Consider the following 72,089-nt stretch of genomic DNA (forward strand, 5'->3'; position numbering starts at 1 on the left):
CGACGATCAATGAGACTCAACATTCAAGCACAATTATTTTGGTCAGATTCCACGATTGTTCTTTGTTGGATACGAGGTTGTCCATCGCGTTGGAAAACCTTTGTTGCAAATCGCGTGGGTGTGATTCAGTCACTTACAAAACAAGAACAATGGAATCATGTAAGGTCTCAGTCAAATCCTGCAGATTTATTATCACGAGGTACGAATGCAGATGTTTTAAAAACCTCCACGTTTTGGTCAAATGGCCCACAGTGGCTCATTAAAGATAAGTCAGAATGGCCAGAATTTACGGAATCTGAACCGAATATAATTCCAGAGCAAAAAACTGTTTGTTTGCAAACAACCATTACAGACGAATCCATCTACATACGATATTCGTCGATAACAAAATTAAAGCGCGTTGTTGCATACATGTTAAGATTTATTTCAAATTGTAAAGAAAAAAAAACTATCTGGCCCTCTGAGCTGTACCGAATTAAAAAATTCTATGGTAGTTTTGCTACGTGTAATGCAACAAACTACATTTGTTACTGAGTATAATGATTTGGTAAATAAAAGGCCAATTAATAAAAAAAGCAGACTATTGTCTTTAAATCCGTTTATTGATAACGACAATTTAATACGTGTGGGTGGTCGATTAGTTAACGGCGATTATAATTTTAACAAAAAACATCCTGTCATCTTACCAAACAGTCATGTTTTAACAGAATTGGTCCTCAGAAATGAGCATGTCAGACTGTTACATTGCGGACCTCAACAATTATTATATTCCGTACGGGATAATTATTGGCCAATCTCAGGTCGCACCGTATGTCGAGGAATAATTCGGAAATGTATTCGATGTTTTAAGGCTAAGCCAACGAATACGGAATATTTGATGGGTAATCTGCCTGAATGCCGCGTTAATCAGTTCAATCCTTTCACAAACGTTGGTTTGGATTACGCAGGACCATTTTTGTTGAAAGATAGAATAACAAGAGGTGCAAAATTCATAAAGGCTTATGTTTGTGTCTTCGTTTGCATGGCTTCAAAGGCTATCCATTTAGAATTATTAACTAATTTGAGCACAGAGGCATTTTTACAAATGTTAAAAAGGTTCATCGCTAGACGAGGTTTGCCCTCCAACATATATTCCGACAATGCCACCACCTTTGTTGGTGCAGACTCCGCATTGAAAGAAGAATTTCTGTTTGTTGACACTAACGTAGATAATATTAATCAATTCTTGAATAAAGAAGGTATTACGTGGCATTTCATTCCTGTGCGATCACCTAATTTTGGAGGTATATGGGAAGCTGGTGTTAAAAGCTTTAAACATCACTTGAGGCGAATATTAGGCAATGATAAGTTTACGTTTGAAGAGTTTTATACGGTAATGTCACAGATTGAAGCAGTTTTCAACTCGCGTCCAATAAGTCCATTATCAACAAATCCAGATGATTTATCTCCGTTAACGCCGGGTCATTTTCTAATTGGCAAATGTTTAACTTCAATTCCTGAACCTGTCCTTTCCCACATTCCTGTCAACCGACTCAATAATTACCAACGACTGGATCAACTGAAACACCACTTTTGGCAACGTTGGCAAAAAGAGTACGTGTCCGAACTCCAAGCCAGGTTGAAATGGAAACAAGCGGGTCAACACATCCTCAAACCAGGACATCTTGTCATCATTAAGGACGACCAACTGCCCCCTCTACAGTGGCGTATGGGACGCATTCTTGAGTTACATCCTGGTGAAGATGGAGAAGTGCGTGTAGTGAGTGTAAAAAGCACAACCGGTGTGCTAAAACGAGCAATTTCGAAAGTGTGTGCGCTACCTTGTGATTGACTTTTCTATTATGACTCCTATTCTGATTTCCAATGTATTAATTATATTCTATTTGTCTATTGAAAATTGTATTTTCAAGGCGGGCGGCATGTTAGAGCATTTGTCAACATTGGCAACGTCTAATGGGCAACCCCCTCCCCTTAGTTAGTTAGGGTGAATTAGCTTTAAGTTACTTACTTTTAAGTCAGCTCGAGAGCAACACACAACGTTCAGATGCTCCGAGCAAAATAAACAGAAAAATAACAAACTTGGCAGTTTTACTAGTCCAGCACATACAAAACATTGGTCCTTCGAGCAAAAACTATTACACATACAAAACAGGTTCTTTCTCATTGAAAATGGTAATTAGAAGAAAAACTTATGTACAGTAGTGCTAGAAATGAAACCGATCGTACCAAACTGTTATTTTTAGGGAATAATTTTGGCTAAATTCATTACTTATACTTACAGGAATTCCCAACTAAACACAGAATAACGCTCCATAAAACAACACATTGATTTGTTTTCAGAATAAATTATGATTTTTGTTTATTGGAACAAGGAGGCCTCTCCGGGCACCGATGCGAAGATCATGGCCTAAGAGTAATTAACCACAAAGGTTTAGGAAAATAGAAGGGAAAACTAAAGAGGTATGTAACAATCACTACATGGTAAAGAAAAGATGTCCCAAAGAGACGCAGAGGTCTAGACAGCCAAGAGACAAGGTCTCTTGTATCTGTCGGATTCACAGGGTTGGATATCATGCAAGCATGCAATCTCCGGATTAGAGTGTTGAAAGATAGATCTCCGGAGATTGAGGGCATGCTATTTTCTCTGAGGCTATGAAATATGAAAAAATATGCAAGAAATCCGAAAAAAGTACAAGAAAAAATCACAATCTATCAAAAAGGCTGAGGACTAAAGCAGGTACTTTCATTTTATGGAAAGTTTTCCATAGTATGGGCATACGTTTCAACTCATCTAACATCTGAGAATTTAGCATGTTTATAGTAATTATAATATTAGAATGGTGCTGTAGTTGTTTTTGCTTATATTTTAATCTGTAATTTATGACGGAAAAGGTGTTTCCTAAATAACTATATATATATATATATATATATATATATCTGTATATTTTTCCACTGAATAATTGGAGGTTGAAAAAATTGGCAATGTGTCGAAACCATTTTATAACACCAAACTGGTATTAAAATATCGACATAAGTTAAACAAAGTAGTCTTATTTGTAAAGTTATGTTATATTTAAATATTTGGGAATCTCATTTATGGTCATCCACTGTAGGTTGAAATACAAGGATGAGATTGATTCGAAACAGTTCTACCATCAAAAATATTATAACAAATTGAAAAATCATCACGATATTCCTTTGCTCTATCAATTTGCTGAGACCGTGGATTAAAACGAATTACAAGAAAAGATATAACTGAACCACAATTTGGTGTTATATTAATACAAAGTAAGAATCAAATCAAATTTTCTTGAGAGAAGACAACTTTTTTCTAAATTACATACTTCTGACATATGCCATAAAGAAACAAAATTTGACATGTTATTTTATTTTTTGACAAACAATTCGTTGCTATTGAAACTTGAAAGTTTGTAAAATGTCACTCAGTCACACACCTACTCGTTTTATTTTGTAATTACAAATTAATTAAAATTTTATTTATGTGTTTATACATCAGGCTAGTTATCTTGTTTTCAATTATATTCCTCACCTTATAATAGTTGAAACTTCTCTTAGCAGCAATCTATTCAGCAGCAATAAATGTCAAAGAGGGATCTGCAACTGATTTGATTTCAGTGACTCTCAGGGCTAGTAATCTAAACCTTCAGACGGTAAGTTGCTATTTTTGTAACTGTTTAAATATTTCACCTTTTTAAATAAACAGTAAATTCACGTAGTTGATTCTTTCAGCTTGAATAAGTGAGCGACAGATTTCAACTATGCACTGAATTTTTCTCCTTCACCTTTAGTTATCACCCTCAAACAACACTAATATACCAATCTTTCCATATTTGATAATTTTATGTCGCAAATTATTTAGATTTTTGATGTCTGGATGACAAGTTCAAATAATGTTATCACAATTTATAAACCAAATCATGAAATAGTAATTCACACTATTTCACAATTTTCTGGGAAAATAAAGATTTGCAATCTTTGTTGGGTTGAAATTTATAATTAATAGATTTATCTGTTGCAGTTTTGTTAAAACTTTCATCTACTTTAGTGCATATATATTTTTAGTGTTTCCATATTTTCTTGGGAGTAGGCATGTTTTGACAAAACACTGACAACATCATCGAGAACTAAAGTTGTAGTATTTTCGTCCTGCTTATTCGGTTATCATATAATCGCGATACCGATTATGGGAAGAAGTTATTATATACAATCAAACATCGCGGAGCCTTGTATCCTATTAAGCAGTATTCTTCTAAAATATCTGTAATAAGGTATATCATAATTGAAATGAAAGTTTATGCTCTTATAGACATTCAAGAAGTGAGACACAATTTACTTGCTTTACCTGTATGCTCCATACTTGCTTCAAAATTATGTTAAAATCGTGGTAGTAACTCTCCATATGCGTTGGGATGTAGATGGAGTTCTTAGATACTTTATTTAAATTTGCAATCTGTAAAAAGTAATAAATTTTGAGGGTATTGCAAATATGACCTTCAAAAATTGATTGAATAAATCATATTGTAGAAGAGAATGAAAAACACAGTGACCAAAGATTTTTTTGAAAGAAGGAAAATAACGGAGCGATTTTTAATTAGGGATGTCTCAATATGATTATACGGCGTTGTAGTGCGTTGATTCAGTCAACCAAAGGGGCGGTATATATAACACGATATTTTACACTAAAAACTCTCTGTACTCTGTAATATTGTATAACTTTGGTTAACTTTTGATATATATATACAAATCGGGATTCTTTTTTACAGTTTCAAAGACATTTTAGTGTTTTGTTAATATATCATATGTCCTAACTTTATTTGAGTGAACTATAAATATGATATGATATGGTAATATTTTGATACAGCAAAATTAAAGCCCACGGGAAATTTTCATGTGGCTTGATTTCCGAGAATTTCACAATTAATTAACACTATTTGAAATCAGAGCTCTAAAATAGATATATTTCGTTATTAATGTAATTGTTACAATATTCCGCCTTGATTAACTGCAATAAATTATGTATCTAAGGGAATCCAAATTTAAAAAACAATAGAATACTTGTTGTAACCTAGCATCTGTTATTTACAACTGTTCCCAAAACTTAATTTAAAATATTAACAATTTCAACATTCAAGAGATGCTGCGAAACTTTAGAGCAGTAGGTCTCTCACCATTCAAAAAATCAACAACTACATACACGCCATTAATTTATTTCAGATGTAATTCATGAGGAATAACACATAATTTCTAATGGAAGTCAAATTTGATGATTAACATCAGTGAATCAAATTTAAATGAAAAAAGTGTGTGGTTTAAATTAATGGTTAAGACTTGAATAATACTATATGGAATAAATAATGAAATTATTTATTAACAATTTCTTAAAACGAGAGAATAAGTTTTTGAGAACTCTGGTTCTGTACGTGTGTTTTGACAACTAACTGTCAACTGATGTTGGAGTTATTTCATTTTGCTTGCTGGCCGACTTTATAATGGCCTTACCAAGTATACAAAGTTGTTCTTCTAAATTGTCGAGATATTCTGAACACAGGATCCTATAATAATAATCGAGGAGCTATTTTCCTGTCACAGTTAACTGTGTAGCATTCTGCTGATATAATTTAATTTACAATGCGAAAAAATATCTTATTCTTGAAAATAAAGCTTACGCTATAACAGAGTCAAGAATTGAGACGCAATTTACTTGGAAAATCATTTATTTAGAATACCGATCAGACATGTAGTAGATGTTAAGATTCTGCATATAGCATATAGATAAACCAAGTAAATTGTGTGTCACCTCTTGAATGTTTATCTTTCTTTTCAGTTATGTTATACCTTATTGCACGGTAAAGTAGATTTTTTAGAAAAATACTACTTAATATGATCCCAGGTTCCTATAATCGCGATTATAAGATTAGCAACTAATTAGAATGAAATTACCCCAACATGCCCAAGTAGTCTAATTTGTCAGCAAGTTGTCAAAACGTGCGTAGCGGTTACGAGCTCTCAAGAAAATGTGGAGACACTTAAAATATATATGCACTAAAGTAGATGAAAATTTCATCAAAATTACAAATGAGCTATTAATTATAAATTTCAACTCAACAAAGATTGCAAATTTTTACACAGCAAATTGTGATTTGATTTTGTTTATAAATTGTGTTGTCATTATTTGAACTTGTCATCTAGACATGAGGAATCTAAATAAATTTTGACATAAAATTAGCAAAATTAGAAAGATTGGTATCTTAGTGTTGTTTGAGGGTGATAATCCAACCAAACGTGAAAGAGAGAAATTCAGTACCTAGTTGAAATTTGCCGCTCACTAATTCTTGCTTAAAGAATCAACTACGTGAATTATTTTTTGATTTAAAAAGGTGACATATTTAAACAGTTACAATAATAGGAACCTACTGCCCGAAGGTTCCGATTACGAGTCACTGAAATCAAATCAGTTGTAGATGTCTCGACGACATTTATTTTCCATCAAAGGAATACTGTCTGTGAATCTGACAGATAATTAACATGTGAATAGAAATTGTTTTCATTAACTTTATACTTAAATGCAGAAATATATTTTGCTAATAAGAGACGTGGGGGATGAAATTGAAAACAAGTAACTTGCCTGATGTATATACACATAAATAAAATTTTAATTAATTAGTTATTACAAAATTAACGAACATTTTGGAGTGAGTGTTGTATTGAGCGACATTTTGCAATCTTTCATATTTCAGTAGCAACGAAGGAAGATTACGTCACCTTATGATGTATGTCAGCCTGTCCAATTATAGGCAAGAGTTATGGTTAATTCAATTAAACCTAATTCGAAATATGTGGTCTGGAAACACGTTGTCCTCTTTCAAATAAATTTGATTTGATCTTATATTGTATTAATATTACATCAAATTGTGGTTCAGTTATATTTTTTGTTATAATTCTATTTGTTTGAATCCACAGTGTCAACAAATTGACAGAGCAAAGAAATGTCGAGATGAGTTATAATAACTTTAATGGTAGAACTGTTCCGAACCAATTTCATCCTTATTTTTCAACTTACACTAAATGACTATAAATGTGGCTCCCAAATTTTTAAATATAATATAACTTTCCAAATAAAACTATTTTGTTTAAGTTTTGTGGTTAATTTAATTAATTTTAACCTCCAATTAGTTAGTGGAAAGAAGTACTTAAATGATATATGCGACATAATTTTAGGAAACACATTTACTGATTACAGTACAGATTAAATTTTAAGGAAGAATAACTTCGTCACTATTCTAAAATTATAATTAGAATAAACAAGCTTAATTCTCATATGTACGATGAGTTATAACGTAGGTCCGTACTATCGAAACATGGGACTCGAGATGGCGATGTGTGGGACAAGAATTGAACTTCTATCCAAAGAAAATTTCGACACGAGGCGGATTCAGGTAGAGGCGTTACTTACCAAAATCGATATATCAGGGTGACACAAAAAGTGAATCAGCGCTTAAAACGTGGATGTAAATAAGATAAAAAGGTAAATGCGGACATAATCCTATGCATAAGCCCATCGGACCTCAAGAGTATCAAAGGATGCGAGATTCCCAAAGATTGAAATTGGAGTCAATCCATGCTTCAAATGGACCGGCACTATTGGAACAATTATTTTATATATTTTATATATAATATTTATTTAAGTATAAATAAAATTGGATAACGATAAATTACCCACGTGGCGTGACATATGTCAACGAGGTAAACAAGCAAGGATACCCTTTACTGACAGAGAAGTAAGAAGTAAGCAGTTACTGAATATTGTTCATTCAGACATCTGCGGACCAATGCGAGTCAGAACCAGTGGTGGATCAAGATATCTTCTAACATTTAGGTGTATTTTCTCATGTCAAAAGGAGAATTTCTTGAAAAATTTAAGGAGTACTAAAGAACTGTCGAAAAACAAACTGGTAATGAAATTAAGAGAAAATTAGCTGAGAAATCAAGATCAAAGAATGCTAAGTGTTTTTTGGAATAGAAATTAACCAAAGCAAGAAAAGAGTAACACTTAAACAAAAAAAATATATTCAGAGAAATTCAGAATGATAGATTACAATCCAGTTAAAACACCCTATGACTGCCACTCAAAAGTTAACAGAGATTTAAAAATGTTTAAAGTCCCCACACGATACTGAGAATTAATTGGTAGTCTAATGTAGTCTAATGCAGCCGATCCAAACTGGGGCTTTACAATAATTAGCTGTGTCTTTCTGACAATCGAACCTGGATTTGAGGCGCTTTTTCACTTTCTTATTTCACCGTTTTTGTCTCTTAATAGAAACTTATTCTGAAATGGAACTGGCGAAGTGCCGTGTGGTCCCAATAGGACTCTGAAGCACTCGAACTTCTTGCAGGCACGCTTGCTGTTTTCGCATTTCATGACCGCTAGTTCAGTTATTAAATTGTTTATAGTACAAAAACCAAAACTTAATTCAGTTGTTTCTTGAATTGGTAACCAAGGTTACCAACCAAGTAAACAATTTTTTTTATTTGTCTGAATTTAATAACTAACTAAATTCAGACAAAAGATGGACAGATTTCAGTAGTTGCTACCCAAACTTGGATAAATGACGATCGTTACCGCTGCCATTGGTAACGACAGAAAAGTCTTTTATTGTTAGCAACTTTTGTCAATTGTTCAAAGTGTGGTTAGCAGCCAGGGAATATTGTTGATAGTAACAATTTTGGTGTGAGTTGTTTGTCATTCTTCTGTTTGAATTTAGTTATAATAGTTACCAAATTCGAAAGAGAAGGGTTGTAACATCGGTTACTAAATCAATAAACTATGTGTAGTGTCCGGAAAAGAGACAAGCTAAGTGAAAAACTCAATAAAACCCGAAAGTCTGCCGACGTTTCCAGAGGTACCCAATTTCCTTAATGTTCAAATTTATGTATATTGAATTGTATTAAAGCATTGCATAATCTTCAGACAACAAAAGTATGTTTTACTTTTGATTAATAAACATATCGCCTTCATTGCTGTTGGAACCTGAATATGTACAAAATGTAATTTGATTTCAAAACTGAACTTGAACAATTATTTGGTAACTTACAATTTCGTCGTTGAAAAGACGAAAACTACAAAAGAAATAAGTATTTACTCTTTACACGTGAGCTGTTTGTTTCATTTTTTAGCTTTCAATGCAAACACAAATTTAAACAATATCGTTTTGTCATGAAAATATTTTTGTTTATATTCAAAAAATAATAATAATTTTTTCCAGATTGATGTTTTTAATGAACTCAGAAGTCAGATTTATCTAGTAATAGAGGTCCTTATGATATTCCTTCTACAGTATTGAATGAATTGTGGATTATAATTAACAAAGCCTCTAACCATGAAATTTAACTTGTTTTTAAAATGTGCTTTATTTCCTAATGCACAGAAAAATTCATTTATTATACCTACCTTAAAGAATGGAGATAGTTTACTTGTAACAAATTTAGGCCTGTATGAAAAATGTTTTGTATTCCATAATTGTCCAAAAAAATTCATTTCCAAAATAATTATGCCATAGTTCCAAAATATTATAAATGAGAGTCAACACGGATTTTGCAAATGTAAATCTTCTGCGACCAACCTTCTTATTTATAACAATTCGACAGTTGTTGCTCTTGAAAATCATTTACAGGTTGATGTTGTTTATACAGACTTTTAAAAGGCATTTGATAGAATCTGCCATGATTTATTGTTTGCTTAACTAACTGGGCTGGAGTTGTCAAGTAAGTTTTCCACTGTAGATAATCATAACGATTGTAATATAAAGTGATTAGTTTTTTAAAAAAAATAAATCAACACTATTTTCGAAAGTTACACTTTAGTAAAAGGTTTTAATGTAATATGTTTGAAATTTAGAAATGTGTAATAGATTAGGCGGTAGTTTATCTAGAAAAGTTGGTTTGGCTCAAACTAATATAAATTTGCGTAAATGTAAAAGAAAAGCTGGTGAATATTCTGGTGCTGAAAGAGTTCAAACACAGAGGTTCAAGAATACAGATATTATTAAAAAGCACTGATTGCAGAACAATTTTTAAATGGGATGGACAGTAATTTAGCATATAAATTCCAGCTTAAAGTATGCGTTATTGTTGAAGAAGAAATTATGAGTAGAAATATTTAATCTTTCCATTTCTCTGTTAACATCATCTATTACTGACTAGTAATTAATAAGTCAACTTAGTTGTCACGCCCTACCAAATTCTGTCAATGTCAAAACTTTTCGGGTTATTCATCAAACTCTCTAATACCCTCAAAAATTATTTCTTTTTACAAATTGCAAATTTAAATAAAGCATCCTAAGAACTCCATTTACAATTCAACGCATATGGAGAGTTACTACCACGATTTTAACACATTTTTAAAGCAAGTATGGAACATATAAGTAAAACAAGTAATCATGTCTCACTTCTTGAATGTCTATAATAGTGTAAGCGTTCCTTTTAATTATGTTGCCCTTGTTGCACTATAAAGTAGATATTTAGAAAAATACTGGTTAATAGGATCCCAGGCTCTGCGATGCTTTGTCGTATAAAATAACCTCTTTTTATAATCGGTATCGCGATTATAAGATCAGCAATTAACCAGAACGAAAATATTCCAACATTAGTTGACTAAGTTGTCAGAGAGCTGTCAAAACGTGCGTACTCGTTAAGAACACTCAAGAAAACGTGGAGACACTAAAAATATATATGTAACAAACCAACAAAAAATGCTATTACTTATAAATTTCTACTGTAAAAAGATTGCAAATCTTTACGTAGAAAATTGTAGAATAGAAATCAATATTTCATGATTTGGTTTAAAAGTTGTGTTGACATTATTTGAACTTGTCATCCAAACATGAGGAATCTAAATAATTTTCTTCATAAAATTAGCAAATATGGAAACATTGGTATCTTAGTGTTGTCGGAGACTGATAACCCAACCAAAAGTGAAAGAGAAAAATTGTCGCTCACTAATTCAAGCTGAAAGAATCAACCACGATAATTTACTGTTGATTTAAAAAAGTGAAATATTTAAACAATTACAATAATGGCAACTTTTTGTTTGAAGGTTTCGATTACGAGTCCTGAAAAATCACGGAAATCACGAACTTTCAAGTTTCAGTAGCAACGAAAGAATTTTGTTTATCAAATAAAAGAAAATAACATTTATGTTGCTAAGATTACGTTTCCTTGTGACATATGCCAGACGTTACAATATAAACAAAACATCCAATGTCCAATTAAACCATATTCAAAATATGTAATTTAAAAAAAGTTGCCTTCTTTCAAGTAAATTTGATTTCAGTAAGAAGAAATGCTAGTTGTGCCTATGTTGATGATGGCCTGTTATTCTCAATTGATGAATCAGAACTAAATTAATTTAAAAAAAAACTGAAAAACACATATTGGAATTAAAATAATGGAAACCCCAAGTAATATTTTGGGAATGCAAATAGAAAGTTATAGTATTTATGTGGAACAAATTTTAAACAGATTTGAAAAGACTAATGCTAGTCCTAATACTATTCCAGTCGACCCTCACATAACACAGACTGTTCCGTCAAGTTTTACTTGGCGACCACCGCAAATAATCTGACTTAGAGACAATACATCTGTTGCCAGTTTAGGAACACATAATACTTTTGGAAAAAGCACCTTTTTGTTTTGACCTTCATCGTCATAATGGTCCAACCTCACTTATACTGAGCATTGCACAGATTATACTTTGTTGTCTGCGACTCTGATTTTATGTATGACAGAGTCATATTTTCAAGCATGTTCTTACGTCTTGTCATGTGTGACGATGCACCGGAAGCCACTTGCCATGGGTCATTTTGGCTGGATGTTGCCTCAAACACAACAGCATATGATGAACTACTTGCTTTTTGTTGAACATTCTTGGTCCTGGATTTGCATTTGAGAACTTTTATGACCTTACTTGTTACAAGTGTAGCACCTTGAATCCTTACTTGGTTGTTGGTTGTTTTCTTGATGACTGACAATACTGTTGAGTCACTTTCAGGTTGTTTAACATCTTGTGATAGTTTTGATTTCACAGAAACTGAAGTTATCTTCATGCCGGAGCTTTCAATAGCAATAATCATTGGTTGATAGGATTCTAGTAGACTGAAGGGTAGCACTGTAAATAGCCATTCATCGTCAACTTCGAAACCAATGTTTCTGAGCTTGTGAGCGGTACACATTATTATGCTCACATATTTCTCTACGTTTTAACATGCAGTAAGTGAAATATTACAGAGATCATGCAGCAGCCCATCACAGCGTGTCAACCAAGAGTTATCCCATACTTATTTTGCAGTACTACTCTCTTGTATGTGCACGTAATTTATTGAGTCAACTAGTAAATTTATCTTAGTTTTTGCCTTTGAGTCTCGTTTTGTGTCCACAATGACACATGTGGGGGGTTTTATGCAGTCCACAACTTCTCTTGCTGTAGATGTGTATTTACAGCAAATCGCTAGGTTACGTAATTATCTCGGCCGGTTAACTTTTCAATTAATGCCAATTGATTGTTTGCTGACAATTTAAGAACCCTTATTCCAGATGTTACGAGAAATCACCTTTCAAATGTCGTATTGACGTTTTAGGTTAACTTTATTACTTTTCTCAGTAAATAAGTCTTTCTGGGCTTAAAAGAATTTATTATTTCTCAAGAAAAATTTATATTTAAGAATTTAGTGTTAAAATTACAACTTAACTGTCCACAGGCGCACAATTCAAATTACAATTTTAACAGTTTATGTGTAGTTTTAGTGCACTCCTACCAGCTCATCGCATCAATTACAATTGGCTTCCCAAGAGGAGATGAAACATTATTTGTTTTAAGTAGTGTCAAAATTTTTCATTCTTTATAATAGTGTAAGCTACATTGCGCTGTAAATTAGATTTTTTTTTAGATGAATGCTTCAAGTAAACTAATTAGGGTTAACAAGACAGCATTAAGTTAACTAAGGAAAGGATATTATTATATTTAGTTCGCTGGGTCAGCATCAGTAATATTTATACGATCCACATTCCGCACATTTTGGCAGATTGAAATAACCTCTTTCCGTAATTCGCCAAAGAGCATTATGGGATCGGATACCGAACAAAACAAAATTACACAAAGATCAGTTGTCAAGATTGTCAATGAGTTGTCAAAGAATACGAACCGTATTCCATATCAGTCTTCAGAATTTTGCCAAACTAATTTAAGTGTTTCTTTTCTATGAAACCTTTTTTCTAAATGTTAGTGTATTGATCTTTTTGCTTTAATTCAATTCAATATACATAAATTTGAACACTGAACAATTTCTAACATTATCTCAATCATCTAAATCTTATCAATATTAAAATTTGCCCTGTATGTATATTATTTATTTCCTTGAAAAATATTACTTTTTACCAGTGTGCGTTTATATTCGGATTCAAACTCAGATAAATTTTTATTTATTTATAGATTTTATTATGATTAACCATGAGTGACAATAAAGTATGTATCTAAGGACATTTATATAAAATTTAAAAAACAAAAGAAAACTTACTGCATTGTCCCGGATGTGAATCGGGACGGTCTCAGTCGGGGATCGTCTTATCGGTACGGATATTCGAACCGGCACGACTTGGGCGCCGTGTCTGAAGGACAAAACTGGTCTGCCGGCGCTTCAAGAGGCCTTAAGATTAAAATATTGGAACTAGAGGGTGAACTACAACGAATGAAAGTAAGTAATGCAGTAAGCTGTCTGCTAAACTGCAGACACCTTCGGTAAATCCTGGAAATACTCCTACTTCTAACACCAATCCTTTCTCCCAACTAGCCACCCCACACCTCCAAAACGCAAATTTTCCACGAAGTGGGTCACGCCTATAAAGGTGATGTCGAAATCGTCTGATGATGACGCACCCCTGTGCTCACCGAAAGGACATGAAAGTACTGGAAGTTTTTATATCCATTAAGGTCAAAAGCCAAAAGTGAATAATTGGAACAGTTTACCAGCATCTGGTTCTGATTTTTATTCCAATCATTGTGCATCAGTGGATATATTTTTAGTAACTGGAGATTGAAACCTGCCCCGAGTGAATTGGACTAATGATGAGTATAGTGTTTTCATGAGTTCTGAGGTTTACTCATTAAACTATCACTTATCATTAGTTGATTGGGATTTACTTTTTAGCAATATGGATGTTAATGATTGTGAGCACAAATCTTATGAAATTTTATAAAATATGTTCCAACTTGATCTACCTGTAAAAATATTTAAGAACTATGTTTCTTAAGTTGTTCTATAAAGGGCTTATGACATTAACAATTCGTTATTCCTTTGCAGATATTTGAATTTCGTTGTCATAAACAAATTTAAATATTTTTCATAAAATCAAGTAGCACAAAAAGATTTCTTTATTTGGTTACCACCAAATTTTAATCAGTTCATATCGAAACATACCTCTCTTATACATAATTTGTTTTCAGAATAAATTCAATTAATTAAGATTGAAATCTGAAAGTACTATGTAAAAGGCAAATGGTGGAAAGATTCTAGTTGTCCAAGAATTGGATTTAATTGTACGTATAATTTTCATCTGTATTCAAGATTTTTATAATTAATGATATATTTTATGCTAAAACACACACAAGTTGATTATTTAATTTAAATAGAAAACAAATAAACTATTTCGACGATTCGTTGGACATCAGGAATTAGTTACACATTGACAGACTGATTACTATCATATAAATGAAATTCCCGATATCGTGTGACAAAGCCACACGATATCGGAAAATATGAAAAAAAGAAATCAAAAAAAGTACAAGAAAAAATCCCAATAAAGAAGAAAACAGCATTACCAAAAGTTCTACCAAAAAGGCTGAGGACTGGAATGTTCCCTTTGGAGTTCCACATATCTGTCTGTGTATAAAGCAGGTACTTTCATTTTGAGAATTAAGCATGTTTATAAAAATTATAATTTTATAATTGTGGCGAAGAAATTTTTCCTATTGTAATCTGTACTTTATGACGGTAAATGCGTTTCCTAAATAATTATGTTTATATTATAAATAATTATGTTGTATATAGCTGTAAATCTTTCTACTGAATAATTGGAGGTTGAAAAAATCGACAATGTGTCGAAACCATTTTATAACACCAAACTAAATTGTCGACTTAAGTTAAACTAAGTAATTTTATTTGTAAAGTTAAGTTATATTTAATTATTTGTGAATCTCATTTATAGTCTTCCAGTGTAGGTTGAAATATAAGGATGAGATTGATTCGAAACAGTTCTACCATCAACAATATTATAACAAATCGAAAAATCATCACGATATTCCTTTGCTCTGTCAATTTGCTGACACTGTGGATTAAAACGAATAGAATTATAAGAAAAGATATAACTGAACCACAATTTGGTGAAATACATGATACAATATAAGAATCAAATCAAGTTTTGCTTGGGAGAATACAACTTTTTTGCTAAATTACATACTTCTGACATATGTCATAAGGAAACGTAACATTAGCAACATAAATGTTATTTTATTTTTTGACAAACAATTGGTTGCTATTGAAACTTGAAATAAATGTCGACGAGAGATCTGCAACTGATTTGATTTCAGTGACTTTCAGGGCACGTAATCTAAACCTTCAGACAGTAAGTTGCTATTTTTGTAACTGTTTAAATATATCACCTTTTTAAATCAACAGTAAATTCACGTAGGTGATTCTCTCAGCTTGAATAACTGAGCGACAGATTTCAACACTGAAATTTTCTTTTTCAACTTTGGTTATCACCCTCAAATGATATACTAATCTTTCCATATTTGATAATTTTATATCGCAAATTATTTAGATTCCTCATGTCTGGATGACAAATTCAAATAATATCAACACAACTTATAAACCAAATCATAAAATAGTAATTTCTATTTTACAATTTTATGCGTAAATATTGATTTGCAATCTTTGTTCGGATGAAACTTATAATTAATGGCTTTATCATTTGCAGTTCTGCTAAAATTTTCATCTACTTTGGTGCATATATATTTTTGGTGTCTCCATATTTTCTTGACAGTATGCGTGTTTTGGCAACACACTGACAACATCGAGAACTAAAGATGGAGTATTTTCGTTCTGCTTATTCGCGATACTGATCATAGAATGAAGGTATTTTATACTACCAAACATCGCGGACCCTTGTATCCTATTAAGCAGTATTCTTCTAAAATATCTATAATAATAATAATAATATCATAATTGAAATGAAAGTTTATGCTTTTATAGACATTCAAGAAGTGAGACACAATTTACTTGCTTTACCTATATGCTCCATACTTGCTTTAAAAATATGTTAAAATCGTGGTAGTAACTCTCCATATGCGTTGGGATGTACATGGAGTTCTTAGGATGCTTTATTTAAATTTGCCATCTGTAAAAAGAAATAATTTTTGAGGGTATTGCAAAAATTATCTTCAAAAATTGATTGAATATATCATATTGTAGAAGAGCCTGAAAAACACAGTGACCAAAGGTTTTTTTGAAAGACGGAAAATTACGGAGCGATTTTTAATTAGGGATGACTCAATTTGATTATACGTCGATGTAGTGCACTGATTCAGTTAACCAAAGGGGCGGTATATATAACACGATATTGTACACTAAATACTCTCTGTACTATGTAATATTGTATAACTTTGATTAACTTTTGATATATATAAAAATCGGAATTCTTTTTTACAGTTTTTAAGCCATCTTGGTGTTTTGATAATATATCATATGCCTAACTTTACTTAAATGAATTTTAATATGATTGGTAATATTTTGATTCAGCAAAATTAAAGCCCACGGGAATTTTTCATGTGACTTTATTTTCGAGAATTTCATGACGAATTAACACTATTTGAAATCAGAGCTCTAAAATAGATATATTTTGTTATTAGTGTAACTGTTCCAATATGATTGAATAAATGCAACAAATTATGTAGCTAAGGGAAATCAAATTTAAAAAAACAATACAACACTTATTGTAAATTAGCAACTGTTATTTACAATTGTTCCTACAACTTAATTTGAAATATTAACAATTTCAACATTCAAGAGATGCTGTGAAACTTGAGAACACTAGGTATCTCATCATTCAAAAACTCAACAACTACAAACACGCCATAAATTTATTTCAGAAGTAATTCATAAGGAATAACACATAATTTCTAAAAAAAGTCAACTTTGATTAACATCAATGGATTGAATTTAAATGGAAAATGTGTAGGGTTTAACATAATGGTTAAGGCTTGAGTAATACCATATGGAATAAATAATGAAATTATTTACTAACAATTTCTTAAAACAGGAGAATAAGTTTTTGAGAACTCTGGTCCTGTACGTTTGCTTTGAAAACTAACTGACAACTGATACTTCAGTTATTTCATTTTGCTTGTTGGTCGATTTTATATTGGCGATACCAAATATAGAAAGATGATATTCTAAATTGTCGAGATATTCTGAACACAGGATTCGATGCGATACAATGCGAAAAAACATCTTATTATTGAAAATAAAGCTTACGCTATAACAGAGTCAAGAATTGACACAATTTTCTTAGAAAAGCATTTATTTGGAATACCGATCAGACATGTGTCAGATGATGATATTCTTCCAGGTAAATAGAAAGGAAGAAGAACTGCCTTCGTTGCTATTGAACCCAGATTATGTACAAAACTATTTTTTGGTAAATTTACCTTCTAAACTTGTTCATTTAGTTATTGCGAAGAGCACAAAAAACTTTTATTTATGTTCTAAAGGGTTCTTATCCCATCAAATAACATTCGCAAAGTTCAATTTATATTGTGCATCACAATCTTCAAGTTTTGATTCACCACCACGATTTGAACTTTATTTTAAAGCAAGTGTGGAGCATGTAGGTAAAGTAAATTGTGTTTCACCTCTTGAATGTTTATAAAGATTTTTTAGAAAAATACTAATTAATAGGATCCCAGGTTCCTAGAATCGCGATTATAAATCAGCAACTAAGGCCAAGTTGTCCAATTTGTCAGCTCTCAAGAAAACGTGGAGACACTTAAAATATATATGCACAAACATAGATGAAAATTTCAACAAAATTACAAATGATAGAGCTATTAATTATAAATTTCATCTGAACAAAGATTGCAAATCAGCAAATTGTAAAGTAGAAATCACTTCTTCATGATTTTGTTAATAAAATGTGCTGACATTATTTGAAGTTGTCATCTAGAGATGAGGAATCTAATTAAATTTTGACATAAAATTAGCAAATTTGGAAAGATTGGTATCTTAGTGTTATTTGAGGGTAATAATCCAACCAAACGTGATCGAAAAATTTCAGTACCTAGTTGAAATTTGCCGCTCACAAATTCTTGCTTAAAAAATCAACTACGTGAATTATCTTTTGATATAAAAAGGTGAAATATTTAAACATTTACAATAATAGCAACCTACTGTCTGAAGGTTTCGATTACGAGTCACTGAAATCAAATCAGTTGCAGATCTCTCGTCGACATTTATTTTGAATCAAAGAAATACTGTCTGTGATTCTGCAGATAATTAACATGTGAATAGAAATTGTTTTTGTTAACATTGTTAACATTATACTTAAATGCCGATATATATTTTGTTGCTAAGAGAGGTGAGGGATGTCGTCTTTCAAGTAAATTTGATTTGATCTTACATTGTATTAATATTACATCAAGTTGTGGTTCAGTTATATTTTTTGGTATAATTCTATTCGTTTGAATCCACAGTGTCAACAAATTGACAGAGCTAAGAAATATCGAGATGAGATGAGTTATACTAAATGGTAGAACTGTTCCGAATCAAATTCATCCTTATATTTCAACCCACACTAAATGATAAATGTGATTCCCAAATATTTATATATAATATAACTTTCCAAATAAAACTACTTTGTGTACCTTTAAGTTATGTGGTTAATTTAATATAAGTTTGGTTGTTAATAAATGGTTTCGACCCATTGTCGATTTTTTTAACCTTCAGCTATTCAGTGGAGGTACTGAGTTATATGGAACATATTTTTTTAGGAAACACATTTAGTGATTACAGTACAGATTAAAATTTAAGGAAAAATTACTTCGGCACTAATCTAAAATTATAATTGCTATAAACAAGCTTCATTCTCAGATGATAGATGAGTTGAAACCTAGATCCACCCTATGGAAACATTTCCATAAAATGAAAGTACTTGCTATATACAGAGATAGATATGTGGAACTCCAACGGAAACATTCCAGTCCTCAGTCTTTTTGGTAGAACTTTTGAATACGGTTTCTTGGTAATGATGTTTTCTTCTTTATTGTGATTTTTTTTTGTACTTTCTTCGGATTTCTTGGATTTTTATTCATATTTCATAGCCTCAGAGAAAATATTTGCCGATGTCGTCAGGTTTTGTCGTGGCTCATTTCATCTTCATTTATATGATGGTAATCAGCCTTTCCATGTGAACGTAACTCGTCGTGCCCAACGAATCGTCGAAATACTTTAAAAAAGATATATAAAATTAATATTAAAGATTAATTTTATTATATATACCAATTATATTTGTTTTTCATTTAAATTATATAATTTAATTGTGTGTTTTAACATAAAATATGTCATTAATTATAAAAATCTTGAATACAGATGAATATAATACTTACATTTAAATCCAATTCTTGGGCCACTTGAATCTTTACACCATTTGCTTTTTGCATCGTGCTTTAAGATTTCAATCTTAATTTATTCTGAAAACAAATTAATTAGGTATTAATGTGTTGTTTTAAGGAGCGTCATATACATGAAAGTTCTTATTCTTTGTTTAGTTGGGATTCCTGTAAGTAAATTAATGAATTTAGACAAAAATATTACCTAAAAATAACAGTTTGATACGATCTATTTCATTTCTAGCATTACTATACACAAGTATTTCTTCCGATTATCATTTCCAATGAGGCAGGGACTCATAAATAAAAGCGAGAATATTTAACTAATAATTTTGAATTGAAGCGTAGGAGCAACTTCAGAGAAATGTGGTTCGTATGAAATGTTTGAACTGATTAAAGTTTGGAGGTAAACAAGTAAAGAAATCTTTTTGGTCTACCTGATTTTATGAACAAAATTGAAATTAGTTTATGACAACGAAATTCAAATGTCTACAAATGAATAACGAATTAATAAATAAAACATTGAAATTTGTTTATGGGAACGGAATTCAAATGTCTACAAATGAATAACGAATAGTTAATTTTATAAGCTCTTTAGAGAACAACTTAGGAAACTTAGTTCTTAATTTTTTTACATGTAGATAAAATAGGAACATATTGTATAAAATTTCATAAGACACAATCAACCAATGATAATTGATAGTTTAAAGTGTAAACCTCAGTACTCATGCAAACACTATACTTACTCATCTTTGGTCCAATTCACTCGAGGCAAGTTATGTTAGAATATCTAGACATCGTGTATAACGGTTGTGATGACAACGGAGAATAAAAACAATAGAAGAGCGTAGTTATAGAAACAAAGTTAAGTTGTAAGAGCAGAGTTAGTTGTATACAGCCCACCAATGTTGTAAGATAGTCAATAAGCGTTTTACTGAGTACCTTGCATTATCATTCCACGTCGCCTTGTAAGCAGGCATGTTCTAACTATTAACTTTTGTGTTTTGACCTTAATGGAAACAAATACTTCCAGTGTTTCCGTGTCCTTTCGGTGAGCACAGGGGTGCGTCGTCAGGATTTCGAGAACACCTCCATAGGCAGACAGCTTACTGCATTACTTACTTTCATTCGTTGTAATTCACCCTCTAGTTCCGAGATTTTAATCTTAACGTGTAGTTTTCGGGTACCTCTTGGCTTATCTTTTTCGTGGACTCTACACATGGTTTATTGGTTTAGTAACCGAGGTTACCAGCCAAATTAACAACTCTTCTCTTTTGTCTGAATATGGCAACTCTTATAACTAAATTCAAACAGAAGTACGAACGTTATGTCTAACTCCATTTGGGGGTCTGATGTCGGTGTGGCGCTTTGCCGAATTTTGCTGTTGTTACTTACTTTAGATAGTTAACTCTTTCGGAACTTGGAACGGAGTCGTGCTCAGGGTTTACCGGGCGGTTGACCTTTCTTTCTGCCAATAGAACCTGGATTTGAACCGCCTTTTCCTTTCCATCTTTCAAGGTTTTTGTCTCTTAGTAGGAACTTCTTGTAGAACGGAACTGGCGATGTGCCGTCCGGTTTCAATAGGATTCGGAACCACTCGACTTTTGCAGGCACACTTGCTGTTTTCCCATTTCATTATCGCTAATTCGGTTATTAAACTGTTTATAGTACGAAAACAAAAATTTAATTCAGTCGTTTCTTGAATTGGTAACCAAGGTTACCAGACAAGTAAACAAATTTTTCATTTGTCTGAATTTGGTAACTAACTAAATTCAGACAAAAGAGGGACACTAAATAAAAACAAAAATATCACTACAAACACTTTTGAAAACTGAGGTGTGAGTGTGATGAGATTAAAAGTCGATGTTACCAAAAAGACTGAGGACTGGAATGTTTCCGTTGGAGTTCCACATATCTATCTCTGTATATAGCAAGTACTTTCATTTTATGGAAATGTTTCCATAGGGTGGATCTAGGTTTCAACTCATCTATCATCTGAGAATGAAGCTTGTTTATAGCAATTATAATTTTAGATTAGTGCCGAAGTAATTTCTCCTTAAATTTTAATCTGTACTGTAATCACTAAATGTGTTTCCTAAAAAAATATGTTCCATTTAACTCAGTACCTCCACTGAATAGCTGAAGGTTAAAAAAATCGACAATGGGTCGAAACCATTTATTAACAACCAAACTTATATTAAATTAACCACATAACTTAAAGGTACACAAAGTAGTTTTATTTGGAAAGTTATATTATATATAAATATTTGGGAATCACATTTATAGTCATTTAGTGTTGGTTGAAATATAAGGATGAATTTGATTCGGAACAGTTCTACCATTTAGTATAACTCATCTCATCTCGACATTTCTTAACTCTGTCAATTTGTTGACACTGTGGATTCAAACGAATAGAATTATACCAAAATATATAACTGAACCACAACTTGATGTAATATTAATACAATGTAAGATCAAATGAAATTTACTTGAAAGACGACATCCCTCACCTCTCTTAGCAACAAAATATATATCGGCATTTAAGTATAAAGTTAACAATGTTAACAAAAACAATTTCTATTCACATGTTGATTATCTGCAGAATCACAGACAGTATTTCTTTGATTCAAAATAAATGTCGACGAGAGATCTGCAACTGATTTGATTTCAGTGACTCGTAATCGAAACCTTCAGACAGTAGGTTGCTATTATTGTAAATGTTTAAATATTTCACCTTTTTAAATCAAAAGATAATTCACCTAGTTGATTCTTTAAGCAAAAATTTGTGAGCGGCAAATTTCAACTAGGTACTGAAATTTTTCTATCACGTTTGGTTGGATTATTACCCTCAAATAACACTAAGATACCAATCTTTCCAAATTTGCTAATTTTGTCAAAATTTAATTAGATTCCTCATCTCTAGATGACAACTTCAAATAATGTCAGCACATTTTATTAACAAAATCATGAAAAAGTGATTTCTACTTTACAATTTGCTGATTTGCAATCTTTGTTCAGATGAAATTTATAATTAATAGCTCTATCATTTGTAATTTTGTTGAAATTTTCATCTACGTTTGTGCATATATATTTTAAGTGTCTCCACGTTTTCTTGAGAGCTGACAAATTGGACAACTTGGCCTTAGTTGCTGATTTATAATCGCGATTCTAGGAACCTGGGATCCTATTAATTAGTATTTTTCTAAAAAATCTATATAAACATTCAAGAGGTGAAACACAATTTACTTTACCTACATGCTCCATACTTGCTTTAAAATAAAGTTCAAATCGTGGTGGTGAATCAAAACTTGAAGATTGTGATGCACAATATAAATTGAACTTTGCGAATGTTATTTGATGGGATAAGAACCCTTTAGAAGATAAATAAAAGTTTTTTGTGCTCTTCGCAATAATTAAATGAACAAGTTTAGAAGGTAAATTTACCAAAAAATAGTTTTGTACATAATCTGGGTTCAATAGCAACGAAGGCAGTTCTTCTTCCTTTCTATTTACCTGGAAGAATATCATCATCTGGCACATGTCTGATCGGTATTCCAAATAAATGCTTTTCTAAGAAAATTGTGTCTCAATTCTTGACTCTGTTATAGCGTAAGCTTTATTTTCAATAATAAGATGTTTTTTCGCATTGTATCAGAAGAATGTTTCACTGTTAACTGTCACAGAAGGATAGCTCCTCCATCATTATTATAGAATCCTGTGTTCAGAATATCTCGACAATTTAGAATATCTTTCTATATTTGGTATCGCCAATATAAAATCGACCAACAAGCAAAATGAAATAACTGAAATATCAGTTGTCAGTTAGTTTTCAAAACAAACGTACAGGACCAGAGTTCTCAAAAACTTATTCTCCTGTTTTAAGAAATTGTTAGTAAATAATTTCATTATTTATTCCATATGGTATTACTCAAGCCTTAACCATTATGTTAAACCCTACACATTTTCCATTTAAATTCAATCCATTTATGTTAATCATCAAATTTGATTCTTTTAAGAAATTATGTGTTATGAATTACATCTGAAATAAATTGATGGCGTGTTTGTAGTTGTTGAGTTTTTGAATGATGAGATACCTAGTGTTCTCAAGTTTCACAGCATCTCTTGAATGTTGAAATTGTTAATATTTGAAATTAAGTTGTAGGAACAATTGTAAATAACAGTTGCTAATTTACAATAAGTGTTGTATTGTTTTTTAAATTTGATTTCCCTTAGCTACATAATTTGTTGCATTTATTCAATCATATTGGAACATTTACACTAATAACAAAATAAATCTATTTTAGAGCTCTGATTTCAAATAGTGTTAAGGGGCACACCTAGTGTGAAATTTTCAAAAAATCGAATTTTTTTTTTCTTCCATATTTCGATAGGTTATACCTTTAAAAATAACATACTAAAATTTTAAATCGATATCTTAAATAGTTTTTGAGTTACAGCCATTTAAAAGAGTAGCCGCTCGGCAGTTAGATAGTTGCATTGGTTACGGGATATACCTGAGCTATTGCTCGGAGTCTGCCGTCTCTTCCAACCCTTGTAATACGATTCCGGTTTCTATTGTGAGTCTCCGGGTATACAGAAATATATAAGTATAATTATTTCGGTATATTTTTCGTTTACTGCCACGTCACGTATTTTCGGAGCCAGATACATTTAGTTTTATTGTGACCGTTGTATCGAGTACTTCGTAAGTTAGCGTTAGTTAGTGTTCAACTGATGAGAAACCAAACCATGATAATTGTCCAGAAGGCGCAGAAAGTTGGTGCGCTTATCGTCGCGCGGAAGCTGAAGGAATGTTGAGTAAGTTTAAGCACGATTACCTCCCACTGGATCCAGAAGTTGAAAAAGGTCTAAAGCCTATTTATGAAGATTTATCTGGGCACGAATTGCTTGATAGATGCAAAGGTAGTAATACACAAAACAATAATGAAAGTACAACGGTTTACTTTGGCACTTTTCACCAAAGCACCTTCATAATGGATTGAAAACTATTGAATTAGCAAATTTTTTTGCAACTTCAATATTCAATGACGGTTACTCCTCAATTTTAAAGATATTTAATGTAATGGGAGTAAAAGTTGGACCTGCAGCAAGAGATTATACGGCTCTTAAGGACGAGACGAGATTACGAATCGCTGATCATCGCCAACGGGCTTGTTCAAAAGAGGGTCGATCATCTCGAAGAAGAGCTTCTTCAGCTCAACAAGCATTTTTTGAGGAAGAGGAAGGTGAATTATATGGGTCTGGAATAGCAGATTAGCTGTAAGTATGATTTTAATCCATTTATAACAGTGAAAACGATCATTTTATCTTTAAACCCGTTTTTCTCGAAACAGCATTTTTCGAATTTGCTGGAGTGATTACTCGGAGACAAATGATCCGATCGTTATCAATTTTTTTTTACATCTCCTCTATATAGTTCTCCAAACGATGACCCTCCAGTTTTTTGATCTGATCAAAAATCGAATTTTGGCAGGCCAAAAACGACCAAAATTTTGGGAAAAATTTAACTTTTTTCTTCAACATGCCGCCATTTTGTCAATTTTTGATTTTTTTGTTCGTCCGAGGGTCATCGTACAGACAATATGTTTTAGTTTAACGAGAATTTTTTTTTTAGGTTTTATCAACGGAGAAGGCTGCAATCACTCCAGCAGTGGAGGACCTTGTTTTTTTGGCGCCGCCGGAGATCGCGTGTCATTTCGAAACTATTTAATATTTTATTTCAAAAATTTTACTGTGTATTCTCAAAACATGTATAAATATACCCTCAAAATTTTAAATGGATGGAATCACTAGTTTTTTTTTTTTTAATTCCCAAAAATGGCCTTTTTTTAGGTTGTCACACTAGGTGTGCCCCTTAATTCGTCATGAAATTCTCGAAAATCAAGTCACATGAAAAATTTCCGTGGGCTTTAATTTTGCTGAATCAAAATATTACCAATCATATTAAAATTCATTTAAGTAAAGTTAGGCATATGATATATTATCAAAACACCAAGATGTCTTAAAAACTGTAAAAAAGAATTCCGATTTGTCTATATATCAAAAGTTAATCAAAGTTATACAATATTACATAGTACAGAGAGTATTTAGTGTACAATATCGTGTTATATATACCGCCCCTTTGGTTAACTGAATCAGTGCACTACATCGACGTATAATCAAATTGAGTAATCCCTAATTAAAAATCGCTCCGTTATTTTCCTTCTTTCAAAAAAACCTTTGGTCACAGTGTTTTTCAATCCCTTCTACAATATGATATATTCAATCAATTTTTGAAGATAATTTTTGCAATACCCTCAAAAATTATTTCTTTTTACAGATGGCAAATTTAAATAAAGCATCCTAAGAACTCCATCTACATCCCAACGCATATGGAGAGTTACTACCACGATTTTAACATATTTTTAAAGCAAGTATGGAGCATATAGGTGAAGCAAGTAAATTGTGTCTCACTTCTTGAATGTCTATAAGAGCATAAACTTTCATTTCAATTATGATATTATTATTATTATTATTATTATAGATATTTTAGAAGAATTCTGCTTAATAGGATACAAGGGTCCGCGATGTTTGGTAGTATAAAATACCTTCATTCTATGATCAGTATCGCGAATAAGCAGAACGAAAATACTCCATCTTTAGATCTCGATGTTGTCAGTGTGTTGCCAAAACACGCATACTGTCAAGAAAATATGGAGACACCAAAAATATATATGCACCAAAGTAGATGAAAATTTTAGCAGAACTGCAAATGATAAAGCCATTAATTATAAGTTTCAACCGAACAAAGATTGCAAATCAATATTTACGCAGAAAATTGTAAAATAGAAATTACTATTTTATGATTTGGTTTATAAGTTGTGTTGATATTATTTGAATTTGTCATCCAGACATGAGGAATCTAAATAATTTGCGATATAAAATTATCAAATATGGAAAGATTAGTATATCATTTGAGGGTCATAACCAATGTTGAAAAAGAAAATTTCAGTGTTGAAATCTGTCGCTCAGTTATTCAAGCTGAGAGAATCACCTACGTGAATTTACTGTTGATTTAAAAAGGTGAAATATTTAAACAGTTACAAAAATAGCAACTTACTGTCTGAAGGTTTAGATTACGTGCCCTAAAAGTCACTGAAATCAAATCAGTTGCAGATCTCTCGTCGACATTTATTTCAAGTTTCAATAGCAACCAATTGTTTGTCAAAAAATAAAATAACATTTATGTTGCTAAGATTACGTTTCCTTATGACATATGTCAGAAGTATGTAATTTAGCAAAAAAGTTGTCTTCTCCCAAGCAAAACTTGATTTGATTCTTATATTGTACCATGTATTTCACCAAATTGTGGTTCAGTTATATCTTTTCTTATAATTCTATTCGTTTTAATCCACAGTGTCAGCAAATTGACAGAGCAAAGGAATATCGTGATAATTTTTCGATTTGTTATAATATTGTTGATGGTAGAACTGTTTCGAATCAATCTCATCCTCATATTTCAACCTACACTGGAAGACTATAAATGAGATTCACAAATAATTAAATATAACTTAACTTTACAAATAAAATTACTTAGTTTAACTTAAGTCGAAAATTTAGTTTGGTGTTATAAAATGGTTTCGACACATTGTCGATTTTTTCAACCACCAATTTTTCAGTAGAAAGATTTACAGCTATATATAACATAATTATTTATAATATATACAACATAATTATTTAGGAAACGCATTTACCGTCATAAAGTACAGATTACAATAGGAAAAAATTCTTCGCCACAATTATAAAATTATAATTATTATAAACATGCCTAATTCTCAAAATGAAAGTACCTGCTTTATACACAGACAGATATGTGGAACTCCAACGGGAACATTCCAGTCCTCAGCCTTTTTGGTAGAACTTTTGGTAATGCTGTTTTCTTCTTTATTGGGATTTTTGCTTGTACTTTTTTTGATTTCTTGGATTTTTTTTTATATTTCCCGATATGTGGCTTTGTCATAGCACATTTCATCTTCATTTATATGATAGTAATCAGTCTGTCAATGTGTCAATTCCTGATGTCCAACGAATCGTCGAAATAGCTTATTTGTTTTTTATTTAAATTAAATAATTTAATTGTGTGTGTTTTAGCATAAAATATATCATTAATTATAAAAATCTTGAATACAGATGAAAATTATACGTACATTTAAATCCAATTCTTGGGCCACTAGAATCTTTCCAGCATTTGCCTTTTACATCGTACTTTCAGATTTCAATCTTAATTTATTGAATTTATTCTGAAAACAAATTATGTATAAGAGAGGTAGGTTTCGATATGAACTGATTAAAGTTTTGTGGTAACCAAATAAAGAAATCTTTTTGGGCTACTTGATTTTATGAAAAATATTTAATTTTGCTTATGACAACGATATTCAAATATCTGCAAATGAATAATGAATTGTTAATGTCATAAGCTCTTTATAGAACAACTTAAGAAACATAGTTCTTAATTATTTTTACAGGTAGATCAAGTTGGAACATATTGTATAAAATTTCATAAGATTTGTGCTCTAAATCATTAATATCCATATTGCTTAAAAGTAAATCCCAATCAACTAATGACAAGTGATAGTTTAATGAGTAAACCTCAGAACTCATGAAAACACTAAACTCATTATTAGTCCAATTCACTCGGGGCAGGTTTCAATCTCCAGTTACTAAAAATATATCCACTGATGCACAATGATTGGAATAAAAATCAGAACCAGATGCTGGTAAACTGTTCCAATTATTCACTTTTGGCTTTTGACCATAATGGATATAAAGACTTCCAGTACTTTCATGTCTTTTCGGTGAGCACAGGGGTGCGTCATCATCAGACGATTTCGACATCACTTTTATAGGCGTGACCCACTTCGTGGAAAACTTTTGCGTTTCGGAGGTGTGGGGTGGCTAGTTGGGAGAAAGGATTGGTGTTAGAAGTAGGAGTATTTCCAGGATTTACCGAAGGTGTCTGTAGTTTAGCAGACAGCTTACTGCATTACTTACTTTCATTCGTTGTAGTTCACCCTCTAGTTCCGATATTTTAATCTTAAGGCCTCTTGAAGCGCCGGCAGACTTTTGGGTTTTATTGAGATTTTCACTTGGCTTGTCTTTTCTCCTCAAACTACATATAGTTTATTTATCTGAGTTTGAATCCGAATATAAACGCACACTGGTAAAATGTAATATTTTTCAAGGAAAAGAATAATATATATTAGGGCAAATTTTAATATTGATAAGATTTAGATGACTGAGATAATGTTAGAAATTGTTCAGTGTTCAAATTTATGTATTTTGAATTGAATTAAAGCAAAAAGGTCAATACACTAACATTTAGAAAAAAGTTTTCATAGAAAAGAAACACTTAAATTAGTTTGGCAATATTGTGAAGAGTGATATGGAATACGGTTCGTATTCTTTGACAACTCCTTGACAATCTTGACAACTGATCATGTGTAATTTTATTTTGTTCGGTATCCGATCCTATAATGCTCTTTGGCGAATTACGGAAAGAGGTTATTTCAATCTGCCAAAATGTGGAGAATGTGTATCGTATAAATATTACTCCAGGAGCTGACCCAGCGTACTAAATTTGATAATATGCTTTCCTTAGTTAACTTAATGCTGTCTTGTTAACCCTAATTAGTTTACTTGAAGGATTCTTCTAAAAAAAATCTAATTTACAGCGCAATGTAGCTTACACTACTATAAAGAATGAACAATTTTGACACAACTTAAAACAAATAATGTTTCATCTTCTCTTGGGATGCCAATTGTGACTGATGCGATGACCCGGTAGGAGTGCACTGAAACTACACATAAACTGTTAAAATTGTAATTTGAATTGTGCGCCTGTGGACAGTTAAGTTGTAATTTTAACACTAAATTCTTAAATATAAATTTTTCTTGAGAAATAATAAATTCTTTTAAGCCCAGAAAGACTTATTTACTGAGAAAAGTAATAAAGTTAACCTAAAACGTCAATACGACAATTGAAAGGTGATTTCTCGTAACATTTGGAATAAGGGTTCTTAAATTGTCAGCAAACAATCAATTGGCATTAATTGAAAAGTTAACCGGCCGAGATAATTACGTAACCTGGTTATTTGCTATAGAAACACATCTACAGCAAGAAAAGTTGTGGACTGCATAAAACCCCCCACATGTGTCATTGTGGACACAAAACGAGACACAAAGGCAAAAACTAAGATAAATTTACTAGTTGACTCAATAAATTACGTGCACATACAAGAGAGTAGTACTGCAAAATAAGTATGGGATAAATCTTGGTTGACACGCTGTGATGGGCTGCTGCATGATCTCTGTAATACTTCACATACTGCATGTTAAAACGTAGAGAAATATATGAGTAAAATAATGTGTACCGCTCACAAGCTCAGAAACATTGGTTTCGAAGTTGACGATAAATGGCTATTTACAGTGCTACTCTCCGGTCTACCAGAATCCTATCAACCAATGATTATTGCTATTGAAAGCTCCGGCATGAAGATACCTTCTGTTTCTGTGAAATCAAAACTATCACAAGATGTTAAACAACCTGAAAGTGACTCAACAGTATTGTCAGTCATCAAGAAAATTAAAAACAACCACAGAAACAAAGTAAGGGTCCAAGGTGCTACACTTGTAACAAGTAAGGTCATAAAAGTCCTCAAATGCAAATCCAGAACCAAGAATGTTCAACAAAAAGCAAGTAGTTCATCATATGCTGCTGCGTTTGAGGCAACATCCAGCCTGAATGACCCATGGTAAGTGGCTTCCGATGCATCGTCACACATGACAAGACGTAAGAACATGCTTGAAAATATGACGGCTCCTGTCATACATAAAATCAGAGTCGCAAACAACAAAGTATAATCTGTGCAATGCTCAGAACAAGTGAGGTTGGACCATTATGACGATGAAGGTCAAAACAAAAAGGTGCGTGCTTTTTACAATAGTATTATGTGTTCCTAAATTGGCAACAAATCTATTGTCTCTAAGTCAGATTATTTGCGATGGTAGCCAAATAAAATTTGACGGAACGAGCTGTGTTATTATGAAGAGCAGAAGTGAGGTAGTATCTTCCTACTGTAGCTTTATGTTAGGGTCGACTGGAACAGTATTAGGATCAGCATTAGTCATTTCAATTCTGCTTAAAATTTGTTCCATATAAATACTAAAACTCTTTTCGGTGTAGAGTCGAATTTGGCATGCCAGCAGCAAGGGAATTGTTTTAACCCATATGGTGACTTGTTCAATTTACATACCATGTTTTCGTCATGATCCAACCCTTCTTGTTAAGTCATAAATAGGTGTCTTCAAGTTCTCCATATAAAAATGCTGTCTTTACGTCTAGTTACTTGATTTTGTGATTATTTTGTACAGCCACAGATAGTAACGATCGTATTGAACTGATTGTTTGTGCAAAAGTTTCCTGGTAATCAACACGTGCAATTTGTCCATATCATTTCACACACAGATGTGATTTGTAACGTGGTCATTAAATAAATGAATCACTGTCATTAAAGTTATTATAATAAATCGAAAAATCATCTCGATATTTCTTTTCTCTGTCAATTTGATGACACTGTCAATTAAAACAAATAGAAATATAATAAAAATATAACCACAATTTGATGTAATTTTAATACAATGAAAGAAACAAATCAAAATTACTTGAAAGATGACAACTTTTTTCTAAATTACATATTTCGAATATGGTTTAATTGGTCATTGGACGTTTTGTTTATATTGTAACGTGTGGCACATGTCACAAGGAAACGTAATCTTAGCAAAATAAATGTTATTTTCTTTTATTTGATAAACAAAATTCTTTCGTTGCTACTGAAACTTGAAAGTTCGTGATTTCCGTGATTTTTCAGCACTTGTAATCGAAATCCTCAAACAAAAAGTTGCCATTATTGTAATTGTTTAAATATTTCACTTTTTTAAATCAACAGTAAATTAACGTGGTTGATTCTTTCAGCTTGAATTAGTGAGCGACAATTTTCAACTATGCACTGAATTTTTCTCTTTCACTTTTGGTTGGGTTATCACTCTCCCACAACACTAAGATACCAATGTTTCCATATTTGCTAATTTTATGACGAAAATTATTTAGATTCCTCATGTCTGGATGACAAGTTCAAATAATGTCAACACAACTTTTAAACCAAATCATGAAATATTGATTTCTATTCTACAATTTTCTGCGTAAAGATTTGCAATCTTTTTACAGTAGAAATTTATAAGTAATAGCATTCTTTTGTTGATTTATTACATATATGTTTTTAGTGTCTCCACGTTTTCTTGAGAGTTGCTATCGAGTACGCACGTTTTGACAACTTTCTGACAACTTAGTCAACTAATGTTGAAGTATTTCCGTTCTGGTTAATTGCTGATCTTATAATCGCGATACCGATTATAAAAAGAGGTTATTTTATACGACAAAGCATTGCAGAACCTGGAATCCTATTAACCATTATTTTTCTAAAAATCTACTTTATAGTGCAACAAGGGCAACATAATTAAAAGGAACGCTTACGAAATTATAGACATTCAAGAAGTGAGACACGATTACTTGTTTTACTTATATGTTCCATACTTGCTTTAAAAATATATTAAAATCGTGGTAGTAACTCTCCATATGCGTTGAGTTGTAAATGGAGTTCTTAGGATGCTTTATTTAAATTTGCAATTTGTAATAAGAAATAATTTTTGAGGGTATTAGAGAGTTTGATGAATAACCCGAAAAGTTTTGACAATGACAGAATATGGAAGGGCGTGACAACTAAGTTGACTTTTTAATTACTAGTCAATAATAGTTGATGTTAACAGAGAAATGGAAAGATTAACTATTTCTACACATTATTTCTTCTTCAACAATAACGCATACTTTTAGCTGGAATTTATATGCTAAATTACTGTCCATCCCATCTAAAAATTGTTCTGCAATCAGTGCACCAGAATATTCACCAGTTTTTCTTTTACATTTACGCAAATTTATTTTAGTTTGAGCCAAACCAACTTTTCTAAATAAACTACCGCCTAATCTGTTACACATTTCTAAATTTCAAACATATTACATTAAAATCTTTTATGTAAAGTGTAACTTTCGAAAATAATGTTGATTTATTTTTTTTAAAAAACTAATCACTTTACATTACAATCGTTATGATTATCTACAGTGGAAAACTTACTTGACAACTCCAGCCCAGTTAGTTCAGCAAACAATAAATCATGGCAGATTCTATCAGATGCCTTTTAAAAGTCTGTATAAACAACATCAACCTGTAAATGATTTTCAAGAGCAACAACTGTCGAATTGTTATAAATAAGAAGGTTGGTCGCAGAAGATTTACATTTGCAAAATTCATGTTGACTCTCATTTATAATATTTTGGAACTATGGCATAATTATTTTGGAAATGATTTTTTTGGACAATCTTGGTAAACAACAAGTATATATAGTATATATAGTATAAACAACATCAACCTGTAAATGATAACTGTCGAATTGTTATAAATAAGAAGGTTGGTCGCAGAAGATTTACATTTGCAAAATCCATGTTGACTCTCATTTATATTATTTTGGAACTATTTTGAAAATGAATATTTTTGGACAATTATGGAATACAAAACATTTTTCATACAGGCCTAAATTTGTTACAAGTAAACTATCTCCATTCTTTAAGGTAGGTGTAATAAATGATTTTTTCTGTACATTAGGAAATAAAGCACATTTTAAAAACAAGTTAAATTCCATTTTTAGAAGCTTTGTTAATGATAATCCACAATTCATTCAATGCTGTAGAAGGAATATCATAAGGACCTCTATTACTAGATAAATCTGACTTCTGAGTTCATTAAAAACATCAATCTGGAAAAAATTATTATTATTTTTTGAATATAAACCAAAATATTTTCATGACAAAACGATATTGCTTAAATTTGTGTTTGCATTGAAAGCTAAAAAACGAAGCAAACAGCTCACGTGTAAAGACTAAATACTTATTTCTTTTGTAGTTTTCGTCTTTTCAACGACGAAATTGTAAGTTACCAAATAATTGTTCAAGTTCAGTTTTGAAATCAAATTACATTTTGTACATATTCAGGTTCCAACAGCAATGAAGGCGATATGTTTATTAATCAAAAGTAAAACATACTTCTGTTGTCTGAAGAATATGCAATGCTTTAATACAATTCAATATACATAAATTTGAACACTAAGGAAATCGGGTACCTCTGGAAACGTCGGCAGACATTTGGTTTTTATTGAGATTTTCACTTAGCTTGTCTCTTTTCCGGACACTACACATAGTTCACACACATAGTTGATTGATTTAGTAACCGAAGTTACCAGCCAAATTAACAACTCTCCTCTTTCGAATATGGTAACTGAATTGGTCTGAATTTAGTTAGTTACTAAATTCAGACAAATAAAAAAATTTGTTTACCTGGTTGGTAACCTTGGTTACCAATCCAAGAAACAACTGAATTAAGTTTAGGTTTTCGTACTATAAACAGTTTAATAACTGAATTAGCGGTCATGAAATGAGTAAACAGCAAGCGTGCCTGCAAGAAGTTTGAGTGCTTCAGAGTCCTATTGGGGCCACACGGCACATCGCCAGTTTCATTTCAGAAGAAGTTCCTATTAAGAGACAAAAACCGTGAAATAAGAAAATGAAAAGGCGGCTCAAATCCAGGTTCGATTGTCAGAAAGACAGCCAATTATTGTAAAGCCCCAGTTTTGATCGGCTGGATTAGAGTACATTAGAGTACCAATTAATTCTCTGTATCGTGTGGAGTCTTTGAACATTTTTAAATCTCTGTTAACTTTCTAAAATATATTTTTTTTGTTTAAGTGTTACTCTTTTCGTACTTTGGTTAATTTCTATTCCAAAAAAAAACCTAGCATTCTTAGATCTTCAATTTCTCAGCTAATTCTCTCCTACTTTCATTACCAGTTCGTTTTTCAGCAGTTCTTTTGTACTCCTTAAATTTTTCAAGAAATTCTCCTTTTGACATGAGAAAATACACCTTGCACCATCCACTATTATCGTCTATAAATGTTCGAAGATATCTTGATCCACCTCTGGTTCTAACTCGCTTTGGTCCGCAGATGTCTGAATGAACAATATTCAGTAACTGCTTACTTCTTAATTCTCTGGCAGTAAAGGGTGTCCTTGCATATTTACCTCATTGATATATGCCACACCACGTGGGTAATTTATCGTTATCCAATTTTATTTATACTTAATCAAATAATATAAAATATATAAAATAATTGTTTCAAAAGTGCCATACATCTTTGGAAATCTCGCATCCTTTGATACTCTTGAGGTCCGATGGGCTTATGCATAGGATTATGTCCGCATTTACCTTTTTATCTTATTTACATCCACGTTTTAAGCGCTGATTCACTTTTTTTGTCACCCTGACATCTAACTGACTTTGATACTTCATTAACGAAATTCCAGGTATCGATTTTGGTAAGTAACGCCTCTACCTGAATCCGCCTCGTGTCGAAATTTTCTTTGGATAGAAGTTCAATTCTTGTACCACAGATCGCCATCTCGAGTCCCATGTTTCGATAGTATGGACCTACCTTATAACTCATCCTACATCTGAGAATTAAGCTTGTTTATTCCAATTATAATTTTAGAATAGTGCCGAAGTAATTCTTCCTTAAAATTTAATCTGTACTGTAATCAGTAAATGTGTTTCCTAAAAAATTATGTCGCATATATCTTTTAAGTACTTCTTTCCACTAACTAATTGGAGGTTAAAATTAATTAAATTAACCACAAAACATAAACAAAGTAGTTTCATTTGGAAAGTTATATTATATTTAAATATTTGGGAACCACATTTATAGTCATTTAGTGTAAGTTGAAATATAAGGATGAAATTGATTCGGAACAGTTCTACCATTAAAGTTATTATAACTCATCTCGACATTTCTTTGCTCTGTCAATTTGTTGACACTGTGGATTCAAACGAATAGAATTATAACAAAAAATATAACTGAACCACAATTTGATGTAATATTAATACAATATAAGATCAAATCAAATTTACTTGAAAGAAGACAACGTGATTCCAAACCACATATTTCGAATTAGGTTTAATTGAATTAACCATAACTCTTGCCTATAATTGGACAGGCTGACATACATCATAAGGTGACATAATCTTAGCAACATAAATGCTATTTTCTCTTATTTGACTAACAATCTTCCTTCGTTGCTACTGAAACATGAAAGATTGCAAAATATCACTCAATACAACACTCACTCCAAAATGTTCGTTTAATTTTGTAAGTACTAATTAATTAAAATTTTATTTATGTGTATATACATCAGGCAAGTTACTTGTTTTCAATTTCATCCCCCACGTCTCTTAGTAGCAAAATATATTTCTGCATTTAAGTATAAAGTTAATGAAAACAATTTCTATTCACATGTTAATTATCTGTCAGATTCACAGACAGTATTCCTTTGATGGAAAATAAATGTCGTCGAGACATCTACAACTGATTTGATTTCAGTGACTCGTAATCGGAACCTTCGGACAGTAGGTTCCTATTATTGTAACTGTTTAAATATGTCACCTTTTTAAATCAAAAAATAATTCACGTAGTTGATTCTTTAAGCAAGAATTAGTGAGCGGCAAATTTCAACTAGGTACTGAATTACTCTCTTTCACGTTTGGTTGGATTATCACCCTCAAACAACACTAAGATACCAATCTTTCTAATTTTGCTAATTTTATGTCAAAATTTATTTAGATTCCTCATGTCTAGATGACAAGTTCAAATAATGACAACACAATTTATAAACAAAATCAAATCACAATTTTCTGTGTAAAAATTTGCAATCTTTGTTGAGTTGAACTTTATAATTAATAGCTCATTGGTAATTTTGATGAAATTTTCATCTACTTTAGTGCACATATATATTATAAGTGTCTCCACGTTTTCTTGAGAGCTCGTAACCGCTACGCACGTTTTGACAACTTGCTGACAAATTAGACTACTTGGGCATGTTGGGGTATTTTCATTCTAATTAGTTGCTAATCTTATAATCGCGATTATAGGAACCTGGGATCATTTTAAGTAGTATTTTTCTAAAAAAACCACTTTACCGTGCAATAAGGTATAACATAACTGAAAAGAAAGATAAACATTCAAGAGGTGACACACAATTTACTTGGTTTATCTATATGCTATATGCAGAATCTTAACATCTACTACATGTCTGATCGGTATTCTAAATAAATGATTTTCCAAGTAAATTGCGTCTCAATTCTTGACTCTGTTATAGCGTAAGCTTTATTTTCAAGAATAAGATATTTTTTCGCATTGTAAATTAAATTATGTCAGCAGAATGCTACACAGTTAACTGTGACAGGAAAATAGCTCCTCGATTATTATTATAGGATCCTGTGTTCAGAATATCTCGACAATTTAGAAGAACAACTTTGTGTACTTGGTAAGGCCATTATAAAATCGTCCAACAAGCAAAATCTCCAACATCAGTTGACAGTTAGTTGTCAAAACACACGTACAGAACCAGAGTTCTCAAAAACTTATTCTCTCGTTTTAAGAAATTGTTAATAAATAATTTAATTATTTACTCCAAATAGTATTATTCAAGTCTTAACCGTTAATTTAAACCACACACATTTTCCATTTAAATTTGATCCACTGATGTTAATCATCAAATTTGACTTTCCTTAGAAATTATGTGTTATTCCTTATGAATTATATCTGAAATAAATTAATGGCGCGTATATTGTTGTTGATTTTTTGAATGGTGAGACACCTACTGTTCTAAAGTTTCACAGCATCTCTTGAATGTTGAAATTGTTAATATTTTAAATTAAGTTTTGGGAACAGTTGTAAATTACAGATGCTAGGTTACAACAAGTGTTCTATTGTTTTTTTAAATTTGGATTCTCTTAGATACAGAATTTATTGCAGTTAATCAAGGCGGAATATTGTAACAATTACATTAATAACGAAATATATCTATTTCAGAGCTCTGATTTCAAATAGTGTTAATTAATCATGAAATTCTCGGAAATCAAGCCACATGAAAATTTCCCGTGGGCTTTTATTTTGCTGTATCAAAATATTACCAATTATATTTAAAGTTCACTTAAATAAAGTTAGGAGATAAGATATAGTAACAAAACACCAAAATGTCTTAGAAACTGTAAAAAAAAATCCCGATTTGTATATATATCAAAAGTTAACCAAAGTTATACAATATTACAGAGTACAGAGAGTATTTAGTGTAAAATATCGTGTTATATATACCGCCCCTTTGGTTGACTAAATCAACGCACTACAACGCCGTATAATCAAATTGAGACATCCCTAATTAAAATTCGCTCCGTTATTTTCCTTCTTTCTAAAAAATCTTTGGTCACTGTGTTTTTCATTCCCTTCTACAATATGATTTATTCAATCAATTTTTGAAGATAATTTTTGCAATACCCTCAAAAATTATTTCTTTTTACAGAATGCAAATTTAAATAAAGTATCTAAGAACTCCATCTACATCCCAACGCATATGGAGAGTTACTACCACGATTTTAACATATTTTTGAAGCAAGTATGGAGCATACAGGTAAAGCAAGTAAATTGTGTCTCACTTCTTGAATGTCTATAAGAGCATAAACTTTCATTTCAATTATGATATACCTTATTACAGATATTTTAGAAGAATACTGCTTAACAGGATACAAGGCTCCGCAATGTTTGATTGTATATAATTACTTCTTTCCATGATCGATATCGCGATTATATGATAACCGAATAAGCAGAACGAAAATACTACAACTTTAGTTCTCGATGATGTTGTCAGTGTTTTGCCAAAACATGCCTACTCCCAAGAAAATATGGAAACACTAAAAATATATATGCACTAAAGTAGATGAAAGTTTTAACAAAATTGCAACAGATAAATCTACTAATTATAAATTTCAACCCAACAAAGATTTCAAATCTTTATTTCCCCAGAAAATTGTGAAATAGAAATCACTATTTCATGATTTGGTTTATAAATTGTGTTAACATTATTTGAACTTGTCATCCAGACATGAAGAATCTAAATAATTTACGACATAAAATTATCAAATATGGAAAGATTGGTATATTAGTGTTGTTTGAGGGTGATAATTAAAGGTGAAGGAGAAAAATTCAGTGCATAGTTGAAATCTGTCGCTCACTTATTCAAGCTGAAAGAATCAACTACGTGAATTTACTGTTGATTTAAAAAGGTGAAATATTTAAACAGTTACAAAAATAACAACTTACCGTCTGAAGGTTGAGATTACGAGCCCGCAAGTCACTGAAATCAAATCAGTTGCAGATCTCTCGTCGACATTTATTTTCGACAGGTAATTAATATGTGAAACGAAATTGATTTTGTTAACTTTGTTAATTTTATATTTCCATTAGAATAGATTGCTGCTAAGAGAAGTTTCAACTACTATAAGGTGAGGAATTGAAAACAAATAAAATTTTAATTAATTTGTAATTAAAAAATAAAACGAGTGAGTGTGTGATTGAGTGACATTTTGCAAACAAGTATCAATAGCAACGAATTGTTTGTCGAAAAATAAAATAACATGTCAAATTACGTTTCTTTATGGCATATGTCAGAACTATGTAATTTATAAAAAAGTTGTCTTCTCTCAAGCATATTTGATTTGATTCTTACATTGTATTAATATAACACCCAATTGTGGTTCAGTTATATCTTTTCTTATAATTCGTTTTAATCCACTGTCTCAGCAAATTGACAGAGCAAAGGAATATCGTGATGATTTTTCAATTTGTTATAATATTTTTGATGGTAGAACTGTTTCGAATCAATCTCATCCTTGTATTTCAACCTACAGTGGATGACCATAAATGAGATTCCCAAATATTTAAATATAACATAACTTTACAAATAAAACTACTTTGTTTAACTTATGTCGATATTTTAATATTAGTTTGGTGTTATAAAATGGTTTCGTCACATTGCCGATTTTTTCAACATCCAATTATTCAGTGGAAAAATATACAGATATACACAATATAATTATTTATGAATCACATTTTCCGTCATAAATTACAGATTAAAATATAAGTAAAAACTACTATGGCACAATTCTAATATTATAATTACTATAAACATGCTTAATTCTCAGATGTTATTTGAGTTGAAACGTATGCCCATACTATGGAAACCTTTCCATAAATTGAAAGTACCTTCATTATACACAGACAGATATGTGGAACTCCAATGGGAACATTCCTGTCCTCAGCCTTTTTGATAGAACTTTTGAAGACGGTTTCTTGGTATTGCTGTTTTCTCCTTTATTGTGACTTTTTCTTGAACTTTTTTCGGATTTCTTGCATATTTTTTCATATTTCATAGCCTCAGAGAAAATAGCATGCCCTCAACCTCCGGAGATCTATCTTTCAACACTCTAATCCGGAGATTGCATGCTTGCATGATATCCAACCCTGTGAATCCGACAGATACAAGAGACCTTGTCTCTTGGCTGTCTAGACCTCTGCGTCTCTTTTGAACATCTTGTCTTTACTATGTAGCGATTGTTACGTACCTCTTTAGTTTTCCCTTCTATTTTCCTAAACCTTTATGGTTAACTACTCTTAGGTAGGATCATTGCCCGGAGAGGGGTTTTTAGTCGGTAAAGTCCGGCACTACGTCTTGTAGATTTCCCCCTCTTTGCTCCAATAAAAAAATAATCATAATTTATTCTGAAAACAAATCAATGTGTTATTTTATGGAGCCTTATTCTGTGTTTAGTTGGGAATTCCTGTAAATATAAATAATGAATTTAGCCAAAACTATTCCCTAAAAATAACAGTTTGGTTTTCATTTCTAGCACTACTGTACATAAGTATTTCTGCTAATTACAATTCTCAATGAGGAAGAACCTCATTAATAAAGAGAGAATATTTAACTATTAATTTTGAATTGAAGCGTAGGAGCAACTTCAGAAAGATGTGGTTTTTATGAAATAAAAGTCTGAACTGATTAGAGTTTTGTTGTAAACAAATAAAGAAAACTTTTTGGGCTACTTGATTTTATGAAAAATATTGTAATATGTTTATATACAACGAAATTCAAATGTCTACAAGTGAATAATGCATAGAAATTCAAACAAAATGGTCCTGTGGCATAGACAACTAGACTACCTACATTATAAAGGCGTACAGGATTTGTACAGAAAGCGACTGGTACACGGTAATAAATTGGATAATGATAAATTACCCATGTGGTGTGACAATGTCAACGAGGTAAGCAAGCAAGGAAACCCTTTACTGATAGAGAAGGAAGAAGTAAGCAGTTACTGAATATTGTTCATTCAGATATCTGCGAACCAATGCGAGTCAGATTCGCGATGGATCAAGATATCTTCTTACATTTATAGACGAATATAATAAGGTGGTGCCAGGTTTTTTCCTTAAGTCAAAGAAAGAAGTTTTTGAAAAATTTAAGGAGTACAAAAGAACTGTCGAAATTCAAACTGGTAATGAAATTAAGAGAGAATTAGCTGAGAAATTGAAGTTCAAAGATTGTTAGGTTTTTCTTTAGAATAGAAATTAACCAAAGTAAGAAAGGAATAACACTTAAACAAAAAAAATATATTTCAGAGAAATTCAGAATGGTAGATTGCAATCCAAACACTGTATGACTGCCACTCAAAATTTAACAGAGATTTAAAACCATTCAAAGACCCCACACGATACAGAGAATTAATTGGTACTCTAATGTACTCTAAGGTAACCGATCAAAACTGAGGCTTTACAATAACTAGCTGTGTCGTTGGATGTGGTACCGCTTTCCTTTCTGCCAATAGAACCTGGATTTGGGCCTCCTTTTCCTTTTCTTATTTCTCGGCTCTTGTCTTTTAATAGGAACTTTAATAGGGTCACTAAATAAAAACGAAAATATCACTACCAACATTCTTCCGTAGTTGCTACCGAAACTTGGTTAAATGACGATCGTTACCTCTGCCATTGATAACAACAGAAAAGTTTCTTATTGTTAGCGACTTTTGTCAATTGTTCAAAGTGTGGGTAGCAACCAGGGAATATTGTTGAAAATTACAATTTTTTTTGAGTTGTTCGTCCTTCTTTTGTCTGAATTTAGTTATAATAGTTACCATAATCGAAAGAGAAGAGTTGTTAATTTGGCTTGTAACCTCGGTTACTAAACCAATAAACTATGTGTAGGGTCCGGAAAAAAGAAAAGCTAAGTGAAAAACTCAATAAACCCCAAAAGTCTGCTGACGTTTCCAGAGGTACCCGATTTCCTTAGGAATAAAATTTTGGAACTAGAAGGTGAGATACAGAGAGTGAAAGAGTGCTTACACAGCTTTGTCGTCTAAACTAGGGATACTATCGGTAAACTCTGATGGTACCCCTACTCCTAACGCTAATCCCAAATCTTTGTCCCAACTAGCCACCCCTACTCCTGCAAAGTCTCCCAGCTCCAAAACTCAGAAAACTTCTTGGAACTCGGTCACCCCCAAGGGTTCTTAAATTGTCAGCAAACAATCAATTGGCATTAATTGAAAAGTTAACCGGCCGAGATAATTACGTAACCTAGCGATTTGCTGTAAATACACATCCACAGTAAGAGAAGTTGTGGACTGCATAAAACCCCCCACATGTGTCATTGTGGACACAAAACGAGACTCAAAGGCAAAAACTAAGATAAATTTACTAGTTGACTCAATAAATTACGTGCACATACAAGAGGGTAGTACTGCAAAATAAGTATGGGATAACTCTTGGTTGACACGCTGTGATGGGCTGCTGCATGATCTCTGTAATACTTCACTTACTGCATGTTAAAACGTAGAGAAATATGTGAGTAAAATAATGTGTACCGCTCACAAGCTCAGAAACATTGGTTTCGAAGTTGACGATGAATGGCTATTTACAGTGCTACTCTCCAGTCTACCAGAATCCTATCAACCAATGATTATTGCTATTGAAAGCTCCGGCATGAAGATACCTTCTGTTTCTGTGAAATCAAAACTATCATAAGATGTTAAACAACCTGAAAGTGACTCAACAGTATCGTCAGTCATCAAGAAAACAACCAACAAGTAAGGTCATAAAAGTCCTCAAATGCAAATCCAGGACCAAGAATGTTCAACAAAAAGCAAGTAATTCATCATATGCTGTTGTGTTTGAGGCAACATCCAGCCAAAATGACCCATGGCAAGTGGCTTCCGGTGCATCGTCACACATGACAAGACGTAAGAACATGCTTGAAAATATGACTCTGTCATACATAAAATCAGAGTCGCAGACAACAAAGTATAATCTGTGCAATGCTCAGTATAAGTGAGGTTGGACCATTATGACGATGAAGGTCAAAACAAAAAGGTGCTTTTTCCAAAAGTATTAGGTGTTCCTAAACTGGCAACAGATTTATTGTCTCTAAGTCAGATTATTTGCGGTGGTCGCCAAGTAAAACTTGACGGAACAGGCAGTGTTATGTGAGGGTCGACTGGAATAGTATTAGGACTAGCATTAGTCTTTTCAAATCTGTTTAAAATTTGTTCCACATAAATACTAAAACTTTCTATTTGCATTCCCAAAAAATTACTTGGGGTTTCCATTATTTTAATTCCAATATGTGTTTTTCAGTTTTTTTTTTAAATTAATTTAGTTCTGATTCATCAATTGAGAATAACAGGCCATCATCAACATAGGCACAACTAGCATTTCTTCTTACTGAAATCAAATTTACTTGAAAGAAGGCAACTTTTTTTAAATTACATATTTCGAATACGGTTTAATTGGACATTGGATGTTTTGTTTATATTGTAACGTCTGGCATATGTCACAAGGAAACGTAATCTTAGCAACATAAATGTTATTTTCTTTTACTTGATAAACAAAATTCTTTCGTTGCTACTGAAACTTGAAAGTTCGTGATTTCCGTGATTTTTCAGGACTCGTAATCGAAACCTTCAAACAAAAAGTTGCCATTATTGTAATTGTTTAAATATTTCACTTTTTTAAATCAACAGTAAATTATCGTGGTTGATTCTTTCAGCTTGAATTAGTGAGCGACAATTTTTCTCTTTCACTTTTGGTTGGGTTATCACTCTCCCACAACACTAAGATACCAATGTTTCCATATTTGCTAATTTTATGAAGAAAATTATTTAGATTCCTCATGTTTGGATGACAAGTTCAAATAATGTCAACACAACTTTTAAACCAAATCATGAAATATTGATTTCTATTCTACAATTTTCCGCGTAAAGATTTGCAATCTTTTTACAGTAGAAATTTATAAGTAATAGCATTTTTTGTTGGTTTGTTACATATATATTTTTAGTATCTCCACGTTTTCTTGAGTGTTCCTAACGAGTACGCACGTTTTGACAACTCTCTGATAACTTAGTCAACTAATGTTGGAATATTTTCGTTCTGGTTAATTGCTGATCTTATAATCGCGATACCGATTATAAAAAGAGGTTATTTTATACGACAAAGCATCGCAGAGCCTGGGATCCTATTAACCAGTATTTTTCTAAATATCTACTTTATAGTGCAACAAGGGCAACATAATTAAAAGGAACGCTTACACTATTATAGACATTCAAGAAGTGAGACACGATTACTTGTTTTACTTATATGTTCCATACTTGTTTTACTTATATGTTCCATACTTGCTTTAAAAATGTGTAACTGAATTAGCGGTCATGAAATGCGATGTAGTCTAATGCAGCCGTTCAAAACTGGGGCTTTACAATAATTAGCTTTGTCTTTCTGACAATCGAACCTGGATTTGAGCCGCCTTTTCATTTTCTTATTTCACGGTTTTTGTCTCTTAATAGGAACTTCTTCTGAAATGAAACTGGCGATGTGCCGTGTGGCCCCAATAGGACTCTGAAGCACTCAAATTTCTTGCAGGCACGCTTGCTGTTTACTCATTTCATGACCGCTCATTCAGTTATTAAACTGTTTATAGTACGAAAACCTAAACTTAATTCAGTTGTTTCTTGGATTGGTAACCAAGGTTACCAACCAGGTAAACAAATTTTTTTATTTGTCTGAATTTAGTAACTAACTAAATTCAGACCAATTCAGTTACCATATTCGAAAGAGGAGAGTTGTTAATTTGGCTGGTAACTTCGGTTACTAAATCAATAAACTATGTATGTGTGTGAACTATGTGTAGTGTCCGGAAAAGAGACAAGCTAAGTGAAAATCTCAATAAAAACCAAATGTCTGCCGACGTTTCCAGAGGTACCCGATTTCCTTAGTGTTCAAATTTATGTATATTGAATTGTATTAAAGCATTGCATATTCTTCAGACAACAGAAGTATGTTTTACTTTTGATTAATAAACACATCGCCTTCATTGCTGTTGGAACCTGAATATGTACAAAATGTAATTTGATTTCAAAACTGAACTTGAACAATTATTTGGTAACTTACAATTTCGTCGTTGAAAAGACGAAAACTACAAAAGAAATAAGTATTTACTCTTTACACGTGAGCTGTTTGTTTCGTTTTTTAGCTTTCAATGCAGACACAACTTTAAGCAATATCGTTTTGTCATGAAAATATTTTGGTTTATATTCAAAAAATAATAATAATTTTTTCCAGATTGATGTTTTTAATGAACTCAGAAGTCAGATTTATCTAGTAATAGAGGTCCTTATGATATTCCTTCTACAGCATTGAATGAATTGTGGATTATCATTAACGAAGCCTCTAAAAATGGAATTTAACTTGTTTTTAAAATGTGCTTTATTTCCTAATGTGCAGAAAAAATCATTTATTACACCTACCTTAAAGAATGGAGATAGTTTACTTGTAACAAATTTAGGCCTGTATGAAAAATGTTTTGTATTCCATAATTGTCCAAAAAAATTCATTTTCAAAATAGTTCCAAAATATTATAAATGAGAGTCAACATGGATTTTGCAAATGTAAATCTTCTGCGACCAACCTTCTTATTTATAACAATTCGACAGTTGTTGCTCTTGAAAATCATTTACAGGTTGATGTTGTTTATACAGACTTTTAAAAGGCATCTGATAGAATCTGCCATGATTTATTGTTTGCTGAACTAACTGGGCTGGAGTTGTCAAGTAAGATTTCCACTGTAGATAATCATAACGATTGTAATGTAAAGTGATTAGTTTTTTAAAAAAAATAAATCAACATTATTTTCGAAAGTTACACTTTACATAAAAGATTTTAATGTAATATGTGTAACAGATTAGGCGGTAGTTTATCTAGAAAAGTTGGTTTGGCTCAAACTAAAATAAATTTGCGTAAATGTAAAAGAAAAACTGGTGAATATTCTGGTGCACTGATTGCAGAACAATTTTTAGATGGGATAGACAGTAATTTAGCATATAAATTCCAGCTTAAAGTATGCGTTATTGTTGAAGAAGAAATAATGTGTAGAAATGGTTAATCTTTCCATTTCTCTGTTAACATCAACTATTATTGACTAGTAATTAATAAGTCAACTTAGTTGTCACGCCCTTCCATATTCTGTCATTGTCAAAACTTTTCGGGTTATTCATCAGACTCTCTAATACCCTCAAAAATTATTTCTTATTACAAATTGCAAATTTAAATAAAGCATCCTAAGATCTCCATTTACAACTCAACGCATATGGAGAGTTACTACCACGATTTTAATATATTTTTAAAGCAAGTATGGAACATATAAGTAAAACAAGTAATCGTGTCTCACTTCTTGAATGTCTATAATTTCGTAAGCGTTCCTTTTAATTATGTTGCTCTTGTTGCACTATAAAGTAGATTTTTAGAAAAATAATGGTTAATAGGATTCCAGGTTCTGCGATGCTTTGTCGTATAAAATAACCTCTTTTTATAATCGGTATCGCGATTATAAGATCAGCAATTAACCAGAACGGAAATACTTCAACATTAGTTGACTAAGTTGTCAGAAAGTTGTCAAAACGTGCGTACTCGATAGCAACTCTCAAGAAAACGTGGAGACACTAAAAATATATATGTAATAAATCAACAAAAGAATGCTATTACTTATAAATTTCTACTGTAAAAAGATTGCAAATCTTTACGCAGAAAATTGTAGAATAGAAATCAATATTTCATGATTTGGTTTAAAAGTTGTGTTGACATTATTTGAACTTGTCATCCAGACATGAGGAATCTAAATAATTTTCGTCATAAATTTAGCAAATATGGAAACATTGGTATCTTAGTGTTGTGGGAGAGTGATAACCCAACCAAAAGTGAAAGAGAAAAATTCAGTGCATAGTTGAAAATTGTCGCTCACTAATTCAAGCTGAAAGAATCAACCACGTTAATTTACTGTTGATTTAAAAAAGTGAAATATTTAAACAATTACAATAATGGCAACTTTTTGTTTGAGGATTTCGATTACGAGTGCTGAAAAATCACGGAAATCACGAACTTTCAAGTTTCAGTAGCAACGAAGGAATTTTGTTTATCAAATAAAAGAAAATAACATTTATGTTGCTAAGATTACGTTTCCTTGTGACATGTGCCACACGTTACAATATAAATAAAACGTCCAATGACCAATTAAACCATATTCGAAATATGTAATTTAGAAAAAAGTTGTCATCTTTCAAGTAATTTTGATTTGTTTCTTTCATTGTATTAAAATTACATCAAATTGTGGTTATATTTTTATTATATTTCTATTTGTTTTAATTGACAGTGTCATCAAATTGACAGAGAAAAGAAATATCGAGATGATTTTTCGATTTGTTATAATAACTTTAATGACAGTGATTCATTTATTTAATGACCACGTTACAAATCACATCTGTGTGTGAAATGATATGGACAAATTGCACGTGTTGATTACCAGGAAACTTTTGCACAAACAATCAGTTCAATACGATCGTTACTATCTGTGGCTGTACAAAATAATCACAAAATCAAGTAACTAGACGTAAAGACAGCATTTTTATATGGAGAACTTGAACACACCTATTTATGACTTAACAAGAAGGGTTGGATCATGACGAAAACATGGTATGTAAATTGAACAAGTCACTATATGGGTTAAAACAATTCCCTTGCTGCTGGCATGCCAAATTCGACTCTACATCGAAAAGAGTTTTAGTATTTATATGGAACAAATTTTAAACAGAATTGAAATGACTTATGCTGATCCTAATACTGTTCCAGTCGACCCTAACATAAAGCTACAGTAGGAAGATACTACCTCACTTCTGCTCTTCATAATAACACAGCTCGTTCCGTCAAATTTTATTTGGCTACCATCGCAAATAATCTGACTTAGAGACAATAGATTTGTTGCCAATTTAGGAACACATAATACTTTTGTAAAAAGCACCTTTTTGTTTTGACCTTCATCGTCATAATGGTCCAACCTCACTTGTTCTGAGCATTGCACAGATTATACTTTGTTGTTTGCGACTCTGATTTTATGTATGACAGGAGCCGTCATATTTTCAAGCATGTTCTTACGTCTTGTCATGTGTGACGATGCATCGGAAGCCACTTACCATGGGTCATTTTGGCTGGATGTTGCCTCAAACGCAGCAGTATATGATGAACTACTTGCTTTTTGTTGAACATTTTTGGTTCTGGATTTGCATTTGAGGACTTTTATGACCTTACTTGTTACAAGTGTAGCACCTTGGACCCTTACTTTGTTTCTGTGGTTGTTTTTAATTTTCTTGATGACTGACAATACTGTTGAGTCACTTTCAGGTTGGTTAACATCTTGTGATAGTTTTGATTTCACAGAAACAGAAGGTATCTTCATGCCGGAGCTTTCAATAGCAATAATCATTGGTTGATAGGATTCTGGTAGACCGGAGAGTAGCACTGTAAATAGCCATTCATCGTCAACTTCGAAACCAATGTTTCTGAGCTTGTGAGCGGTACACATTATTTTACTCATATATTTCTCTACGTTTTAACATGCAGTATGTGAAGTATTACAGAGATCATGCAGCAGCCCATCACAGCGTGTCAACCAAGATTTATCCCATACTTATTTTGCAGTACTACTCTCTTGTATGTGCACGTAATTTATTGAGTCAACTAGTAAATTTATCTTAGTTTTTGCCTTTGTGTCTCGTTTTGTGTCCACAATGACACATGTGGGGGGTTTTATGCAGTCCACAACTTCTCTTGCTGTAGATGTGTTTCTATAGCAAATAACCAGGTTACGTAATTATCTCGGCCGGTTAACTTTTCAATTAATGCCAATTGATTGTTTGCTGACAATTTAAGAACCCTTATTCCAAATGTTACGAGAAATCACCTTTCAATTGTCGTATTGACGTTTTAGGTTAACTTTATTACTTTTCTCAGTAAATAAGTCTTTCTGGGCTTAAAAGAATTTATTATTTCTCAAGAAAAATTTATATTTAAGAATTTAGTGTTAAAATTACAACTTAACTGTCCACAGGCGCACAATTCAAATTACAATTTTAACAGTTTATGTGTAGTTTCAGTGCACTCCTACCTGGTCATCGCATCAGTCACAATTGGCATCCCAAGAGGAGATGAAACATTATTTGTTTTAAGTTGTGTCAAAATTGTTCATTCTTTATAGTAGTGTAAGCTGCATTGCGCTGTAAATTAGATTTTTTTTAGAAGAATTCTTCAAGTAAACTAATTAGGGTTAACAAGACAGCATTAAGTTAACTAAGGTAAAGCATATTATCAAATTTAGTACGCTGGGTCAGCTCCTGGAGTAATATTTATACGATACACATTCTCCACATTTTGGCAGATTGAAATAACCTCTTTCCATAATTCGCCAAAGAGCATTATAGGATCGGATACCGAACAAAATAAAATTACACAAAGATCAGTTGTCAAGATTGTCAAGGAGTTGTCAAAGAATACGAACCGTATTCCATATCAGTCTTCACAATATTGCCAAACTAATTTAAGTGTTTCTTTTCTATGAAAACTTTTTTCTAAATGTTAGTGTATTGACCTTTTTGCTTTAATTCAATTCAAAATACATAAATTTGAACACTGAACAATTTCTAACATTATCTCAGTCATCTAAATCTTATCAATATTAAAATTTGCCCTAATATATATTATTCTTTTCCTTGAAAAATATTACATTTTACCAGTGTGCGTTTATATTCGGATTCAAACTCAGATAAATAAACTATATGTAGTTTGAGGAGAAAAGACAAGCCAAGTGAAAATCTCAATAAAACCCAAAAGTCTGCCGGCGCTTCAAGAGGCCTTAAGATTAAAATATCGGAACTAGAGGGTGAACTACAACGAATGAAAGTAAGTAATGCAGTAAGCTGTCTGCTAAACTACAGACACCTTCGGTAAATCCTGGAAATACTCCTACTTCTAACACCAATCCTTTCTCCCTACTAGCCACCCCACACCACCGAAACGCAAAAGTTTTCCACGAAGTGGGTCACGCCTATAAAAGTGATGTCGAAATCGTCTGATGATGACGCACCCCTGTCCTCACCGAAAAGACATGAAAGTACTGGAAGTCTTTATATCCATTATGGTCAAAAGCCAGAAGTGAATAATTGGAATAGTTTACCAGCATCTGGTTCTGATTTTTATTCCAATCATTGTGCATCAGTGGATATATTTTTAGTAACTGGAGATTGAAACCTGCCCCGAGTGAATTGGACTAATGATGAGTTTAGTGTTTTCATGAGTTCTGAGGTTTACTCATTAAACTATCACTTGTCATTAGTTGATTGGGATTTACTTTTAAGCAATATGGATGTAATGATTGAGAGCACAAATCTTATGAAATTTTATACAATATGTTCCAACTTGATCTACCTGTAAAAATAATTAAGAACTATGTTTCTTAAGTTGTTCTATAAAGAGCTTATGACATTAACAATTCATTATTCATTTGCAGATATTTGAATTTCGTTGTCATAAGCAAAATTTCATAAAATCATGTAGCCCAAAAAGATTTCTTTATTAGGTTACCACAAAACTTTAATCAGTTCATATCGAAACCTACCTCTCTTATACATAATTTGTTTTCAGAATAAATTCAATAAATTAAGATTGAAATCAGAAAGTACGATGTAAAAGGCAAATGCTGGAAAGATTCTAGTGGCCCAAGAATTGGATTTAAATGTACGTATAATTTTCATCTGTATTCAAGATTTTTTATAATTAATGATATATTTTATGCTAAAACACGCACAATTAAATTATTTAATATAAATAAAAAACAAATAAGCTACAGACTGATTACTATCATATAAATGAAGATGAAATGTGCTATGACAAAGCCACATATCGGGAAATATGAAAAAAAAAATCCAAGAAATCAAAAAAAGTACAAGCAAAAATCCCAATAAAGAAGAAAACAGCATTACCAAAAGTTCTACCAAAAAGGCTGAGGACTGGAATGTTCCCGTTGGAGTTCCACATATCTGTCTGTGTATAAAGCAGGTACTCTCATTTTGAGAATTAAGCATGTTTATAATAATTATAATTTTATAATTGTGGCGAAGAAATTTTTCCTATTGTAATCTGTATTCTATGACGGTAAATGCGTTTCCTAAATAATTATGTTGTATATATTATAAATAATTATGTTATATATAGCTGTAAATCTTTCTACTGAACTACACCAAACTAAATTTTCGACTTAAGTTAAACTAAGTAATTTTATTTGTAAAGTTAAGTTATATTTAATTATTTGTGAATCTCATTTATAGTCTTCCAGTGTAGGTTGAAATATAAGGATGAGATTGATTCGAAACAGTTCTACCATCAACAATATTATAACAAATCGAAAAATCATCACGATATTCCTTTGCTCTGTCAATTTACTGACACTGTGGATTAAAACGAATAGAATTATAAGAAAAGATATAACTGAACCACAATTTGGTGAAATACAATATAAGAATCAAATCAAGTTTTGCTTGGGAGAAGACAACTTTTTTGCTAAATTACATACTTCTGACATATATCATAAGGAAACGTAATCTTAGCAACATAAATGTTATTTTATTTTTTGACAAACAATTGGTTGATATTGAAACTTGAAATAAATGTCGACGAGAGATCTGCAACTGATTTGATTTCAGTGACTTTCAGGGCACGTAATCTAAACCTTCAGACAGTAATTTGCTATTTTTGTAACTATTTAAATATTTCACCTTTTTAAATCAACAGTAAATTCACGTAGGTGATTCTCTCAGCTTGAATAACTGAGCGACAGAATTCAACACTGAAATTTTCTTTTTCAACATTGGTTATCACCCTCAAATGATATACTAATCTTTCCATATTTGATAATTTAATATCGCAAATTATTTAGATTCCTCATGTCTGGATGACAAATTCAAATAATATCAACACAACTTATAAACCAAATCATAAAATAGTAATTTCTATTTTACAATTTTCTGCGTAAATATTGATTTGCAATCTTTGTTCGGTTGAAACTTATAATTAATGGCTTTATCATTTGCAGTTCTGCTAAAATTTTCATCTACTTTGGTGCATATATATTTTTGGTGTCTCCATATTTTCTTGACAGTATGCGTGTTTTGGCAACACACTGACAACATCGAGAACTAAAGATGGAGTATTTTCGTTCTGCTTATTCGCGATACTGATCATAGAATGAATGTATTTTATACTACCAAACATCGCGGACCCTTGTATCCTATTAAGCAGTATTCTTCTAAAATATCTATAATAATAATAATAATAATATCATAATTGAAATGAAAGTTTATGCTCTTATAGACATTCAAGAAGTGAGACACAATTTACTTGCTTTACCTATATGCTCCATACTTGCTTTAAAAATATGTTAAAATCGTGGTAGTAACTCTCCATATGCGTTGGGATGTACATGGAGTTCTTAGGATGCTTTATTTAAATTTGCCATCTGTAAAAAGAAATAATTTTTGAGGGTATTGCAAAAATTATCTTCAAAAATTGATTGAATATATCATATTGTAGAAGAGATTGAATTTTGAATTTTAATTAGGGATGACTCAATTTGATTATACGTCGATGTAGTGCACTGATTCAGTTAACCAAAGGAGCGGTATATATAACACGATATTGTACACTAAATACTCTCTGTACTATGTAATATTGTATAACTTTGATTAACTTTTGATATATATACAAATCGGAATTCTTTTTTACAGTTTTTAAGACATCTTGGTGTTTTGATAATATATCATATGCCTAACTTTACTTAAATGAATTTTAAAATGATTGGTAATATTTTGATTCAGCAAAATTAAAGCCCACGGGAATTTTTCATGTGACTTGATTTTCGAGAATTTCATGACGAATTAACACTATTTGAAATCAGAGCTCTAAAATAGATATATTTTGTTATTAGTGTAACTGTTCCAATATGATTGAATAAATGCAACAAATTATGTAGCTAAGGGAAATCAAATTTAAAAAACAATACAACACTTATTGTAAATTAGCAACTGTTATTTACAATTGTTCCTACAACTTAATTTGAAATATTAACAATTTCAACATTCAAGAGATGCTGTGAAACTTGAGAACACTAGGTATCTCATCATTCAAAAACTCAACAACTACAAACACGCCATCAATTTATTTCAGATGTAATTCATAACACATAATTCTTAAAAGAGTCAAATTTGATGATTAACATCAATGGATTGAATTTAAATAGAAAATGTGTAGGGTTTAACATAATGGTTAAGGCTTGAGTAATACCATATGGAATAAATAATGAAATTATTTACTAACAATTTCTTAAAACAGGAGAATAAGTTTTTGAGAACTCTGGTCCTGTACGTTTGTTTTGAAAACTAACTGACAACTGATATTTCAGTTATTTCATTTTGCTTGTTGGTCGATTATATATTGGCGATACCAAATATAGAAAGATGATATTCTAAATTGTCGAGATATTCTGAACACAGGATTCTATAATAATAATGGAGGAGCTATCCTTCTGTGACAGTTAACAGTGAAACATTCTTCTGATACAATTTAATTTACAATGCGAAAAAACATCTTATTATTGAAAATAAAGCTTACACTATAACAGAGTCAAGACTTGAGACACAATTTTCTTAGAAAAGCAATTATTTGGAATACCGATCATATATGTGTCAGATGATGATATTCCTCCAGGTAAATAGAAAGGAAGAAGAACTGCCTTCGTTGCTATTGAACCCAGATCATGTACAAAACTATTTTTTGGTAAATTTACATTCTAAACTTGTTCATTTAGTTATTGCGAAGAGCACAAAAAACTTTTATTTATCTTCTAAAGGGTTCTTATCCCATCAAATAACATTCGCAAAGTTCAATTTATATTGTGCATCACAATCTTCAAGTTTTGATTCACCACCACGATTTGAACTTTATTTTAAAGCAAGTATGGAGCATGTAGGTAAAGTAAATTGTGTTTCACCTCTTGAATGTTTATAAAAATTTTTTAGAAAAATACTAATTAATAGGATCCCAGGTTCCTAGAATCGCGATTATAAATCAGCAACTAAGGCCAATTTGTCCAATTTGTCAGCCCTCAAGAAAACGTGGAGACACTTAAAATATATATGCACAAACGTAGTTGAAAATTTCAACAAAATTACAAATGACAGAGCTATTAATTATAAATTTCATCTGAACAAAGATTGCAAATCAGCAAATTGTAAAGTAGAAATCACTTTTTCATGATTTTGTTAATAAAATGTGCTGACATTATTTGAAGTTGTCATCTAGAGATGAGGAATCTAATTAAATTTTGACATAAAATTAGCAAATTTGGAAAGATTGGTATCTTAGTGTTATTTGAGGGTAATAATCCAACCAAACGTGATAGAAAAATTTCAGTACCTAGTTGAAATTTGCCGCTCACAAATTCTTGCTTAAAGAATCAACTAGGTGAATTATCTTTTGATTTAAAAAGGTGAAATATTTAAACATTTACAATAATAGCAACCTACTGTCTGAAGGTTTCGATTACGAGTCACTGAAATCAAAACAGTTGCAGATCTCTCGTCGACATTTATTTTGAATCAAAGAAATACTGTCTGTGATTCAGCAGATAATCAACATGTGAATAGAAATTGTATTTGGTAACATTGTTAACTTTATACTTAAATGCCGATATATACTTTGTTGCTAAGAGAGGTGAGGGATGTCGTCTTTCAAGTAAATTTGATTTGATCTTGCATTGTATTAATATTACATCAAGTTGTGGTTCAGTTATATTTTTTGGTATAATTCTATTCGTTTGAATCCACAGTGTCAACAAATTGACAGAGCTAAGAAATATCGAGATGAGATGAGTTATACTAAATGGTAGAACTGTTCCGAATCAAATTCATCCTTATATTTCAACCCACACTAAATGATAAATGTGATTCCCAAATATTTATATATAATATAACTTTCCAAATAAAACTACTTTGTGTACCTTTAAGTTATGTGGTTAATTTAATATAAGTTTGGTTGTTAATAAATGGTTTCGACCCATTGTCGATTTTTTTAACCTTCAGCTATTCAGTGGAGGTACTGAGTTATATGCAACATATTTTTTTAGGAAACACATTTAGTGATTACAGTACAGATTAAAATTTAAGGAAAAATTACTTCGGCACTAATCTAAAATTATAATTGCTATAAACAAGCTTCATTCTCAGATGATAGATGAGTTGAAACCTAGATCCACACTATGGAAACATTTCCATAAAATGAAAGTACTTGCTATATACAGAGACAGATATGTGGGACTCCAACGGAAACATTCCAGTCCTCAGTCTTTTTGGTAGAACTTTTGAATACGGTTTCTTGGTAATGATGTTTTCTTCTTTATTGTGATTTTTTTTTGTACTTTCTTCGGATTTCTTGGATTTTTATTCATATTTCATAGCCTCAGAGAAAATATTTGCCGATGTCGTCAGGTTTTGTCGTGGCTCATTTCATCTTCATTTATATGATGGTAATCAGCCTTTCCATGTGAACGTAACTCGTCGTGCCCAACGAATCGTCGAAATACTTTAAAAAAGATATATAAAATTAATATTAAAGATTAATTTTATTATATATACCAATTTTATTTGTTTTTCATTTAAATTATATAATTTAATTGTGTGATTTAATATAAAATATGTCATTAATTATAAAAATCTTGAATACAGATGAAAATAATACTTACATTTAAATCCAATTCTTGGGCCACTAGAATCTTTACACCATTTGCTTTTTGCATCGTACTTTAAGATTTCAATTTTAATTTATTCTGAAAACAAATTAATTAGGTATTAATGTGTTGTTTTAAGGAGCGTCATATACATGAAAGTTCTTATTCTTTGTTTAGTTGGGATTCCTGTAAGTAAATTAATGAATTTAGACAAAAATATTACCTAAAAATAACAGTTTGATACGATCTGTTTCATTTCTAGCATTACTATACACAGGTATTTCTTCCGATTATCATTTCCAATGAGGCAGGGACTCATTAATAAAAGCGAGAATATTTAACTAATAATTTTGAATTGAAGCGTAGGAGCAACTTCAGAGAAATGTGGTTCGTATGAAACGTTTGAACTGATTAAAGTTTGGAGGTAAACAAGTAAAGAAAACTTTTTGGTCTACCTGATTTTATGAACAAAATTGAAATTAGTTTATGACAACGAAATTCAAATGTCTACAAATGAATAACGAAATAATAAATAAAACATTGAAATTTGTTTATGGGAACGGAATTCATATGTCTACAAATGAATAACGAATAGTTAATGTTATAAGCTCTTTAGAGAACAACTTAGGAAACTTAGTTTTTAATTTTTTTACATGTAGATAAAGTGGGAACACATTGTATAAAATTTCATAAGACACAATCAACCAATGATAATTGATAGTTTAAAGTGTAAACCTCAGTACTCATGCAAACACTATACTTACTCATCATTGGTCCAATTCACTCGAGGCAAGTTATATTAGAATATCTAGACATCGTGTATAACGGTTGTGATGACAACGGAGAATAAAAACAACAGAAGAGCGTAGTTATAGAAACAGAGTTAAGTTGTAAGAGCAGAGTTAGTTGTATACAGCCCATCAATGTTGTAAAATAGTCAATAAGCGTTTTACTGAGTACCTTGCATTATCATTCCACGTCGCCTTGTAAGCAGGCATGTTCTAACTATTAACTTTTGTGTTTTGACCTTAATGGAAACAAATACTTCCAGTGATTCCGTGTCCTTTCGGTGAGCACAGGGGTGCGTCGTCAGGATTTCGAGAACACCTCCATAGGCAGACAGCTTACTGCATTACTTACTTTCATTCGTTGTAATTCACCCTCTAGTTCCGAGATTTTAATCTTAACGTCTAGTTTTCGGGTACCTCTTGGCTTATCTTTTTCGTGGACTCTACACAAGGTTTATTGGTTTAGTAACCGAGGTTACCAGCCAAATTAACTACTCTTCTCTTTTGTCTGAATATGGCAACTCTTATAACTAAATTCAAACAGAAGTACGAACGTTATGTCTAACTCCATTTGGGGGTCTGATGTCGGTGTGGCGCTTTGCCGAATTTTGCTGTTGTTACTTGCTTTAGATAGTTAACTCTTTCGGAACTTGGAACGGAGTCGTGCTCAGGGTTTACCGGGCGGTTGACCTTTCTTTCTGCCAATAGAACCTGGATTTGAACCGCCTTTTCCTTTCCATCTTTCAAGGTTTTTGTCTCTTAGTAGGAACTTCTTGTAGAACGGAACTGGCGATGTGCCGTCCGGTTTCAATAGGATTCGGAACCACTCGACTTTTGCAGGCACACATGCTGTTTTCCCATTTCATTATCGCTAATTCGGTTATTAAACTGTTTATAGTACGAAAACAAAAATTTAATTCAGTTGTTTCTTGAATTGGTAACCAAGGTTACCAGACAAGTAAACAAATTTTTCATTTGTCTGAATTTGGTAACTAACTAAATTCAGACAAAAAGGGACACTAAATAAAAACAAAAATATCACTACAAACACTTTTGGAAACTAAGGTGTGAGTGTGATGAGATTAAAAGTCGATGTTACAAGAACACTAAACGTTTATTATATTATTACAAAGTGTGCACTCGGCTAGAAACGTCAAAGACTAAAAACTAAGAACTAAAAACCCTGCGTAGAATGACGCTTGCGTTAGGGCATCTATACAGAGGGGTTCCAAGTATCAATGTGCAATTTCATTCCTTAACAAACTCTTTTCCGTAGTTGCCACTTAAATTTGGATAAATAACGATTGTTACCGCTGCCATTGGTAACGACAGAAAGGTCTCTTATTGTTAGCGACTTTTGTCAATTGTTCAAAGTGCAACCAGGGAATATTGTTGATAGTAACAATTTTTATTTGAGTTGTTCGTCCTTCCTCTGTCTGAATTTAGTTATAATAGATACCATAATCGAAAGAGAAGAGTTGTCAACGCTAATCCCAAATCTTTATACCAACCAGCCACCCCCACTCCTGCAAAGTCTTCGAGCTCCAAAACTCAGGAACTGGGTCACCTCCAAGGAGGTGATGTCGAAATTGTCTAACTACAATGCACCAGTTATGGTTCAGTGTTCAAATTTATGTATATGGAATTGTATTAAAGTACACTAAGAATTGGAAGAGACTTCTCATAGAGAAGAAACTTTTAAATTGGTTTGGGAGAAAACAGCGCTAATGATTAGCCGTCTCAGATCTCAGTTTCGGTTAATATTTTTTGACAGCTCATTGACAATCTTGGCAACTGATCTTTGTGTAATTTCGTTTCGTTTGGTGTCCAATAATATAATGCTCTTTGGCGAATTACTGAGAGAGGTTATTTCAATTTGCCAAAATATGCGGAAAGTGGGAAGGTCCTAATTATGTGATGTGAATTTATAAGTTTAACAGAATTGAAAAAAAGCAGCTAAAAAAGATGTTTAAGTGTTATTATTATCTTATCAAAGAAAATATATAAAATTTTGATATTTGTTAGGATTAGCAATGTCTAATTAACAATTCACACACTTTTTTCGATGCATATTCTTCAGACAACAAAAGTTTGTTTTACTTTTGATTAATAAACATATCGCCTTCATTGCTGTTGAAACCTGAATATGTACAAAATATCATTTGATTTCAAAACTGATCTTGAACAATTATTTGGTAACTTCTTACAATTTCGTCATTGAAAAGACAAAAACAACAAAAGAAATAAGTATTTACACTTCGTTAGCTGTTTGTTTCACTTTTTAGCCTTCAATGCAGACACAAATCTAATATTTTTGTTTATATTCAAAACGTAATTATAATTTTGTCCAGATTGATGTTTTCAATGAACTCAGAAGTCTTGATTTATCTAGTAATAGAGGTCCTTATGATATTCCTTCTACAGTATTGAACGAATTGTGGATTCTCAATAACAAAGCCTCTAACAATGAAATTTAATATGATTTTAAAATCTACTTTATTTCCTAACGTACGTAAAAAATCATTTGTTATACTTACCTTAAAGGATGGAGATAGTTTACTTGTTGTTTACCAAGATTGTCCAAAAAAATCATTTCCAAAATAATTATGCCATAGTTCCAAAATATTATAAATGAGAATCAACATGAATTTTGCAAATGTAAATCTTCTGCGACCAACCTTCTTATTTATAACCTCTCGATAGTTGGTGCTCTTGATAATCATTTACAGGTTGATGCTGTTTATACAGGCATTTAAAAGGCATTTCATAGAATCTGCCATGATTTATTGTTTGCTAAACTAAATGGGCTGGATTTGACAAGTAATTTTTCCACTGTAAATAATCATAACGATTGTAATGTAAAGTGATTAGTTTTTATAAAAAAATTAATCAACACCATATTCGCAAGTTATACTTTAGATAAAAGATTTTAATATAATGTGTTTGAAATTTAAAAATGAGTAATAGACTGGGCGGTAGTTTTTCTAGAAAAGTTGGTTCGGCTCAAGCTAAAATGACTTTGGGTAAATGTAAAAGAAAAGCTGGAGCATATCTTGATGCGTTTGCCCACACATTAAAGTAGCTTTTTACACAAATACTGCTGCTGCTAGGATCCCAGGTTCTGCGATGTTTTGTCGTATAAAATAACCTCTTTCCATAATCGGTATCGCGATTATAAGTACAGCAATTAAGCAGAACGAAATACTCTCACATTAGCTGTCAAAATTCCCAGAGTTGTCAAAACGTGCGGACTCCTTAGGAACTCGTTAGGAATATTTAAACAATTACAATAATGGCAACTTGATGCCATTATTGTGGAGATGTCGATTACTGTTCCTGAAAGTCACGGAAATCAAATTAGTTGCAGATCTATTGTCGACATACAAAAACTGTCTGTGATTCTGATAGATAATTAACATGTGAAAATAAATTGTTTTTGTTAACTTTGTTAACTTTATATTTCCATTAGAATAGATTGCTGCTAAGAGTTCCAACTATTATAATTTAGTTTGAATATGTGATACGGACGACGTGAGGGATGAAATTGAAAACAGGATAACTAGATGTATATACACATAAATAAAATTTTAATTAATTAGTAATTACAAAACTAAACGAACATTTGGGAGTGGGTGTTGGACTGAGTGACATTTTACGAACTTTCAAGTTTCAATAGCAACGAAGGAATTTTGTTTATCAAATAAAAGAAAATAACATTTATGTTGCTAAGATTACGATTCCTTGTGACATATGCCAGACCTTAAAATATAAACAAAACATCCAATGTCCAATTGAACCTTATTCGAAATATGTAATTTAGAAAAAAGTTGTCTTCTTTCAAGTAAATTTGATTTGTTTCTTCCATTTCTTCTTTTATTGATGATCCTTGGTCCTGGATTTGCATTTGAGGACTTTTATGACCTTACTTATTACAAGTGTAGCACCCTTACTTACTCTGTTTCTTGTGGTTGGTATTGTTGACTGAGAATACTGTTGAGTCACTTTCAGGTTGTTTAACATCTTGTGATAGTTTTGATTTCACAGAAATTGAAGTTATCTTCATGCCGGAGCTTTCAATAGCAATAATCATAGGTTGATAGGAGGACTCTGGTAGACCGGAGAGTAGCAATGTAACTAGCCATTCATCGTCAACTGCGAAACCGATGTTTCTGAGCTTGTGAGCAGTACACATAATTTTGCTCACATATTTCTCTACGTTTTGACATACAGTAAGTGAAGTATTATAGAGATCACGCAGCAGCCCATCACAGCGTGTCAACAAAGAGTCATCAAATACTTATGAAAACGTATCCCATACTTCTTTTGCAGTACTACTCTCTTGCATGTGCACGTAATTTATTTAGACAACTAGTAAATTTATTTTAGTTTTTGCCTTTGTGTCTCGTTTTGTGTCCACAATGACACATGTGGTGGGGTCTATGCAGTTCCACAACTCCTCTTGCTTTAGGTATGTTTTTAGAGCAAATCGCCACGTTACGTAATTATCTCGGCCGGTTAACTTTTCAATTAATGCCAATTGATTGTTTGCTGACAATTTAAGAACCCTTATTCCAGATGTTACGAGAAAACACTTTTCAATTGTCGTATTGACGTTTTAGGTTAACTTCATTACTTTTCTCAGTAAGTAAGCCATTCTGGGCTTCCCTGAGCTTTTCTGGCTCCATAACCTGTTAATTTTTCTTAAAAGAATTTATTATTTCAGGAGAAAAACTTATATTTAAGAATTTAGTGTTAAAATTACAACTTAACTGTCTACAGGCGCACAATTCAAATTACAATTTTAACAGTTTATGTGTAGTTTCAGTACACTCCTACAGGTCATCGCATCAGTCACAATTGGATTCCCAAGAGAAAATGAAACATTATTTGTTTTAAGTTGTGTTATAATTTTTCATTCTTTATAAAAGCCTAAGCTACATTGCGCTGTAAATTGAGAAGAATGTTTCAGGTAAACTACTTTGGGTTAACAAGACAGCATTAAATTAACTGAGGAATGCATATTATCGGAATTTGTAAGCTGGGTCATCTCCTTGATTAATATTTATATGATCCCATTTTTCGCACATTTTGGCAGACTGAAATATCCTCTTTCTGTAATTCGCCAAAGAGCATTATAGGATCGGACACCAAACAAAACAAAATTACACAAAGATCAGTTGTCAAGATTGTCAGTGAGTTGTCAAAAAATACGAGCCGAAACTGAGACTGAGACGACTAGCCATTAGTGGTACCAAATAATTCCATTCAATTAGAAACGTTAAATAATTACTTTAATAACAAGGAGTTTATTTTCTATGAGAAGGCTCTTCTAATTCTTAGGGTACTTGGTCTAAAGTATTTACTTTAATACAATTCAATACACATAAATTTCAACACTGAACCATAAATGGTGGGGTGCGTCGTAGTTACACAATTTCGACATCACCTCCTTGGGGGTGACCGAGTTCCAAGAGTTTTGGAGCTGGGAGACTTTGCAGGAGTAGGGGTGGCTAGTTGGGACAAAGATTTGGGATTAGCGTTAGGAGTAGGGGTACTATCAGAGTTTACCGATAGCATCCCTAGTTTAGACGACAAAGCTGTGTAAGCACTCTTTCACTCTCTGTATCTCACCTTCACTTAGCTTTTCTTTTTTCCGGACCCTACACATAGTTTATTGGTTTAGTAACCGAGGTTACAAGCCAAATTAACAACTCTTCTCTTTCGATTATGGTAACTTTTATAACTAAATTCAGACAGAAGAAGGACGAACAACTCAAACAAAAATTGTTACTATCAACAATATTCCCTAGTTGCTACCTTGCCCACACTTTGAATAATTGACAAAAGTCGCTAACAATAAGAGACTTTTCTGTAGTTATCAATGGCAGAGGTAACGATCGTCATTTAACCAAGTTTTGGTAGCAACTGCGGAAAAGTGTTGGTAGTGACATTTTCGTTTTTATTTAGTGACCCTATTAAAGTTGGTATTAAAAGACAAGAACAGTGAAATAAGAAAAGGAAAAGGAGGCTCAAATCCAGGTTCTATTGGCAGAAAGGAAGGCGGTACCACATCCAACGACACAGCTAATTTTTGTAAAGCCGGTTACATTAGAGTACATTAGAGTACCAATTAATTCTCTGTATCGTGTGAGGTCTTTGAATGGTTTTAAATCTCTGTTAAATTTTGAGTTGCAGTCATACAGTGTTTTAATTGGATTGCAATCCACCATTCTGAAATTCTCTAAAACATATTTTTTTTGTTTAAGTGTTACTCCTTTCTTACTTTGGTTAATTTCTATTCAAAAGAAAAACCTAGCAATCTTTGATCTTCAATTTCTCAGCTAATTCTCTTTTAATTTCATTACAAGTTAGTTTTTTGAGAGCTCTTTTGTACTCCTTAAATTTTTCAAAAACTTCTCTCTTTGACTTAAGAAAAAAACCTGGCACCACCTATTATAATCATCTATTGATGTAAGAAGATATCTTGATCCACCGCTGAATCTGACTCGCATTGGTCCGCAGATATCTGAATGAACAATATTCAGTAACTACTTACTTCTTCCTTCTCTGTCAGTAAAGGGTTTCCTTGCTTGCCTACCTCGTTGACATTGTCACACCACATGGGTATCCATCATGGTGTGTCAACAAAGAGTCATCAAATACTTATGGAAACGTATCCCATACTTCTTTTGCAAGTTGCGTTCGAACCGTCGAGCTGTGCGGACGTGTTTTTCGGTGCGCTGCTATAGTGATCGTGTCATCGTGTTTTTTTTTTTTTTTTTGGGGACAGAGAGTTGATCCGTCGGCCTCCCGCCACCACTGGCTTGTGGAGCGGGACTGCCCGAAGATATGTCAACATTTTTTTTTTTTTTTTTTTTTTTTTTTTTTTTCTGGAGACAGAGAGGGGAAAGTGTAAACCCCCCTCCGGGCACCGATCCGGAGATCATAACCAATTGGAAACCATATGTGCTAGCACATATGGGGGAAAGGGCGTGTATATACATACACGGGTGAAGTTGAACCAGAAGACGGGACTGACAAAGATGCCAGCCCCCTGTCAACTGGTTCCCGGAAGAACAAGCCCAATCTGAGGAAGGTCCTAGAACCTCCCTGGGTGGGGATTGGGCTTGCAGTTGATCCGTCGGCCTCCCGCCACCACTGGCTTGTGGAGCGGGACTGCCCGAGAGATGAATGTCAACATTTTTTTTTTTTTTTTTTTTTTTTTCTGGGGACAGAGAGGGGAAAGTGTAAACCCCCCTCCGGGCACCGATCCGGAGATCATAACCAATTGGAAACCATATGTGCTAGCACATATGGGGGAAAGGGCGTGTATATACATACACGGGTGAAGTTGAACCAGAAGACGGGACTGACAAAGATGCCAGCCCCCTGTCAACTGGTTCCCGGAAGAACAAGCCCAATCTGAGGAAGGTCCTAGAACCTCCCTGGGTGAGGATTGGGCTTGCAGTTGATCCGTCGGCCTCCCGCCACCACTGGCTTGTGGAGCGGGACTGCCCGAGAGATGAATGTCAACATTTTTTTTTTTTTTTTCTGGGGACAGAGAGGGGAAAGTGTAAACCCCCCTCCGGGCACCGATCCGGAGATCATAACCAATTGGAAACCATATGTGCTAGCACATATAGGGGAAAGGGCGTGTATATACATACACGGGTGAAGTTGAACCAGAAGACGGGACTGACAAAGATGCCAGCCCCCTGTCAACTGGTTCCCGGAAGAACAAGCCCAATCTGAGGAAGGTCCTAGAACCTCCCTGGGTGAGGATTGGGCTTGCAGTTGATCCGTCGGCCTCCCGCCACCACTGGCTTGTGGAGCGGGACTGCCCGAGAGATGAATGTCAACATTTTTTTTTTTTTTTTTTTTTTTTTTCTGGGGACAGAGAAGGGAAAGTGTAAACCCCCCTCCGGGCACCGATCCGGAGATCATAACCAATTGGAAACCATATGTGCTAGCACATATGGGGGAAAGGGCGTGTATACATACACGGGTGAAGTTGAACCAGAAGACGGGACTGACAACGATGCCAGCCCCCTGTCAACTGGTTCCCGGAAGAACAAGCCCAATCTGAGGAAGGTCCTAGAACCTCCCTGGGTAAGGATTGGGCTTGCAGTTGATCCGTCGGCCTCCCGCCACCACTGGCTTGTGGAGCGGGACTGCCCGAGAGATGAATGTCAACATTTTTTTTTTTTTTTTTTTTTTTTTTCTGGGGACAGAGAGGGGAAAGTGTAAACCCCCCTCCGGGCACCGATCCGGAGATCATAACCAATTGGAAACCATATGTGCTAGCACATATGGGGGAAAGGGCGTGTATATACATACACGGGTGAAGTTGAACCAGAAGACGGGACTGACAAAGATGCCAGCCCCCTGTCAACTGGTTCCCGGAAGAACAAGCCCAATCTGAGGAAGGTCCTAGAACCTCCCTGGGTGAGGATTGGGCTTGCAGTTGATCCGTCGGCCTCCCGCCACCACTGGCTTGTGGAGCGGGACTGCCCGAGAGATGAATGTCAACATTTTTTTTTTTTTTTTTTTGGGGGACAGAGAGGGGAAAGTGTAAACCCCCCTCCGGGCACCGATCCGGAGATCATAACCAATTGGAAACCATATGTGCTAGCACATATGGGGGAAAGGGCGTGTATATACATACACGGGTGAAGTTGAACCAGAAGACGGGACTGACAAAGATGCCAGCCCCCTGTCAACTGGTTCCCGGAAGAACAAGCCCAATCTGAGGAAGGTCCTAGAACCTCCCTGGGTGAGGATTGGGCTTGCAGTTGATCCGTCGGCCTCCCGCCACCACTGGCTTGTGGAGCGGGGCTGCCCGAGAGATGAATGTCAACATTTTTTTTTTTTTTTTTTTTTTTTTTCTGGGGACAGAGAGGGGAAAGTGTAAACCCCCCTCCGGGCACCGATCCGGAGATCATAACCAATTGGAAACCATATGTGCTAGCACATATGGGGGAAAGGGCGTGTATATACATACACGGGTGAAGTTGAACCAGAAGACGGGACTGACAAAGATGCCAGCCCCCTGTCAACTGGTTCCCGGAAGAACAAGCCCAATCTGAGGAAGGTCCTAGAACCTCCCTGGGTAAGGATTGGGCTTGCAGTTGATCCGTCGGCCTCCCGCCACCACTGGCTTGTGGAGCGGGACTGCCCGAGAGATGAATGTCAACATTTTTTTTTTTTTTTTTTTTTTTTTCTGGGGACAGAGAGGGGAAAGTGTAAACCCCCCTCCGGGCACCGATCCGGAGATCATAACCAATTGGAAACCATATGTGCTAGCACATATGGGGGAAAGGGCGTGTATATACATACACGGGTGAAGTTGAACCAGAAGACGGGACTGACAAAGATGCCAGCCCCCTGTCAACTGGTTCCCGGAAGAAGCCCAATCTGAGGAAGGTCCTAGAACCTCCCTGGGTGAGGATTGGGCTTGCAGTTGATCCGTCGGCCTCCCGCCACCACTGGCTTGTGGAGCGGGACTGCCCGAGAGATGAATGTCAACATTTTTTTTTTTTTTTTTTTCTGGGGACAGAGAGGGGAAAGTGTAAACCCCCCTCCGGGCACCGATCCGGAGATCATAACCAATTGGAAACCATATGTGCTAGCACATATGGGGGAAAGGGCGTGTATATACATACACGGGTGAAGTTGAACCAGAAGACGGGACTGACAAAGATGCCAGCCCCCTGTCAACTGGTTCCCGGAAGAACAAGCCCAATCTGAGGAAGGTCCTAGAACCTCCCTGGGTGAGGATTGGGCTTGCAGTTGATCCGTCGGCCTCCCGCCACCACTGGCTTGTGGAGCGGGACTGCCCGAGAGATGAATGTCAACATTTTTTTTTTTTTTTTTTTTGGGGGACAGAGAGGGGAAAGTGTAAACCCCCCTCCGGGCACCGATCCGGAGATCATAACCAATTGGAAACCATATGTGCTAGCACAAATGGGGGAAAGGGCGTGTATATACATACACGGGTGAAGATGAACCAGAAGACGGGACTGACAAAGATGCCAGCCCCCTGTCAACTGGTTCCCGGAAGAACAAGCCCAATCTGAGGAAGGTCCTAGAACGTCCCTGGGTGAGGATTGAGCTTGCAGTTGATCCGTCGGCCTCCCGCCACCACTGGCTTGTGGAGCGGGACTGCCCGAGAGATGAATGTCAACATTTTTTTTTTTTTTTTTCTGGGGACAGAGAGGGGAAAGTGTAAACCCCCCTCCGGGCACCGATCCGGAGATCATAACCAATTGGAAACCATATGTGCTAGCACATATGGGGGAAAGGGCGTGTATATACATACACGGGTGAAGTTGAACCAGAAGACGGGACTGACAAAGATGCCAGCCCCCTGTCAACTGGTTCCCGGAAGAACAAGCCCAATCTGAGGAAGGTCCTAGAACCTCCCTGGGTGAGGATTGGGCTTGCAGTTGATCCGTCGGCCTCCCGCCACCACTGGCTTGTGGAGCGGGACTGCCCGAGAGATGAATGTCAACATTTTTTTTTTTTTTTTTTTTTCTGAGGACAGAGAGGGGAAAGTGTAAACCCCCCTCCGGGCACCGATCCGGAGATCATAACCAATTGGAAACCATATGTGCTAGCACATATGGGGGAAAGGGCGTGTATATACATACACGGGTGAAGTTGAACCAGAAGACGGGACTGACAAAGATGCCAGCCCCCTGTCAACTGGTTCCCGGAAGAACAAGCCCAATCTGAGGAAGGTCCTAGAACCTCCCTGGGTGAGGATTGGGCTTGCAGTTGATCCGTCGGCCTCCCGCCACCACTGGCTTGTGGAGCGGGACTGCCCGAGAGATGATGTCAACATTTTTTTTTTTTTTTTTTTTTTTTCTGGGGACAGAGAGGGGAAAGTGTAAACCCCCCTCCGGGCACCGATCCGGAGATCATAACCAATTGGAAACCATATGTGCTAGCACATATGGGGGAAAGGGCGTGTATATACATACACGGGTGAAGTTGAACCAGAAGACGGGACTGACAAAGATGCCAGCCCCCTGTCAACTGGTTCCCGGAAGAACAAGCCCAATCTGAGGAAGGTCCTAGAACCTCCCTGGGTGAGGATTGGGCTTGCAGTTGATCCGTCGGCCTCCCGCCACCACTGGCTTGTGGAGCGGGACTGCCCGAGAGATGAGAATGAGGACCTGAGAGGGCAATTAAGTCTTCAGGGTCAGCGTATTGAGGCTCAAAATAGTCAGATCGAGGAGCTGAAGGTGCTGGTTAGTCAGCTTCAGGCTGCACAAAACAGGGTTTCTTCTCCCAAGAGGAAGAAGGGTCGCGTCTCGCAAGAGGCGGCTACTCAAGAAGAACTGGACTTGGGACGCTCCCGTGTGTCCAGGTCACCTGAGCCCTCTCAGGTAATATCCCCTCAGGCAGCTGAGCGTCCGGGGATGTTGTCTCAGGAGTCGGTCTCCTATGCCAAGGTGGCTGCGGCTCCTAAATTCAGTGCAAAGATCCCGCCGATTGTTGTCGAAAACCCTGACGATTGAGCGGCACTCCGTAAGGAGATCAAAGAGACAAAGACAGACATCGTCAAGGCGAAGATCCTTGGCAAGTCTGTTAAGATCTACGTGAAAGACTCCTCGGACTTTAGGAGACTGACGGCCTTCTTGGAATCGCACAATCGTGCGTATTACTCCTACCGGCTGCCCGAGGAGAAAAAAATCTATGCCGTGGTGCGAGGGCTACCCATCACGGCTGAGATTGAGGATATTCGTGATGAGCTTAGCAGCCTAGGCGTCACGGATAGCGAAGTGTCCCGCATGACCAGCTTCCGCACTAAGGAGCCCATGCCACTGTTCTTGGTGAAAACCAAGAACCAAGATGTCTTTAAGGTCACCAGGATGTTGGATCTGGTGGTTAGGGTGGAGCCCAAGAAGAAGTCTGCTATGCCGAGCCAGTGCTACCGATGCCAGCAGTTTGGCCACACCCAGCTGAGATGCACATTTCCGCAGAAATGCGTGAAGTGTGCAGGTAGTCACTCGGCCGGCGAGTGCACGTTAGCTAGCGCGGAAGGCGAGAGGAATGCCAGATGTGCTAATTGTAAGCAGGTTGGGCATCCTGCGAGCTATCGCGGGTGTCCCAATTACTCTTACAAGCGTAAGGTCCCGGTCGCGAAGTCCGGCCAGAGAGCGCCCATCAGCTCAAGGCCCACGGAGAAGGTTGCGAGCCAGTGCACAGGGCTGGTAACCACAATCGTCAGCACCATCAATCCAGAGATCCGGAAGGTGATCCTGGCGGCATTAGAAAACTATGACAAACATGTCTAGTACGACCTTAGGCAGTATAGCCGTGATATCCTGGAACGTAAACGGTTTTAAGACGAGGAGGGCGGATCTGGAGGATCTCATTTTTGAGCATTCCCCGGACGTCCTGTGTCTGCAGGAGACTAAAACCCCCTCGGGTTGCAGGTTGGCGCTCCTAGGCTACAGCGCCTATAGATTCGACCGGGACACCCGTTCGGGTGGGGTTGCTATCTTGGTCAAGCCAGGAGTTGATCACTGTTTCCTGGGGACGGATTCGGGTATCACGATGGATAACATCTCCATTGAGCTGAGCACTGCAACTGGTCCAGTTAAAATTACCTCTCTGTACAAGTCCCCCCAGCAACTGCTGGAGAGGGATGATATACAGTCACTGGTTGGATCTGATGTTCCGAAGATTGCGCTGGGAGACCTTAACTGCAAAAGCCCAGCGTGGAATAGCCGCATGGCAAATGCCAACGGCAGAAGATTGGAGGAATGGGCAGACGATTTTGGGGCAGTGGTAGTGGGCCCGTTGGAGCCTTCCTACATCCCCTATGGGAGGGGGCTGCCAGACGTCTTAGATATTGCAGTTGTAAAAAATGTCATGACTGATGTAGATCTCCGGGCGATCAATCTTGGTACGTCCGATCACAATCCAGTGGCCTTCACCCTAACAGCGGATCGTGACATGAACATGACGCTGTTCAAGAAGAGAACGGCTTGGTTGGATTACCAGGCGGCGCTGAATGCTAGTCTAAGGGCAGTGCCTCAGATCAACTCGTGTGCAGAGTTGGAGGTAGCTGAGGAAGACTTTCAGGCTAGTATCTCGTCTGCTTACGAGAGATCCACTACGGTGTCACCGAGGGCGCGTAGTAACTACTATGACGTTCCTCGTGGCATTAGAGCGCTGATCACGGAGAATAGGCGGCTCCGAAGGAGGTATACTTCAAGTCACTTGGACCGGGACAGGCTTGCCTTGAATAGGCATAGCCATCAGCTGAAAAAAGCTCTGAGGGACTTCCGGCTTGAAGTTTGGAACAGGAGATTGGAGGAGTCGTCTATACGTGATCACTCTGCATGGCGCATGCAGAAAGTGCTCAGGAGAGAGAAGATGGTAATCCCGCCTATTCATGGGGTGTTTGGTATCGTATACAGGGACGAAGATAAGGCGGAGGCGTTTGCGGAGACTCTTGTTGAGGAGTGTTCGCTGAACGTCCCGGCGGAAGTCGAGGATGAGCAACATCTTGAGGATGTGCAGGTCCTCTGCAACAGGATTGCGCTTCACTCTCCTACGTTAGGTGGCCACAAACCAGCTTCTTTAAAGGAGCTGAGGGAGATTGTGAAGCGCCTCAACAAGAAAAAGTGCCCGGGTTACGATAGCATTACCAATGTCATGATCCGCTTCCTACCGAAGAAGGCCATGTGTCACCTGCTCAAAATTGCTAACAGCATCCTGCGTTTCTGTTATTTCCCAGAAGTATGGAAACGAGCTATTGTCCTGATGATCCCTAAACCTGGGAAGAATCATACCTTCCCACAAAACTATCGGCCCATCAGTCTCCTGCCGGGGCTAGGTAAGGTTGTGGAGAGGGTGATCCTGAAAAGGCTGGCGGAGGAGTCGGAGACGCTGGAGGCCATTCCTGATCATCAATTTGGATTTAGGGCTGGCCATTCCGCTGAGCACCAAGTGCTCAGAGTGGTCAACCAGATCACTTCTGGGTTTAACAGAAAAGAGGCCACCGGCGCAGTGTTCTTGGATGTAGCCCGAGCTTTTGACAGGGTTTGGCACGATGGCTTAGTTGCCAAGATGAGCAACCTGGGGTTCTCCTGTAACCTGATGAAGCTGATCCAGAGCTTCTTGTGTGGCAGAGATGCTGTAGTTAGAGTTGGGAAAGCGTACGCTAGTGCGCGCAGAATTTCGGCAGGGGTGCCTCAGGGTGCAGTGCTCTCTCCTATGTTGTACAGCATCTTTGCGTCTGACATGCCAGCCGGCAGTCGTGTTCTGATGGCGCAATATGCTGATGATACAGCTATTGTTGCTAGCCATAGAAATACCTCCGTTATCTCCAAACGCCTGCAGGCAGCTATGGTAGATATCCAAAAATGGTGTGCCAAATGGAAAGTTAAGCTTAACCCGGGGAAGTGCCAGGCGGTTCTCTTTCAGAAGAGAAGGCTTGGCGTGCCGGACAACATAGTTGTAGATGGCAACGTGGTGGCATGGGCTAAGGACGCGAAGTACCTTGGAGTTCTCCTTGACTCGCGCCTCACCTGGCAGTTGCATACGAATCGTGCGAAGGCTATTGCGAAGAGAGCTCTGGTGAAGCTCTATCCGATGCTTTGCCGTCAAAGCAGGATGAATCCTGCTGTGAAGTTTCAAATCATCCGGGCGGTTGCCCGTAGCCAGCTTTCCTACTGTTCGTCAGGGGCTACGCGGCAAAGACGCATATCAGTAAGCTGGCCAGAGTTGAGAGCGTGTGGTTGAGGATGTCCGTGGGTGCCCCCTGGTTTGTCCGTAACAGGCAAATTTTCAGGGACATCCACTGGACGGAATTCCAAGAGTACATCAAGAAGAAGGCTTCTAAGTTCTTCACCATCGCGGCGGACCACCGCAACGCGTTAGTGAGGAAGGCGGCTTTAGGGCCGACTCCGGAGGAGCGTGTTTGGTTCGCCAGGACAGCTCACAGAATGCCCAGGGATATCTTGAACGTCATGGAGTAGCGCTTGCGGTTGGTCGGCCTGGCAGGGCAGGAGTCTGGCTTCAGTTCTGGCGGGGAGCTGCAGTGGCGGCGGTCTACAGTTGGTCTTGTGGCGGTTGTTCGGGTTTGGGCGTTGTGGCCGAAGAGCAAAAGAATTTAGGAAATTATACCCCCTCTGTAGATGGGTCGGCTGTGGTTCGGTTGGGGTACTGGAGTTTTCTTCAGTCCCTGGCGGGGCTGCGGTTGGCCACTCTGCAGAGGGCTCAAATCCCCCTCCCCTGTGTGTTTGTTGGTATGAGTGATGCTTACCCTGGATCCTGTTGTTTGGATACAGGAGTCGTG

Source organism: Aethina tumida, chromosome 1, assembly GCF_024364675.1.
Source record: "Aethina tumida isolate Nest 87 chromosome 1, icAetTumi1.1, whole genome shotgun sequence".
Taxonomy (NCBI): Eukaryota; Metazoa; Arthropoda; class Insecta; order Coleoptera; family Nitidulidae; genus Aethina; species Aethina tumida.